The sequence below is a fragment of the Peromyscus maniculatus genome, chromosome 8, assembly GCF_049852395.1.
Source record: "Peromyscus maniculatus bairdii isolate BWxNUB_F1_BW_parent chromosome 8, HU_Pman_BW_mat_3.1, whole genome shotgun sequence".
Classification (NCBI taxonomy): Eukaryota; Metazoa; Chordata; class Mammalia; order Rodentia; family Cricetidae; genus Peromyscus; species Peromyscus maniculatus.
The window spans coordinates 104225346-104287125 of record NC_134859.1 but is presented as its reverse complement, the minus strand read 5'-3'; the positions used below and the strand labels follow the sequence as shown (position 1 = coordinate 104287125).

At 53.0% G+C, this 61780-nt stretch overlaps 2 protein-coding genes and 1 pseudogene across 3 annotated transcripts; 1 reads left to right on the top strand and 2 right to left on the bottom strand.

The window, feature by feature from the left end:
- Positions 1 to 9476: 9476 nt before the first annotated feature.
- Positions 9477 to 10312, bottom strand: LOC143267094 (PRELI domain containing protein 3B pseudogene; annotated as a pseudogene).
- Positions 10313 to 21217: 10905 nt separating this feature from the next.
- Positions 21218 to 49045, top strand: Rhbdf2 (rhomboid 5 homolog 2). 2 transcript variants are annotated; one of them, XM_076543787.1, is made up of 19 exons: positions 21218 to 21339; positions 35631 to 35779; positions 39292 to 39448; positions 40486 to 40610; positions 42149 to 42344; positions 42422 to 42625; positions 43191 to 43314; positions 43613 to 43731; positions 43863 to 44060; positions 45015 to 45126; positions 45325 to 45399; positions 45530 to 45691; positions 45905 to 46011; positions 46136 to 46199; positions 46297 to 46391; positions 46613 to 46688; positions 46818 to 46918; positions 47094 to 47247; positions 47787 to 49045. In XM_076543787.1, the coding sequence occupies exons 7-19, from the start codon at positions 43207 to 43209 to the stop codon at positions 48204 to 48206; spliced, it is 1791 nt and encodes a 596-aa protein (XP_076399902.1). In that variant the 5' UTR covers positions 21218 to 21339; positions 35631 to 35779; positions 39292 to 39448; positions 40486 to 40610; positions 42149 to 42344; positions 42422 to 42625; positions 43191 to 43206; the 3' UTR covers positions 48207 to 49045. The 2 variants fall into 2 exon arrangements, with proteins under 2 accessions (XP_076399902.1, XP_006993729.1); XM_006993667.4 differs by having other exon boundaries at positions 43191 to 43319.
- A 644-nt stretch (positions 49046 to 49689) lies between these two features.
- Positions 49690 to 60268, bottom strand: Aanat (aralkylamine N-acetyltransferase). Its single transcript, XM_015987118.3, has 4 exons — positions 60150 to 60268; positions 52124 to 52341; positions 51558 to 51712; positions 49690 to 51038 (listed from the first exon to the last, which is right to left on the bottom strand). Exons 2-4 carry the CDS (start codon positions 52284 to 52286, stop codon positions 50733 to 50735), a joined length of 624 nt encoding a protein of 207 aa, XP_015842604.1. The 5' UTR covers positions 52287 to 52341; positions 60150 to 60268; the 3' UTR covers positions 49690 to 50732.
- Positions 60269 to 61780: the final 1512 nt, after the last annotated feature.

Genomic DNA, 61780 nt, shown 5'->3' with positions numbered 1-61780 from the left:
CAGCTCACACTCAGTCTTGGCGCTGCTGTGTGACTCTGGGCAAGACACCGAGAGCCTGGATTTTAAAATAGGGAGCCTGGTGTGGTGGCGTTCCCAGCTCTGGGGAGGCTAAGGGAGGAGGTCGGAGAGTTCAAGACCAGCCTGGATGACTCAGCCAGACACCATCTCAAAACGAAAATACTAATTTCATTAAGCAAAACTGTCTTTCAAGGCAGGCAGAAGCAGCATGGCGGACAACAGGAAAGGGGTCCGGAGCAGGGCTGCCTCCACGGACACAGACTGAGCTCCTGAGCAGAATCCTGTGAGAGAAGTCGGGGTGAGAGGGCCAGGGGTGATCCCTGGGGGACTGGTTGGTGGGGTATTTATTAGAGGGTCATGACAGGGCATCTGAGGTCACGGCGGGGGACCATCCCTGAGAAGACCTCCCCACACAGCGGCCTTGAGAATGGCGTAGGTGGAAACTGGAGCCATCCTGGAACAGGCCATCGAGAAGGACTCTCCCCACTTCCTGTCTTCTAGAGAGGATGTGGGACATCCCACCCGATCCGCCGGGGATGAGGAGGGAACAGGGCAGGATGCTGGAGTCTGGGTTTTAAGACAGAGAGAGGCAGGGGCAACGTCTGGGCTGAGAATGTCTGGAGCGCAGAACAAACAGTGCTCGTCTGCAGTCAGCCTTCTTTCTGAAAAGCGAAGCAACTGGGTCAGCTCCCCTGGTGAGCTCAAGCTGAGAGCCATCGCAGTGTGGGCAAGGACGGGGCGGGGGAGCGTTGCGAGGAGACGGCGGCCTCCGCGCAGACGAGGATGCCGGCGGTACAGACTCACAGCGACCCCTGCTGGCGTCAACGGGAACCTCACCCAAGAAAGCCACCATCTGGCCCGCTTCCGCTGTCGGGGACCCGGGTCAGGGTGGGGAGCCGCGCATCGGCTCCAGCTCCCTCCAAAAGGGATGCAGCCTTACTGACACCTGAGACAAAACCAAAAGTGTGCGTGCCTGAACTACAGGAATTACCTTCCCAAAGTCACCAGGTGGAAAAAGTTAATAAACCAAGGCGCTGGCACCAGATAACATGTGTCTATAATCCTAGCGTTTGGTAAACTGAGGCAGGAGGATCCTAAGTGTAAAGCCAACCTTGGCTACTATGTAGTGAGTTCCAGGCCAGCCAGCGTTATGTAGGGTGACCCTTCTCTAAATAAACAAATAGAGGAGACTGCTCACCTCCTGAGTGCTTACCGGTAAGCACAAGAATCCAACCCAATACCGAGGACCCCGGTAAAAAGCTGGGTGTGGTGACACATGCTTGGAGTCCCAGGAGGACCCCTGGGGCTTGCTGTCTAGCCTCCCCTAATTGGTGAACTCCAGGTCCCAAGGGAAGACCCTGTCCCAAAACACAGGTGGAGAGGAACCTAAGGTTGACACCTGACCTTGAGAAGCGCAGGAAGAAAGGGGGTGGGAGGTGGGGTGGGGGGTGGGGTGGGGTGGGGTGGATGGGCTTGAAGCTCATGTCTCTAATTCCAGCACTCAGTAGGCTGAGAAAAGAGACGCTTTAACGTAAAAAGACTACAGAGTGAGACTCTGCGCAAAGAACAAAGGGGCAGGGGTGGGTCAATTAGTTTCTGTTTTGTTTTTTTGTTTTGTTTTTGCCAACGGGACACAAGCTAGGGTCATCTGGGAAGAGGGAACCTCAACTGAGAAAATGCCCCCATGGGGCTCCTGTAGGCAAGTCTGTGGGGCGTTCTCTCTCTCTCTCTCTCTCTCTCTCTCTCTCTCTCTCTCTCTCTCTCAGGTTTTCAAAACAGTGTTTCACTATGTAGCAGCTTTGTCTGTCCCTGGAACTAGCTGCATAGTTCAGGAACTAGCTGAAGCCTCTGTAGCCCAGGCTGGCCTCAAACTCACAGAGACCCTCCTGCCTCTGCCTCCCAAGTGCTGGGATTAAAGGTGAGCGCCACCACCGCCTGGCTGGCATTTTCTTGATTAATGATTGGTGTGGGTGGGCCTAGTCCTCTGTGAGCTGGGCCTCCCTTGGGCACGAAGAAAGCCCTGGGGAGCAAGACCCTCCTGCCCCCGCCCCCCACCCGCCCGAGTGCTGGGGTTAAAGGCATGCGCCACCACCCCTCTGCTCTGACGTCCCTCTGACTGATTAAAATAACCCCTTGCCTCCCCAGGTTGCTTTCAGTCATGGTGTTTATCATCGCAGCAACAGACAGTCAGCCAGAGCAGGTGTCCTCCTCTGGGGGACGGCCAGCATAACGCCATTGTGTCCCCCATTGCTGCTTTCCCTGAACAGCTGTGCCCCGGCCTGCCTCGGAGAAGGACAGACCCGGGGTAGGGAGAGTGGGGGGTCCTGCTGTGGTCTTGACTAAGGTGCCCAGTTAGACACAGCCAAGTTGGACGGGCAGTTTAAAAGGAGCAATGGGCCGGGCGGTGGTGGCGCACGCCCTTAATCCCAGCACTCGGGAGGCAGAGGGGGAGGATCTCTGAGTTCAAAGCCAGCCTGGGCTACAGAGCGAGTCCCAGGACAGCCAAGACTACCAAGAGAAACCCTGTCTTAAAAAGGAGCATCGGCAAGCTTCAGGGCTACCTGCCTGGCTTCACCTTCACGCCCTTTGAGTGGGCTGTGAAGGGGACCTGGGCCTGTTTTACCAACAGCTTTGAGCAGGGCTGGAAGTGAAGCCTGTGACAAGCAGGTGCTCAGCGGGCAGCGCCATGGCCACCATCCTCAGACCTTGTCAAGAACAGAGGTAGTGTCGAGCCACCTGGGCCACATGCTGGCCTCTCGGCCTCTGTACAGTTCTCCAGCAGAGGCCAGACAGCACCTCACTTCCCCTCCATACCCCAGTCTCGTGCATCTACTCTGCCCCATGTCTAGATACATTAACACAATACAATCAATGAATTTCGGAAAGAGTGGAGGGAAGAAAAGAAGGACAGCTTTGCTCAGTGCTTGCTCCCCAGTGGAAACAACAGCCACACAGAGTCACCACCCGGTTGTCCCGTGTCCCATGCAGTGCCCAAGGAGGCCAGAAGAGGGCGCCAGATTCCCTGGACCTGAAGTTGCACCGTGTGGGTGCTGGGAACCGAACCTTGGTTCTTTGCAAGAATAGCAAGTCCTCTTAGCCACGGAACCATTTCTCCAGCCCCACACCAGGGGCCCTTGTGGACTGAAACACAGGCCCACAGTCTCCTCAGCCGAGGAGACCCCTCCCTGACCAGTCCCACTGGAGTCACCTTCCTTCACAGGTTGACTGTCTCCAGCCTCAGCTCTCTCCTCACCACAACAATCCCTGACCTAGCTCCTCTCCAATGGAAATGGTACCTTTTCTCTCAGGCTGCTCAAGTCTCCTTTCCAGAACCTTCCCTGACAGCCTTTCTGTGAAAGGTACTGCTGTGGGATGTTCTGTATGTTAAATGTGTTGCTATGACTGATTGATAAATAAAATGCTGATTGGCCAGTAGCCAGGCAGGAAGTATAGGAGGGACAAGGAGAGAGGAGAATTCTGGGAAGTGGAAGGCTGAGCAGAGACACTGCCAGCTGCCGCCATAAGAAGATGTAAAGATACCGGTAAGCCACGAGCCACGTGGCAGCTTATAGATTAATAGATATGGGTTGATTTAAGATATAAGAACAGTTAACAAGAAGCCTGCTGCAGCCATACAGTTTGTAAGCAAGATAAGTCTCTGTGTGTTTACTTGGTTGGGTCTGAGTGGCTGCGGGACTGGCAGGTGAGAGAGATTTGTCCTGATCCTGGGCCAGGCAGGACCAGAAAAACTCTAGCTACAAGGTACCTTCTTTGGATGTTGCCAGAACAAGCTCAAATGAATACTGTGGTGGACAAACATTGGGAGGTTTGAAACAAGAAACCCACCTCTCAAGACCATTGGCCCTAGGAGCTGGTGAGATGGCTCAGTGGTTAAGAAAACTGGCTGTTCTTCCAGAGGACCTGGGTTCAATTCCCAGCACCCACATGGCAGCTCACAACTGTTTGTAACTCCAATTCCAGAGGATCTGACATCCTCACACAGACACACATGCAGGTCAAACACCAATGTACATGAAATAAAAGTGTTTTTTGTTTTTTTTTTTTTTTAAAAAAAAAAAGACCCGCGGTCCTAATGCATCACTTTTGACACCTGGGGCTTGCTGCTGGAAGGTCATGTGACCAGGCTCCCAAACATATCGGGGAGAGGACCAGTGCTTACACAGAGGTGCAGCCATGGAGATGCCAGAGACAAGACAGCAATCCAAGAATGATTTTCTTCCTTCCTTCCTTCCTTCCCTTCCTTTCTTCTCTGTCTCTGTCTCTGTCTCTCTCTCTCTGTCTCTCTCTGTCTCTCTCTCTCTCTCTCTCTCTTTTAATGACAGGTTCTTGCTGTGTAGGCCAGGCTGGCCTTGAACTTATGACCCTGAAATGATAAGATCACACAAACCCGCCATGACTCTGAGCTTGGAGACTGTATCTGGAAGCTGACTCAACATGACTGCCTGGTGGGATGGATGTGTGTATGTGTGTGTTGGGGGGTGTCCTGTGGCGGAGTACAGCAGAGCAGACTCCAGGGTCACCATTTTCCAAGGAGAGTTCTGCTGTGTGTGTCAAGCACACGGTGGCCAGTGGATGCTGGATGCCCTAACCACAAGCGTCTCAGAGGTGCCAAGGCCGGGATTTCCACTCACGACTGATCAACAAGTAGGATGTGGGAAGCGGAGCCCCTAGCTCAGAGATGGAAGGGAGAAGAGGGAGGAGGAGGAGCAGACAGAAGCCAGGAAGCTGCGGGAAGTGGCCAGCTGGGTCAGCACTCCAGCTCACTGCTTTGAGGACAGACAGCAAGGCAGGGCCTGGGGAGAGGGAAGTCTGCTTGGAAGGGCAGTAGAGGTGAGCACAAAGCAGAGGTGAGCCCAGGAACACTCACGCGGGTCGGGAGACAGGCCGCAGCAATGAGAAAGGATCCCTGATTCAGAGACGGGGTAGAGGGCAATCAGTGCGTCAGATGGCAAGGGGGAAGTCCACAGATACAAAGATGGGTACCCTGTCCATCTGGGCATTGTACTGGAAGCTTGTAAACCCCGGGAATTTACTGCTCACCGTTTGGGAGACTGGGAAGATCAAGGAGCCCATTGGTGGGTTCAGGAAGGGCACAGTTTCCAGTCCACACATGGTTTTTTGAGGCAAAATTTTAGGCTGGCCTTGAATTCATTATGTAGCTGAGGATGGACTTGAACTCCTGATTTTCCTGCTTCCACTTCCCAAGTTCTTCGATTGCAGGCATGCACCACCATGCCTGCTTCAGGATCTCTTTATAAGGTCTCCAATCTGCCCAGTATGATTGCTCACACCCATAATCCCTGCACTTGGGAGGCTTGGTTGAGAGGATTCCCACAGGTTTAAAGCCAAACCTGTCTGCATGTGTGTCTGTAACCGTGCGTGTTCCTGGTACTCTCGGAGATCAGAAGAGGGTGTCGGACATGGTGCTGGGAACTGAATCCAGGTCCTCTGGAAGAGCAGCCAGTGCTTCTAACTGCTGAGCCGTCTCTGAAGCCCCATAATCCTTTACGTTTTTTTACGTGCAGCCTCAGCAGGCTTTGGCAGAATTTTCAAAGATGTGATAAGATTGTTAGGGAAATGTAGGGGACAGGAAACCACGCAAGGACCATGTCCAAGAAGCGGGCAGACTGCAGCCTGAAGGTCATCAGGGCAGGGACAACAGAAATCACGTGTGAAGCCTCTGCCCTAGACAGACAGGTGCAGAATCCTTCCCTCTTCCCCCCGGCCTTCTGCACATTCCCAGAATCGTGCTATGCACATACCCATTGTGCCAAGTCAGGATCATGTGACACCTACTGGCTTTACTAAGACTCTTGAGGAAGGACATCTCCCAGGGCCACGAAGTGAGTGGGTTTATAACCAGGGCACATGGGATGGTAACAGCATCTAGGGGCTGGGGAGATGGTTCAGTTGGTAGCCACACAAGCATGAGGACCTGCCTGAGTTTGAGCCCCAGCAGTGATTCAAATACTGAGTGCAACAGCACACATGTGTAATCCCAGTGTTGGAGAGGCAGAGCTGGCTAGCCAGTCTAGTGGGATTGGCAAACTCCAAGTTCAGTGAGAGCCCTTGTCTCAAAATAAGATAGACAGTGTCTTAGTTAGGATTTCTATTGCTGTGAAGAGAGTCCATGACCACAGCAACTCTTTTTTTTTTTTTTTCCGAGACAGGGTTTCTCTGTGTAGCTTTGCGCCTTTCTTGGAACTCACTTGGTAGACCAGGCTGGCCTCGAACTCACAGAGATCTGCCTGCCTCTGCCTCCAGAATGCTGGGATCAAAGGTGTGCGCCGCCGCCGCCGCCGCCGCCGCCGCCGCCGCCGCCGCCGCCACCACCACCACCACCACCACCCGGCTCACAGCACCTCTTATAAAGGAAAAATATTGGGCTGGAGAGATGGCTAACAGTTAAGAGCACTAGCTGTTCTTCCAGAGGTCCTGAGTTCAATTCCCAGCAACCACATGGTGGCTCACAACCATCTGTAATGAGATCTGGCGTCCTCTTCTGGCCTGCAGGGACACATGCAAGCAGAACACTGTATGCATAATAAATAAATAAATCTTAAAAAAAAAAAAGGGAAAAATATTTAATTGTGGTGGCAGCTTACAATTCAGATGTTTAGTTCATTATCATCATGGTGGTGGGAAGCATGGTGCTGGAGAAGGAGCTGAGAGTTCTACATCTTGATCTGAAGGCAACAGGAAGTGAATTGAGATACTTGGCATGGTTTGAGCATATACGAGACCTCAAAGCCCACCCTGACAGTGACACACTTTCTCCAACAAGGCCATGCCTACTCCAAGAAGGCCACACCTCAAAATAGTGCCACTCCCTGAACCCCTCAGTGGTGGCATTCACCTTTAATCCCAACACTCGGGAGGCAGAGGCAGGTGGATCTCTGTGAGTTCGAGGCCAACCTGGTCTACAGAGTGAGTCCCAGGACAGCTAGGACGGTATCAGAGAAACCATGTCTCAAAAAAACTAACTAACTAAGTAAGTAAATAAATAAATAAATACTGCCGCTCCCTACAGGCCAAGCATTCACATACATGAGCCCGGGGGCCATACTCATACCCATTCAGACCACCACAGACCATGACCAGGGAAGATATTAGATAGCCTCCAGTCTTCATCTGAGTGCCGGGATTGCTGGCATGAGCCACCATACCCAGTGACGCCCTACTCAGTGGAGATGGAAAAATTGAACCTAGAATTTCATGCACACTAGACAGGCCCTTCTACCAACCGAGCCACAAACCCAGTCCCTAACTGAGATTTATAAAAAATAAAATGTAGGCTGTCACAACTCAGTGAGTGCAAGAGCTTGCCGCCAAGGCCAATGGCTTCTGTTCCATCTCCGGGACCTACAGGGTAGAACTGGTTCCTGAAAGCCCCTTGACCTCCACATGTGCGCCATGGCATGCCCCTGCCAGATAAATAAGTAAATAAAAATTAAAAATAGAAAAATATTGAATTAATCGTGCAAAATATAATGTTCATCTTTTTTCCCCCATAATTTTAGTTTGTTTGTTTTGTTTGAGATAGCATTTCTCTGTGTCACCCTGGCTGTCCTAGAACTCAATCTGTAGACCAGGCTGCCCTCGAACTCACGGAGATCCTCCTGTCTCTGCCTCCCAAGTTCTGGGATTAAAGATGTGCACCACCGCCGCCCAGCTTCATAATTTTAAAATATTTTTCTGATGAAGGTTAGAGAACAATTTCCAGGAGCTAATTCTTTTTCCAGCCTGTAGGTCCCAGGGATTAAACTCGGCCTTGATGGTAAGCAGCAGAGCGCGTGTGAGCAGGAGCGCCCATGCGGAGAACCATTGCAGTTACAGCTTCTGTTTCACAACTTGTTCTTGGACCTCGGCCGGCATTGTTCTCGCCAGAGCAGCCAAATGCTGCACAAAACCAGCTCAACCGGTTTATTTCACTTCGTTCTACAACACTCCATTGAAGCCAGTGGCTGCCCGGAACATCCCTGTACATTACATCCCAGTACCCAGTACCCAGGAGCACCGCTGAGTAGCCCGGTTGCTTCCCTAGCAGAAGTGTGGCCCTGGGTTCCTTCTCTAACACTTCATGGACAGAATGTAGTAATGAGAAAAACAGTCGCTGGGCGGTGGGGGCGCGCGCCTTTAATCCCAGCACTCGGGAGGCAGAGTCAGGCGAGTCTTTGTGAGTTCAAGTCCAGTCTGGTCTACAGACAGGCTTCAACACAGAGAAACCCTGTCTCGAAAAAAAAACAAAAACCAAACCAAAACAAAACAAAAACAAAGAAAACAAAAACAGTCTATTAAATGCAGCTAGCCCGCTGTGGTGGTTTGAACGAGAAATATCCCCCATAGTCCCAGTATTTGAATACTTGGTCTCTATTTGGTGGTGCTGTCTTGGTAGACTTAAGAGGTGTGGCCTTGCTGGAGGAGGTATGTCACTGTGGGTGTACTTTGAGATTTCAAAGCCTGGTGTGGTTCCAAGCTAGCTCACTCTGCTTCCTAATTGTTGTTTAATATAATGAGTTGTTGGTTTTTTCTTCTTCTTTTTTCCTCAAGAAAGGGACTGCCTTTACTATGAAAACTTTGGCAAATCAATACAGTACTCATTAATACAATAAAATACCATGCTGGAGTCATATATTACTTTAGTGCTAATTTTCACACCAAAAATATCATTTAAGTACCAAATCCAAACACTGGTTTCCAAAAGAACAGGTTATCTTATACAAGTTAATGTCATTTCAAATTATACAATCTCTCTCTTTTTAAGATTTATTTATTTATTAAGTATACAGAGTTCTGCCTGCATGTATGCCTGCAGGCCAGATTAGGGCACTAGATTTCATTACAAATGGTTGTGAGCCACCATGTAGTTGCTGGGAATTAAACTCAGGACCTCTGAAAGAGCAGCCAGGTCTCTTAACCTCTGAGGCACCTAACCAGCTCCCACATTTCTTTTTAAAGAGAGTTCCTCAGGGCAAGGCCTGCCAGAGCCCCTTAACCTCTGCCTCCAGAGTTTGGGATTAAAGGTATGTACCGCCACCACCTCCCCCCCGCCCCCAAAAAAAGAGAATTCCTCACACAGGCAATTCTAGTTCACAGCAGCGGGCAGCTGTGTGGACGTGAGGGTAACTGTGTGGTCGTGAGGGCAGCTGGTCCACAGCCAGGTAGCATTCAAGTACCTGAAAGGCTTTAAGAGTCTCCCTAAGAGACTTGAGATCAACATGCATTTCTCTGAGCACTTAAATAACATCACCACCAACAAACCTGTTAATTGCTCACATGAGCAGGAGGCTCCTCCAGTCAGTTCCCTCAAGCCCTTACACCTCAGACGGTCACTTTGGTTTAGAAACTCTCCATCTTTTGTTCTGATCAGAAGTCACAGCCTTACCCAGTTCATTAAAAAATAAATAAATAAAATCTACCTAAAATAGTTGTATCTTTTAAATAGCAAACAAATAAGATGTCAGCTCGGAGAGTCCTGGGGGCCTGTAGCTGTACACCGATTTCCAATGTCGTTTCTCCACAGCCGCCATTGGTGTCCTCATGCTTCTGGTGTCGGCGTTCAGTTTCTGTATCACCCACTGATGCTTCTCGTTCTTTGTTAGTGTTGGAAGATATGATGCTTGCCATGAGTCCTTCAAGGGAGCTGCTGAGGCTGGCCCCTTTGATGATGGTGGCTTCCTGTCAAGGACAGTTTCCTCCAGGTCCTGGGGCTTGTATGGGAGCCTCTCTACGGAGATCAGATTTGTAAATGAGGTTTGTAAAGTAGACTGGAGCTCTGTTGTCTTCTTTGCCGGGTCGATAGAGAACTCTCTGGCGCGTATGTTTTTCTTCTTTCCACACCAGTAAGAGACTGAAGGACGGAAGGAAGGCAGGACCCACTCGGTGCTGAGGAGGCTGTGGCTGTGCAGCTTTCCAGAGGAATCGATGTGTCTGTCCAGCACACCACCGCCAACCACGCTTGGGTTCATGAGGTATTTCTGCCTTGCAGCGGTGATAACCATTTCCCGTGGGTGGTCAAGACGTGCTCAGAAGTCCAGATCTTCATAGTGTCAATCGCCTATCGGGTGCCCCACGGCATCTGGGGATGACAAGGCACAGAAGTTTACTGACCCAACCTTGTCCAGGTAGGAGGGTCTCAAAGTGTTTACACTGGGTATGGTGGCACACGCCTTTAATCCCACCACTCCAAAGGCTGGCAGGCAGATCTCTGAGTTCAAGGCCAGCCTGGTCTACAGAGCGAGTTCCAGGACAGCCAGGGCTGTTATGCAGAGAAACCCTGTTCCAAACAAACAAACAAAAAGGAGTCAGTATTATGTGAAGCTCCCTGTATTAGTCAGGGTACTCTAGAGTCACAGAACTTATGCAATTAAATGCCCCCCCTTCTGTATATATATGGGAATTTATTGGAATGATTTACAGGCTGTAGTCCAACAATGGCTGGCTGTGAATGTGTGAATGGAAAGTCCAAGAATCTAGAGTTGCTCAGTCCCATGAGGCTGGGTGTCTCAGCTGGTCTTCCGTACAAGCTGGAATCCTGAAGAAGCAGCCTCCAATGCCAGTGAGGAAATGGATGTGCTGACGAGGTGAGGGCGATCAGGGAAGAACTAAGTCTTCCTTCTTCCCTTGTCCTTATAGACTTCCCGCAGAAGGTGGGGCCCAGATTAAAGGAGTGCCTTCCACCTCAAAGTCTGGATTAAAGATGTGTGTCATCTCGTCTCAAGATCCAGATCAAAACCTGGTGTCTTCCAGCCTCAAGATGTGGGTCACAAGTGCACCCCCCCCCCATTTCTGGATTGTAGTTCATTCCAGATACAGTCAAGTTGACACCAAGAAAAGCCATCGCATGCATTCCCCCACCTCCTGAAATGCTCATGTACATGCCTGTGTGCCCAACCCCATGCCGGGCACTCCTAAAACTCACTTCTCTCACACTCTTCTATTCACACTGATTGCGAATTAGCCAAACACCAGATTGTGAGGCCAAGCACCTTCCTGTGGGGTGGCACAGCCATCTCTGCATTAGGCACACAAGGGACCTGAGGCCAACCTTAGCAACATACACCTTGTCCATAAACAAACAAACAAACAAACAAACAAATAAATAAATACATAGATGTGTTTCAGCAGTTAGGAGTGCTTGCTTCTGTTCTAGAGGACAGAGTTCAGTTCTCTGCACCCAAAGCAGGCTGCCTGTAATCAACCTCCTGTAACTCCAAATCAGGGGATCTGACGTCCTCTTCTGGCCTCTGTATTCATACACCTGTACCCACTCACAAATGCATAGCAAAAAAAATGTTAAAATTTAATATGTGTAAATTAAATAGGTTGCTAGACAGACGGCTTAGAGGTTAAGAGTATGTATTGCTCTTGCAGAGGACTGGGGTTCCCTTCCCTGTACCTCCTCCTAAGCACCTGTTGCTCCAGCTGCAGGGGGATCTGGTGCCCTCTCGAGGCATCTGCGGGCACTACACTAAGGCGCACAAACCCACCCGCCCACACGCATACATATAACTAAAATACTTTCGAATATTTTAAAACATTTTAGTGGAAAGACTGGAGTTGTAGCTCAGTGGCAGAGTGCTTGCCCAGAATGTGAGAGGCATACCCCGGGATCAGCAGGTTTAAAATGTCTCAGGTTATGGGGATGGTCTAGAGCAGTGGTCCTCAGCCTCCCTAATGCTTCAGCCCTTTAATTCAGTTCTTCATGTTGTGCTGACCCCCAATCATAAAATTATTGTCGTTTGCTGTGGATATCGCTCTATATAAATAAAACACTGATGGCCAGTGACCAGGCAGGAAGTATAGGCGGGACAAGGAGAGAGGAGAATTGGGGAAACAGGAAGAAGGGGAGAGACATTGCAGCCACCGCCAGGACAAACAGCATGTAAAGATGCCGGTAAGCCACCAGCCACGTGGCAAGGTATAGATTTATAGAAATGAGTTAATTTAAGATATAAGAACAGTTAGCAAGAAGCCTGCCATGGCCATACAGTTTATAAGTAATATAAGTGTCTGAGTGATTATTTTATACGTGGATTGTGGGACTGCGGGGCTTGATGGAACCTGGAGAGAAGCCCTCCAGCAACAGTCGTTGCTACTTTATACTGTAATTTACTACTGCTGGGAATCATAATGCAATGTAATCGTAATCATATTATAATGTCTCGACCCGCAGGTGGAGAAACGTTGGTTTGGAGGGTAAAGATAATCACTACCAAATCTGAAGACCTGAGTTCAATTCTTAGGACCCACACAGTGAAAGAAAAAAGTGAACAGTCACAAGTTGTCCTTTGACCTCCTAATGACTGATGAGGCTGTGCATCTTCTTAGACAGTCATACCGTCAGTGTGATAATTGTCAACCTGACTGGCTCTGGAGTCACCCAGTAGACAAGCCTCTGGGCACCCCATGAGCGTTCCTAGACTCACTTAACGGGTGGGAAGACCCACCCCGAATGCTGGCGGCGCCATCCCATCGGCTGGGGTCCCCGACTGCAGAAAACTGGAAAGCGAGCTGAGCACCAGCGTGCATCTCTGCTTCCTGACTGAGGATGCCGTGTGACCAGCTGCCTCCCGCTCCCGCTGCCTTCTCTGTCACAGCTGACTGTGTCTCAAACCGAGAGCCGAAACAAGCCTTTAAGTTGCTTCTTGGTGGGCGTTTTGTCACAGCGACACACAAGGAACTAATTCCATCACTGGCCGCTTTAACTCCTCTTGAATTGTCTGCTCTCCTCTCCAACTTCCTACCCCAGTACTTGGTCATTTTTTTAAGGGGCTAATGGGACCTTTGTTTAGCTTTTGGATGCTGATCCTTTATTACATTCATTGGAAATATTTTCTCCTTTTGAGCCTTTTATTTTGTTCACAGAACTCTTGTGGAACAGAAGTTTTTGTTTATTTTTGAGACAGGGTCTCACCTGCTTCTGCCTCCTGAGTACTGGGATTTTGTTGTTGAATCTGATGGGTTTTTAGCTGATGTCTAGGTAAAGTGTCTTTTTAGGGGGGCTCAGCACCCCAAAGCCAGGTCATTTGCTGCCATCATGAACTAGCAGTGGGGGGATGGGTATACCTGAGCTCTTTGTCCCCGAAACTGTTCCTCCAGTCCACGAGGGTGACTGCTGGCTCCAGGGAGGTGGGAAGGAGAGACGCTAAGGAGTGTGCCGTCCGGAGAGTCTGACAAGTAGGCAGCTGGGAAATTAATTGTAGCTGACAAGGGATCCGAAATAGCAAAGTTCATTCCTTCCCGAAGGCCAGCTAGACTCCTTGGCGGAGAGGAGGGTGGCTCTGGTGAGCGGTGGGAAGCGTAGGCAAGGAGCCGGCTGCCGGGAGGGAAGCAAGGAGGGAACACAAAGTCACCTTCAAGGAGGGAGGCCCAGGAAGGGAGAAACGACTCCTCAGAATCCCAAGATTCTGGCCACCTTAGCTTCCGGCCTCATTTCCCGTGGTGCTCGCGCCCTAGTGGCAGGCATGTCAGACATGGACTCTGGGGCCCTTCCCAGGCGGTGTTCTATCAAGGAAACTTTCAGAGGTTTACCTAGGGTTTGGCATCTCACTAAACTCTGACAAACCTCTCAGGAGTCGGCCTGCGCCCTTCTCTACACCTTTAGCCTTGAGGTGGTTTTGCGAGGTTTTGCGTCGAGGGGGACATGTGGATTCCTCCTTGCAGTACTGAATATGACCACTAGATGGAGACGCTGCGCCATTAATACTGACTGCTGTTACTCAATGACCTTGATCCCTTCCTTCCTCTGGAGTTAACTTTTCCTGGGTCCCCTACATCCTGAGTGAGGGAAGGCCAACCCCGAGTATACTTGGGGCCTGTGCCAGTAACACTCTGAAGAGAAGGGACATCTCTAGCGTCTTTCCCGTGTCCTGCCGTCCTGGGTCCTTCTTTTCTCCCTCTCCCAGGACTTTGCCGCTGCTCCTCAATAATTCTCCATCTTCACACAAACCAGCGTGTCCTGAGCACCGCCAGAATGATCCTCTGAAGCGCAAATATTGTTCACCATGATGGTTGGAAAGAGTGCGTGTCACACAAATCCTAAAATGGTCTTTTTTTTCTTTTTGTTTAAGGTTTTATTTATAATGTATACAGTGTTCTGCCTGCATGTATGCTTGCACACCAGAAGAGGGCACCAGATCTCATTATAGATGGCTATGAGCCACCATGTGGTTGCTGGGAATTGAACTCAGAACCTCTGGAAGAACAGCCAGTGCTCTTAACCTCTGAGCCATCTCTCCAGCCCCCATAAAATGGTCTTTAATAAAACAAACTAACAAACAAACAAAAACAAAACCTGGTGCCAGATATTGGGGTAAAAGCTGAAAGATCAGAGAGACCAAGAACAAGCCACTACCATGTCTCACCTTGGCCAACTCCACAAATCCTCCGACTGAAAGCCTCTGAGTCCTCAACCGAAAGGGGTCGAACAAAAAAGGCCTCCTGCTGAAAAGAGGGTTAGCTTCTGTCTCCTCACACCTTATATACCTTTCTCCTCCCAGGGATATCACTTCCTTTCTAGTGCTGGGATTAAAGGCGTGTGATTCTCAAGTACTGGGATTAAAGGTGTGTGCCACCACTGCCTGGCTCTGTTTCTCTCCTAGACTGAGTCAATCTCTTGTAGTTCCAGGTGGCTTTGAACTCACAGAGATCCAGATGGATCTCTGCCTCCTGAGTGCTGGGATTGAAGGTGTGTGTCACCACTGCCTGGCCTCTATGTTTAGCCCTGGGGCTTATTCTGTTCTCTGATCTTCAAGCAAATTTTATTAGGGTACATAATATATTTCCACATCCTCTCATTTAGTTGTTCTATTTTCAAACTGTCCAAAGTATTATCAAACAGAGACAAAACTCTTTCCACTGTAAGAGTGTTTCCCATTTTTTGATGTGGGGGGAAAATGAACTCTCTCTCTGATTTCTTTTGAACTAATTCCACCCCTTTAAGAAATCCCAATTGAGGGTTGGGGATTTAGCTCAGTGGTAGAGCGCTTGCCTAGCAAGTGCAGGGCCCTGGGTTCGGTCCTCAGCTCAAAAAAAAGAAAAGAAAAAGAAAGAAATCCCACTTGACTCACCAAATCTGTGGATAATGACAGTTCAGATGAGGTGTGGCAGCAGCCCGAGAAGGGGGCAGAGAAAGCCAACACCCATCGGGAGAGGAAAGAGGCGAAAGATCCAGCTGTCTGCATGGGAAGTGTGCAAAAGCGGCTAGCTTCTGCAGTTTCTGGAGCCCAGAACCTATGGAGTTTGCTGCAGAGGCTGCAACAAAAACAGGCAGCAGAGTAGGAACAGGATTCATGCAACAAGCATGGCCCGGCCCAGGACCCGCCCTGTCTCTGTCCTCTTTAGCTCTGGACACAGCCCTGAATCTCCAAACCTAAACAGGGACCACAGTGAAAAAAAAAAAAAATTAAAGCCAGGCGGTGGTGGTACACGCCCTTAATCCCAGCACTTGGGAGGCAGAGGAAGGCAGGTCTCTGTGAGTTTGAGGCCAGCCTGGTCTACAGAGTGAGTTCCAGGACAGCCAGAGCTACACAGAGGAACTCTGTCTTGAAAAACAACACAACACAAAACAAACAAACAAAATTTTAAAAAGCCAGTCACAGCACTGAGAATTCATAACCCAGCAGTGGGGAGTGGAGACTGGTGAGTCTTTGCGGCTCACGGGTCAGCCAGCCTAGCCTAACTGGTGAGTCCCAGCTAGTGAGAGATGCTGTCTCAAAATAAGGTGGACAAAGCCTGAGAAACAACACCTAAGACTGTCCTCCAAAACACACACACACACACACACACACACACACACACACACACACACAATCTCAGCTTTCAAAGATGGGAATAAAAAGTTAATGATTGCTGCCAAACTGATTTCAAGATCCTTTTACCCAAATCTTTCCAGAGTTGCAAGGCAAGTCTTGGAGTCCGAGGCGTGCAAGGACTCAGGTCCCCAGCTGGGAGCATGCACTGCCTTGATCACAGAGGGCCGGAGATCTCATTTTAAAACTGAGAGCACTTGGCCTTGTGGTACATAACTATAATCCTAGCACTCAAGAAGTGGAGGCAGGAGGATTGCTGAATTTGGAGCCAGCCTGGGATAGAAAGGGAGTTACAGACCAACTTGGACCCTGTCTAAACACACACACACACACACACACACACACACACACACACACACACACACACACACACACGGGCTGGAGAGATGGCTCAGAGGTTAAGAGCACTGCTTACTCTTCCAAAGGTCCTGAGTTCAATTTCCAGCAACCACATGGTGGCTCACAACCATCTGTAATGAGATCTGGCGCCCTCTTCCGGCCTGCAGGGATACATGCAGGCAGAATATTGTATACATAATAAATAAATAAATCTTTAAAAACACACACACACACACACACACACACAAAATCCCAACAACAATAAACAAAATGTAGCCAGGCACGGTGGTACTCTGTCATCCTAGGACTTGGGAGGGAAAGGTATGAGGAGCAAGAATTCAAGGCCAGAGGCCTGGAGAGATGGCTCAGCAGTTAAGAGCACTGGCTGCTCTTCCAGAGGACCTGGGTTCGATTCCCAGCACCCACATGACAGTTCACAACTGTCTGTAACTCCAGTTCCAGGGGATCCAATACCCTATTCTAGCCTCTGCAGGCACCAGGCATGCACGTAGTACATAGATCTACATGTGAGTAAAATATTCATACATATGAAACAAAAATAATAAATTTAAAAAAAGAATTGAAGGCCAGTGGGCATGAGGACTCACACTTTAGTCCCAGCTCACAGGAGGCAGAGGCAGCAGAATATCTGTGCGTTTAAGGCTAGCCTGGACTACATAGCAAGTTCCAGGCTAGCCAGGAATGCATAATGAGACTTTGTCTCAAGACAAAATAAAGAAACAAACAAAATTTAAGGCCAGTCTGCTCTACAGAGCAAGGTACCATCTCAAAAAATTTTTGAGTTGTTTTTTTGTTTGTTTGTTTGAGACAGGGTTTCTCTAAGTATTCCTGGTTGTCCTGGAACTTATTCTGTAGACCAGGCTGGCCTTGAACTCAGAGATTTATTTGCCTCTGCCTCCCAAGTGCTGGGAAAAGATGTGTACCACCATGCCTGGAGAGGGTTTTCTTTTCTTTTTTTTTTTTAATATTATTTATTTATATATTGCTGTGGGATATCTTTCTGTATGCTGTGAATATGTGTTGCTCTCACTGGTTGATAAATAAAGCTGTTTGGCCAATGGCAAGGCAGAATAAGGTTAGGCAGTACATTCAAACTAAAGATGGAGATGAAGAAGGGCGGAGTCAGGGCAGCTGCCAGCCAGCCACTGGAGGAGCAAGATGTATTAGAACACAGGTAAAGCCACAAGATACATGGTAAAACATAGGTTAATAGAAATGGGTTAATTTAAGTTGTAAGAGCTTGTTAGTAATAGGCCTGAACCACAGACCAAACAGTTTGTAATTGATCTAAGCCTCTGAGTGATTATTTTAAAAGTGGCTGCAGGACCGAAAAGCCTCTATTAACAATATATTTTATATGAGTGCTCTGTCTGCATGTATGCCTGCAGGCCAGAAGAGGGCATCAGATCCCATTATAGATGGTTGTGAGCCACCATGTGGTTGCTGGAAATTGAATCCAGGACCTCTGGAAGAACAGCCCATGCTCTTAACAGCTGAGCCAGTCCAAGTTGTTTTTTGTTTTGTTTTAAGTTATAAAACGTAGTGTATACATCCTGTTTCTTGTTTTCCCCAGTGTATCTTAGAGATAATTCTATATCAACACACAGAGTTGCCTCATTGCCTTTAACAGATGCAACCCGTTTCACAGTCCCCCACGCCAGGGCGAGTGGCTCACGGCAGCCAAGCCTGTGACCCCTCTGTACCTCCAGAGCTGGGGCAGCATGGCACAATCCTCCAATGTCGCTGAAGCATCACCCTGCCTGTCATCCCTGTCCTTGGCCTTCCACAGCCCAGGGGCTGGAGCAGCATCTGGAAGCTGGAGGGTCAGACTGTGCCTGGATACAGTCACAGTCACCACACCAATGCCTTCCTCTGCCTGATGCTCCTCCCCACCATGGCGTAGACAGAATGGTACTCACATCATGGACCTCACATGCATGCCAGGCAAGCTCAGCCACTGACCTGTGCCTCTGACCCCAAGCAAGGGCTGGTTCTTTTGCTGCCATCTGCATGGATGCCCGGCATGTACCGAGTGCTCAGGAAAGACTTTCTGCATTTGCTTCAAAGAAACAACCCCCAGGTTTGGGGTTATTATCTGCCTTTGCTCCAGCCATGCCTTTCCATGGCTGGGGCCTGGGGAGGAGACTTGTCACCCAGATAACATGAACTGACTCAGGCTCTCATGCCCTCCTCCAAGCACATGATGCACATAAACTCATGCAAACACACACACACACACACACACACACACACACACACACACACACGCACTCACAGGCACGCACGCACACACTTCGTTTCATTTTATTATTTTTAATGTATTTCATGTGTATGAGTGTTTTGCCTGCATGTATGTATGAATCATGTGCATGCGCGTGGAGGTGGGATGAGAGCATTAGGTCTCCCAGAAGGAGAGTTACTGGTGTCTGTAAGCCCCCATGTGGGTGCTGGGAACTGAACCTGGGTCTCTGCAAGAGCAGCAAGTGCTTCCAACCACTGAAACATGTCTCCTGCCCTGGTAGATGAAAGCTGAGTAGATGAATGAAAAACAGGCTGGGCTGGCCAGAGTGGTCTGGTCACGGGATGAGGTGCGGGTCCCTTCACTTCTGCTTCTTATGCTCTCCAAGTGTGGCAGGAAGCAGGCAGGAGGAAACTGAGGAAGTGAGGCCAGCGGTGACATCCAGGGACGTGAACTGCTCCCAGTGCAGCTTGGAGTGAATCTGGGCACAGAGCACTATGGGCCATTGGGCCAGGCTTAGTGGTTCAGGACCAACATGAAAGTATAGAGCAACCAAAGACAGTGGCCAGTGGAGTCCAAGGTCAGGAAGCCTCTCTTCCTCCACGCCCTCTGTGTCCCTTCCTTCCTTCCTTCCTTCCTTCCTTCCTTCCTTCCTTCCTTCCTTCCTTCCTTCCTTCCTTCCTGTTTTTGGTTGGTTTTTATTTTTTGGCGGGTGCTTCTTGTTGTTTGGTTTCCTTGTATTGTTGTTTGGAGGGTTTCTAGACCAGGTCTCTTTGTGTGGCCTCGAACCCACAGAGATCTGTTTGCCTCTGCTCCCGAGGCTGGGGTTGAAGGTGTGTGTGCAGCTGCTAGGATGATTTCCCCTTCTGTCTCTTCACTCTCCACCCAACCGGAGTTTGCGGCAGACACCAAGGAGGTGGGCTGGGGGGCAGGGTGGTTAAGAGCAAGCCAGGCTTGGCTCACCTCTGAGGCCAGCAGGGCTGAAGCGTTCCCTGGTGTGACTCTCCCCAAAGCCTGCTCTCTGGCTGGGTCTGGGAAGCAGGGGGGGAAACTGAGGCCATTGGCACTAGGGCTGAGGACGGGGACTCCAGACCTGAGGCACAGTTCTTCCCTACCTTAGTCCCTTTCTGCCACAAGTTTCCACATCAAATCCCCAGCGGGAGGCTAAGCCAGGTCTTTGGCACCTGAAGAAGGGGCACCCTCTGCCCTTCTCACCTGCAGCTCTTGGTTAGGGGCTGGACCAATCCTCCTGTGTGTGCCGCCAGGTGGGGGCATAGGAGTGATGGGCGGGGGTGGGGTGTGGGGGTGAGGGGTGGGGTGTGGGGGTGAGGGGTGGGGTGTGGGAGTGAGGGGTGGGGGTGGGGTGTGGGAGTGATGGGTGGGGGTGGGGAGTGGGGGTGATGGGCGGGGGTGGGGTGTGGGGGTGAGGGGTGGGGTGTGGGGGTGAGGGGTGGGGTGTGGGAGTGAGGGGTGGGGGTGGGTTGTGGGGTCATAAAGTTCGTCCTTAGCCCAGAGCCAGGGCCAGGAAAATGAAGCATGATTCCCTACCTGGAAGTGGGTAAGAGCACCCCAAGAGGCTGCTTCTCAGGGTGCAGCAGAGCTGGGAGGGGCTTCTGGGTCCAGGAGGGTCCAGGGAAGAACAGCACAGCTCCTCTGGGCCCAGCGTGGCTGCAGATGTAGGCTGTGGGGCAAACTGAGGGGGTGCTGCCCTCAACACTGCTAATAATAGCAAAAATAACAGCAGCTGCTAGGTGGAGCCACGGGGCCTGCAGGGGCTTCCTGTTGCCCCCCCTCACTCAGAGAGGAGGAAGCTGAGGCCCACAGGCTTGGGGAGTTGTCCAAGGCCACAGAGGTAGTCAGTGGACCCCCAGCTCCTGAGAACAGCCGGTTAGCTTGAATCATTTATAGTTATTCCTTGTTACAGTCCACAAAGGAAGCCAGGAGCCCTGGCGGGAGTTGCTGCTTGGTCAGTTATGACTAGGCTAGAATGCCTAAGGTCTGGACCTGGGTCACCCACTGTCCAGGAGCCTGGCCACTACTCCGAGATGTGGAGATCCTTCCTCTGTCTGCTGCAGGCTCCTCTGGGAAGCCACGTCCAGCCCAGCAGAAAGCCTCTGCGTCCTGGCTGCCCATCAACACCCACTTTGACCTGAGGGAGATCCCTAAGAACGGACTGCCAGCCTCAGGCACCAAGGCTCTGCACACCTCAATCCCCTTTCCAACTGCTCTGTGTTTAGTGCTGGGGTGCGCAAGGGGACAAGACCCAGCTTCCAGCAAGACCTGGTCTGGCCTAGAAGGCATGCCAGGCCTGAGGAGAGGTCGTTCTAATGGAGAGGGGCAGCAGCTGGTAGAGAAGACCAAAGGCTCCCCGGAGGAGGAAGCTGCAGTGACTGGAGCAACTAGAAAGGATGCCAGCAGAGGAGTCAGAGGTCACATGAGGAAGAGAAGGGGAGACTGGGCGTTTTCTGTTTGGTTGTTTTGTTGGAGGGGTGTGTGTGTGTGTGTGTGTGTGTGTGTGTGTGTGTGTGTGTGTGTGTGTGTGTGTGTGTGTGTGTGTGTGTATGTGTGTATTGCTGGGAATCAAACCTAAGATCTGTATGCTAGGCAAGCGCTTAAGAATGGCCTTAAGAGGAGCAGTCAGAGCCTAATGGACCTCAGGAGGTCCTCCAAGGCAGAAGCTGTGGGCCAACCACGCCCCTCTGAAGCACGGCCCACACACCAAGAAGCCCCGCCCCAACTAGGTCCCGCCCACTCCCAGGCCCCGCCCCTGCGCCCTCGCGCAGGTAGGGAAGAGGCGGAGCGCCGGAGCCCAGCCTCGGTGGAGCCACCGCCTCGCCGCGCTGCTCGCTCAGCTCGCTGCAGCTTTCCGGGTCGTGCGGACTCTGAGAGGTGAGCGCGGGGCATTGGACGCGGCGGAGCTCGGGTTCATTAGGCCGCGGGTGTCCGAGGGGGAGTCCCCGGACTGCCCGGGACGGCCGCCGGGAGGGTCGGGGGCTGCGTGCCCTGCGGAGCGCCCCAGAGGCCGAGGCTGGACTCTGTGCCCGCTGGGCCGCTGGATTCCACACGCAGCTCCTTGGCCTCACCGGGACCAGGACGCCTAAGGAGTTCCCCGGAGCACGGTCACCAATGTCCCGGCGCGTGGTTTGCGCACAAGTTTTTAAAAGCCCAGGGAGGAAGAGGGCACTGCCTAGTGTTGGAACGTGCGGCCCCGCCTTCCACCCAGAAGTCCCTTTTAGACTTTCTTAAGACTCTACTCCCCTTTCTCCCGGGTGAACTCCCAGAGCCCGGGGCTGAAGTTTGTGCGTGGAGCCTAGCCGAGGTGGAAACAGGTGCGGGGGTGGGGAGGGGGGAGGGTCACACCACCAGAGTGGACCGGAGCTCTGAAATTGTACTCAGGAATAATCCTGGTTTATGGACCGAAGGATCTGGGGAGTTGGGCCCCCAGCTGATGTTTCTGCTTTGGGTTAAAGGTTAGGGAGCTGTAGGATCTGTGGGGCCCAGGCCTCTACCCCCATCCCAGGGCAGAGAAAGAACCCAAGTCCATGCCTTGACCCAGCTCCAGGAAACACTGAGCGGGGAGTCTGTAAGAGTTGGGACTTAAAGCCGGGCGGTGGTGGCGCACGCCTTTAATCCCAGCACTCGGGAGGCAGAGGTAGGCGGATCTCTGTGAGTTCGAGGCCAACCTGGGCTACCAAGTGAGTCCCAGGAAAGGCGCAAAGCTACACAGAGAAACCCTGTCTCGAAAAACCAAAAAAAAAAAAAAAAAAAAAAAGAGTTGGGACTTAATAGAGCGGAGGGGATGTGTATCTGAGGAGGAATTGATTGCCCCACGAGTGGAGCGGCAGCTGTTTCTCCGCCGGCTGGGTTGGGGGTTCCAGTGTGTGTGTGTCATCTGCTGGTGGAACAGAGTCCTCAGCATCTGTGTTGTGCTCTTGTGACCCTGTAGGTCAGGGAGAAGAAAATGAAACTTGGTTTTGAGCAGTGGCTCTTGTAGGGCGCTTTTGTCTACTAAGGATGTTTGGCAATTCCTGGAGACATTCCAGCTGTCACTATTCAGGAAGGAAGCATGTGTTGTTGCTAGCATGTCATGGAAGAGACCTAGGACCCCCCTACAATGCACAGGTCAGCCCCACAGCACAGAACTGGGCCCCCAAAAAGTCAATGTTGAGAAACCATACTGTGACCTGGTCCATCAGGGTACTGCTTGTGAATTCCCCTCGCTACCTCAGTTTTTCCAGGGGCTGTGGGAAGAACCAGGATGAATCTAAGTGAGGTAAAAGAGGTAAGGAGGTGTGAGGGCAGTTTTTGCCTTGGTGAGTGTCCTGCCTTGGTGCTACCAGGGAACGGGCCGTCTCACAGCACAGGCCTGGAGTACTTCACCCAGGATAGCTTTGCACACAGGGTAAGCCCAGGGTGAGCCAGAGTAACCCTTGAGCTCATGTATCCCTGGAGATGGAGGAAGGGCAGGACCAACGTCTGGTCCCATAGTTTCCCAAAGCTGGACAAGCTGAGGCCTCATGGATGGGGATGCCATGTGACCGACTGGAATTTTCCTTCTGAACACAGAACTAACTCTTCTGGTTATTTACACCAGGAAAATAACATCCAGGGAATAACGGGTCTCCTAATTCCCTGCGGCTCCCCACTCTTTCCTTCCAACAGGACAGATTGCCTCTGTGAGGTGTGAATCCTAGTCAGAGTGAGCTCAGGCCCTGCTGCATTTGCTGAGTGACAGTCAGGAAGCGTCCTACAGAGCAGAGTGCCCAAGGGATGACCAGGAGCGGTTGTGTCGGGCTCCTGGGCTCCTAGCTTTCTGGGAATGGAGGTGGAGGGTGTCGCTGGCTAGGTAGGGCAGGACCAGGAGAGGCAGCCAGACTTTCTCCCAGTAACTGCCCTTTCCATCTCCCCTTGTCCTGTCTGATTTTGGACTTCTTGCTTGGGAGCCCTGGCAGGGTGAGAAAGGAGGAGAGGGAGTCTTTGATTGATTGGATGATTTTGGTCTTTTTATCCTAAAAGCCCATGTGCCACCAGACCTGGTGTATGTGCCTTGAAATCCAGCACTGGCAGGAGAAAAAAAATCAGGGTTTGTCACCTCAGCCACAGAGTTGAGTCTGAGGCCGTTCTGGGCTGTATGGGAGACACCGTCTCAAAATTAGACAAAGACCAGGCCTTTTCAACAGAATATGAGTGTAGTAGTTACACCCACTGTGTGTGTCTCTGAAGGCATAAAGCTGAACACCCAGACTTCCTCAAAGCCACCTACTCCAAACCTGTGACGCCAGCTTCGCTTGCTCATTCTGGTCAGTGACACCCCACACACACACACACACACATACCTGGTATACACTCTGCTGCCTGGGGAGGAGGCTCCTGAAAGAGCGGGGATAAATCCCAGCTCTGGGGGACCACTGGGGTCTCAGCCCTGCTCTGGGCTCACTGATACTTTCCTGTGACCTGCACTGTGGACAGTGGCCTCCTGTGTGTGTGTGTGTGTGTGTGTGTGTGTGTGTGTGTGTGTGTGTGTGTGTGTTGCCTGCATGTATGTCTGTGCAGCGTATATACACTTGATGCTTGCTGCAGCCAGAAGAAGGTATTAGATCTCCTGGAACTGGAGTTATGGATGGTTGCGAGCTGCCATGTAGGTGCTGGGAACTGAACCCCGGTCCCCTGGAAGAGCAGCCAGTGCTGTTAACTGCTGGGCTCCATTACTTGTATAAACTGTCCAGCTCCATTACTTGTATAAACTGTGTCCCGGACAGGCACCAGATGACATCAGGAAGACGTCAAAGGGCTGCAGTGTACATGCTTGTGTTCTGGTGACTTGACGCTGCCCTCTGGGCCTGGGTCCCCTCACACAGCATATGGGAGCTGTGTGTTCTCCAAGCAGCTTGCCCCGCTCCCCCACACCAGCCCTAACCCAGCGTGTCCCTTGGGACTCGTGGGATCCCGCCTAGGTATTGCCCCATTGCCTGAGGGGATTTCCAAAGTGACCTCAGCATCTGCGTTGTTGGGAGCAGGCCTAGTCTCCTCTCCAGCTGAGACAGGCTGGGGGCGGAGTGATAGGACTCAGTGCTGGCTGACCTCAGCGGGCTAGCATGGCCCTGAGACGGGGCCTCTCGCTGCCAGGGCAGGCGCCTCTTGGCACACAGGCGGCCTCACAAGAGGAGCCAGCCTCGCCTGCCCCGCTGTTCGGAAGAACGAAGGTTTTTCCAGAACTGCCCCACAAGTATCCTTGGCCTCCCCAGGCAGCAGGAAAGGAAAACACTTCTTCTCATCTTCGGGGAGCTATGGAGGGTTGCTGGGTATTACCCTCCCCTGGCCAGATGTAGTCAGGGGCCCAGATGCAAGCATTTGGGGTTCAAAAGCTGCTGGGAGGCAGTTTCTGTCCATCCCACTCCCTGCCCCCACCACGTGCGCATAGTGGTTTGAGCCGAGTGAGTTCTGGCAGGGTCTTGGCCAGAAGAGCAGGTGATCCCAAGCTTAAGGATCAGAAAGCAAGATATTGGAGCCAGCCGACTCGGATCTCCGAGAGTGCTCAGTAGGATGGGAGTCATTAGGGTAGTCTTCGCCTCAGTTTCTCCAGATGTACAGTGGAGGATTATGAGGTGAGGATTTTAATGGTGACTTGTGGACCTCTTCAGCCTGGTTGTGACTGGGGAGGGGGCGGAGACTGTGAAGTGAGCCAGCACCACATGTGTCTGGAGATAGGTTGCTGTGCCCAGCACAGATTTGGAGAGACCCTGCCTTGTAGGCTACTGGGGTGTCAGATGAGAAAGCACATTCAGATCATCTGAACCCTAAAAGGAGCTGTGACTGGGGCAGAGAACCCCCTGGGGCTGCGGGTGTGCTGAGGAGCCCTGCTCCTCTGCCTCAGTAGGTGGCCACTGAACCCATGGTCACAGTATCACAGCTGGTGTGGAGGACTATCTGCCCCTTATCCCTGGCATAAGGTGGGTCTCTGAATGGTGGGAAACGTGCCGCGGGGTTCTGGGTAGAGGCAGGACCGAAAACTGAAGGCTCGGCTGAGCCCTAAAGGCCTTGATCAGCCAGGCCTCATAATGACAGCTGCCTCCGCCCTGCCTCCCTTGGTGAGCTCATGTTTGTGAGAGCACTTTGATAAGGAAGAGTGCTCCTCAAGGGTTAGGTGTCAGCACTCCTCAGCCCCTGTGCGGACGGTGGAGGAGGGGTGCCCGAGCCAAAGGTCTTTGCACCCCGTCTACCTAGAGGGAGCTGCCACTCCAGACAGGTCCTCTGGCTGCCTGGCTTTTCCTGTTCCAGGAGTGGTGGGGGAGGACCTGGTGGAGAGGTGCAGACGTGGCTCCATGGTTAAGAGCGCCAGCTGTTTGTGCAGAGGACTTGGATTCAGTTCCCAGCATCCATGTGGTGGATTGCAGCCGTCTGTAATTCTATTTCCAGGGGACCCAACACCCTCCCCTGGCCTCCATAGGCACTGCATGTGTGTGGTATACAGACATACATGCAGGTAAAAGACCCCACACACACAAATAATAATAAAAGTAAATCTTTAAAAATTAAAAAAAAAAACACAAAAACAACCTTGCTGGGTGGTAGAAGTATACACCTTTAATCCCAGCACTCAGGAGACAGAAGCAGGGGATGGATCTCTGTGAGTTGGAGGCCAGCCTGATCTATAGAGCGAGGTCCAGGACAGCCAGAACTACACGGAGAAACCCTGTCTCAAAACAACAAATAAATAAATACATAACTCAGGACCCTAGTAGGCTGCAAGCCTACCACTTCCTGACCATGGGATCTAGACCAGGGGTTTAATAATGTTGCGCCTTGATTTTTATTTTTTTTCTTGCCACCTGTCAAGAAGAATCCTGACACACGACTCTTGGCTCCTTCGTAGACCACGGGGGTCATGATGGTGCCGCTCAGCAGAGGAGGGAAAAAGCCATCGGTTAGCTGCTGGCTGTGCACCAGGCATTGTACATGCAGGATCTGCCCTCTTGTAGTGAATGTCACCCCGTCTCATAGCAGAGGAAACTGTGACAGGGTAGCCAGGCCACATGTGACGCTGGCTCCCAGCATGCCTCACTCTTCGACATGAGCGTCCTACACTGCACCAAAGTGAGCTGGAGAGGGGTGAGCTGGAGAGGGGTGGGCAGGTGCCATTGAAGGTTCTCCTGCTATGGGCACAGCTTGAATGGTCCTGTGTCTGAGTGCCCTAAATCCCTGGTACCCACTGTGTCTGGGGCTGGCATCTTCCTGGAGAAGCAGGGTGCCCCAGGGCAGAGTTCTGGGAAATCAAGTTTATTAGCTTCTTAATGACTGTTTACAAGCTGAAAAGTGTCTGGCTGGCATATTCCGTGCGGAGGGGCTCCTAGCCTGCAGAAGCAGATCCGGGCAGGATGCCGAGCGCCCTGTCTTGAGTAGGTTGAGGACGACCACATAGCGCGGCCCGCAATCTTTTGTCGCTTTTGAGTGCTCACACCTGGCCTGGTCACCTCCTCTTTCTTGCTGAATGACCCTGGGCAAGGACTCTGTAGGACAGGGTGAGGCTTTGTCCCTCAGTGGAACATGCCGTATGATAGGTGAGCCCTGGTCATTGGTGACAGAGACACCAGTGGGGCTCCATAAACAACAAATTAAGTTCAGAGATGTTAAGTGGTTTACTCGAGGTCACACAGGAGAGCCGGGCCCATGACGCCGCCTCCTCTGGTCAGGGAGTAGCTTTGACTACAGCCATACTCCAAGATGGCAGGTGGAAAGTGGGTGGGTGAGTGGCTTGTAAGTATCAGGCGAAACCCCAACTGTGTGCCTGTGGTGGTCACACCTTGGTGTCAGGGAACCCCAGAGAAGTAAAGTGTGCCGCTTTACTCAGCTCTTCCCCTCAGGCTACACCGCTTCCTGCCCCAACCCCTGGGCATGTCCCTTCTGAAACCAGTGAAAGAAACCCAATTCCCAGTAGCCAGGGTTCCTGTGACAGGCAGATCTTCCATACCGGAGTTAAGCTCATGTTGATGTGGTACCCAGTGGTGAGAGCTCTCTCTGGGGCCTGTCCTGACACCTGGCCCCCTGGGCAGGGCAGCCGAAGTGGGGCAGAATATACAGTCCCAGGAGAGCAGACTGCTGGATAAGCCTCCTAGAACCCCTTTGGTGTCTTGGTACTGTCCCCTAAAGCTGTGGTCGGCATCCCAGCCCGCAGCCCTGTGTCCTGCTGCCTCCTGCCTGGGGTGTGAGAGAGCTCCGTCCTAGGCTCCGCTCAAGGCACCTGCGCCTTTGCGCTCTTGCTGGAGGGGACCTGCCTCCATCGGCAGCTTCTAGAGTCACGATTTCCAGAGGAGCTTTGAGCTGGGGACTCCTGGCTGCATACCCATTTCCCAGTATTTAACAGTGTGTGTGTGTGTGTGTGTGTGTGTGTGTGTGTGTGTGTGTGTGTATGTGTGTGCGTGTGTGCGTGTGCGTGCGTGCGTGCGTGCGTGCGTGCGTGCGTGTGTGTTGCTGTGATGGAATCCAGGGCCTTGTATATGCCAAGGACTCAGTACCACTGAGCTACACTCATACCCAATTGCTGCATTTTGAGCTTTAGGGGTACAGAGCTTGCCCCCTCCCCCCACCTCAACCTGCTCCTGTCTCTGCCTGGCTGGCTGGCTAGTGGTCCAGAGAAAGCCCAGAGAGATGGGGGCGGAGGGGAAGATAAGGCTGGCCCTCCAAGAGCAGGGCACTGCACCTACACATAGGCATTCTCACACTTACACTGTGCTCTTGGCAGCTCCCTGGGACCCAGTACCCGCTTCCCGTGTCTGTGGTGGGCCAAATTGCTCTAACTGGGTCAGAGGGAGCCCAGAACTTGGGGTCTAACGGGGGAAACCCCCAAAGAAGTCAGCAGGTTGACAAGTCCTTGAACCTGTTCCTGCAGGTCTGGTCTTGTGAAATGAGTTTGGCACAAGCCCTGGGAAGTGGAGGGGAGAGACGTGGGGGCTCTGTGGGGAGGTCTGTGCAGGGTGTGAACCCACAAGCCATTTTTCTTTTTCTTTTTTTTTTTTGTGGGTGGCCGAGTGTGCTGACTCTGTTCCCACCTGCTGCTCCATGCCTCTGGGGAAACGGCCGTGGGGAAAGGCGCAGCGTCCTTCCCCTGCTTTCCCTGTCCTCCTTGCAGACATATGTGCTGCTGCTGCTGCTGCTGCTGCTGCTGCTGCTGCTGCTGCCGCTGCCGCCGCCGCCGCCGCCGCCACCGCCCCGTTCTATACCTTGCCACCCTTCCCAGGTCCCGTCCCCTGCCAGCCTGTTCACACAGCTGCCTTTGGCTCCATCCTCACAGCCTCTTACCAGCGCCAGGAGACGTTCAGCAGTGAGTCACTGGCTGTGGGGGACCAATCTGGAGACTTCTTAGGTGGCAGCCCCGTCTTACCTGGGCTGTCCTCCCCGGACAATCAGGGCTGTAGAACTTTGGGAGGTTAGCAACGGTAGCTTTTTTTTGGTCTTTTTTTAACTGGGGATTGCAGCTGTTGAGGGTTCCGCTTCCTCTTTGTAGCTTTCTAAAAAACTCAGAGGTTCCCAGCAGGGCCCTGGGAGGGAGGTATAGTTTTGGTTTCTGTGGCAGGGAAGCTGGGGAGAGAAGTCGCTTCCTTGCCCCCAGCCCACACTGTCATCATCCTGTGACTCAGCAGGGACCTGGCATGACGTCCGTCTGCCACCACCCCCTTCCCCTCTGCCCACTCTCTGCATGCTCCAGGACTTGCCCTCAGCTCAGAGCTGGACATGGCTTCTGGCCCAGGTGCGCTTTCCTTAAGTCCTCTGCTTAGGTGACCTGTAACACTCCCCTTTGGTCGTACTCAGTGGTGAATAGTGGTCTCCCCCTTTCCCTGGAGGGGAGAGGGCTACTCACTCTTTGCCCTTTGGCCCCTCCTTCTGTCCTCATTTCTGGCCATATGTGGCCTTGGCTCTTACATCAAGCTCCCATTCCTTTGGGATACAGCTGTCAAGCTACCTTAAAGCCCTGGCTCCTCAAGTCCACAGAGCTTAAGGGAGCAGAGAATTATTAATAAGAATGCTGAGACTTCAGAATCCTGCTGGTGGGAGTGAGCGCATTGGTGGCAGGCAGGGGGAGATTAGGGGAAGGACCCAGGTCAGACCTGTGGGCAGGTGGACAGGCACCAAGTAGGAATTTGGGCATATGTCACAGTGAGGGAGGGGCCCCTGCCTAGTGTGGTTGGGGGAGCACCCCCTGGGGGTGACCTTGACTACCATGCTGCCATGCCTGGGTTGGCCCTGCCTTGTGAGGGAGTGGCTGGGCCCCACCCTTTGTGGGGAAACCGGATTCTCTGGGCATTCAGGGTAGTTTCTGAGTCTGCGTTTCTGTATGCCTAGCCCCGGCCACCGCTGGCTGGGCGGTGCTATCTGAAGGCTCTCTGGAGAGCATGCTGACCCTAGTGGAGGACGTGGAGGCCATCTATCCAGGGCCCCTGGGGCCACCCCTCTATGTCTGCCCTGCCCCCACCCCTACTGGCTACCACTCCAAAGGAAGAGGAAACCCACCCTCAGCCCTGGCTGTTTAATCCAAGCGCATCTCTGGGGCTCTGGCTGGAGAATCTTTTGTGGGGCAGGCTTCTCCCTAGAAGTTAGACCAGGATCCAACTTAGGCAGGTGGCAGGGAGCCGTAACCCTAGCCTTGGCCCCTTCCGCCCCCACCCATGGGCAGCAAGCCTGGGGTCTTGGAGAGCTGGGCGGATATGACTGTGGGTAAGAGGAAGCCTGCTCCCAGGATGTCACAATTTCCTTTGCAGTGAGCAAGCCCTTCTGGGGGCGGGAGATAAGTGGCTGCTAGGGCGGCTCCCACCGCTTTTTCTTTGTCTGGTCTCTGTGGCCTCTCGTGGACACAGGTCACGCAGGAGCAAACCCACTCATCCCCACCGCTCTGCGAGGTAGCTGCCAACACAGCCGGTCCTGGGAAGGGTGGGGGCAGAGGGGTCAGGGGAAGTTCTGGGAGAAGAAGTCTCCATTATCTGGGCTGCCTGTGGTCTGAGCTGTCACCGTGTCTAACTGCCAGTGAACAGAAAGGAAACTGAGTCTCAGGGATTCGGCTACTTATGGACCATCATTCAAGGCTTGGTGCTGTCTTTGCAGGTGATGGTAGAGACTTGCCTGGCATGGGACTCCTCAGCAGCCCTACCCTGCCCCTGACGCCAGACTTTCTCTGGGACCCTAAGATTGTCCCAGAGGTCGTGAACTTCCCCTGTCCTGTGGCCACAGTCGTGTCTGCCCTTTCCATCTGAGATTGGCACAGACAGCAGCACAGGGGGTGGGGTGGGGGTGGGAGGGCTCCTGGGTGTATGTGGGGGGGGGACCCCAGCTGGAGAGGCTTGGCGTCTGAGGGCAGCTCCTCAGAAGGGAAAAGAACTTATGGCTAACCAGGGAACCGGGTCACTGGGCCTCACCCCCAGCCAGCACCCAGTAACCTCCGTCCAAGCCCTGCAGTGGGACGGGGCAAGGTGAGTGACCCCCAGAGCCAGCTGCAGGGTTTGAGAGATGGCCTCTGCCCAGCGTCCATGCAGACTGACCTCATCCCCAGCTGCACAGACTCCCACCCCCCTACCCACTCCTCCAACTGGGACTCCACGGGGACTGACTGGGTGTGAGAACAGAGTGGGAGACTCCTGCTGTCAGACTTGGGGGTGCTGAGAGCAGGGTGGTGAGCAGACAGGCTTCCGGGGTGTAACACACCTGACAGAAGCAGTGGGGGACAGGGTGGCTGTGCCCCAAGGCGGGCAGGACCGTGGCGCTGAGGGTAGCGTGGTGTCCCGCAGCCCGGAGCTCACACGGGTCCTGACCCTGGACATGCTGCCCAGCCGTGCGCACCATCACCCTGACTCTGAGCAGCAAGATATCTGAGATGAATGATTCATTTTCTGGGTTTAATCTCCTCAAAAGACTTCCGTGGTCTGGGCTGCTGCTGGAGGCCATGCTGTGTCCGTGGTCCGTGTTGCCACCGGAAACCACGTTGTCGGTGATCCTTGCCCCTGCTGGAAACCATGTGGAAGTTGGTGATCCACGCTGCCACCAGCTGCTGTGGGCACGGGAGCTTCTTCTGCAGTGGTTCCGATGGCTGCAGACTCAACAGACGTGGAAGCCTTCCGTGACAGCCCCTCCCCCGCCCCACAAAACAGTCTAGGCATGAAGCTATCGAAGAGAGTCTTTTATAACCCGCATAAACTTAAATTTTGCCAGGTAGAGGTGCTGCACACCTTTAATCTCAGCACTTGGGAGGTAGAGACAGGTGGATCTCTGTGAGTTCAAAGCCAGCCTGGTCTACAGAGACAGCCAGCGTGGTTACACAGAGAAACACTGTCTCAAAAAACCAAAAAAGAAAAACAATTTGATGAAGATGCTGAAGTATAATCTTCAAAGTTGATGGTTTCTAGTCGGGGCGGGGTGAGGAAGGACTCAGTTTTCTTTAAGGGGCTGGCCCCTGGAAGTTTCACCATGCTCCAGTGAATATATGGGCAACAGAAGTTAGACTTGGTGGGGATTTGGGGGGGGGGGTACAAGGAGGGAGGGCGGACCTGGAAGGAAGGGGAAGTGAGCGTGGTTGGGGTGCATTGTATGAAATTCCCAAATAATGAATAAAAATATTAACGTGGGGGGGGGGGCGGGGAGAAGCAGTAGGGGCTGGCCAGGTAGACTAGGTGGAAGCTGGCGTGTGGGTGCAGGGCCTCGGATACAGGAGGTGGGAGCTTGGAGGAGGTGCAGGAAATAGAGCTGTGTTTTAGAACTGTCCTGTTGCTGTGGAGAGACACCGTGACCAAGGCAGCTTATAGAAGAGGGCATTTAATTGGGGGCTTGTCTACAGTTTCAGGGGGAAGTCCATGCTCATCATGGCAGAGAGCTTGGCAGCAGGCAGAGAAAGAGAAACCGGACCTGGTGTGGGCTTTTGAAACCTCAAAGCCTACTCCCAGCCACACACCTCCTTCAACAAGGCCACATGTGACCCTCCCCAAACAGTTCATCAGCTGGGACCCAAGCATTCGAACACGATCCTGTGGGGCCTCTCTCATTCACACCATCACAGCCTGGCTGGGTCATCACAGAGCTGACTCTGGGCGGTGCCTTCAGCCCCTCACTCCAGAAGGGTCTTGCTGTTAGCCAGAGTCAGAGTCGGACACTTCTCTGCTGGTGGCCATCTTTGCCACGGCCCTCCTTCTTGCTGCCTGCCCCTCCCCATCGGTGCCAGTTTCCCAGGGTAATGTCCGCCTGATGCCCTCTCCCTGCACTCTGCTCCCAGGCGATTGCCAGGTTGAGGAGCTTCTGTGTAGAGGCCCCAGGTGAGGCTGTTGTCCTGGAGTTGTCCCCAAGCAGTGTCTCATGTGACAACCAGTGCTCCTCGGAGTCTGACAGTCCAACCCCAGTGTCTTCCATCTGGGATCTCGGAGAACTGTGGGACAGGACTCCTGACACCTTGGGGTGTTGGAGCCAAAGCTGAGGTTGTTGGTCTTGCTTAAAAAGGCAGAAATGTCCTTGGCCAGCTCTGCCTCAGTTCTTCAAAGCTACGCCCCCCCCCCCACACCCACCCAGCCAGTGCTCTGTCTGCGTCTGTGATATGGAGGGTTTTACAGGCCTCAATACAGAGGGCAAAGCCTAGAAGGCCGTGCAGGTGGGATCAGAGAGGGGCCTAAACCAGCCCCTCCTTCCAGTTCACCCGTGGCAGCCTCTGGGCAGCACAGGCCTCTGCCAATCATGCTTTGAGAATCACTAGGATGCTAGACCATGGCTACCTCCCTAGATGACTCCCCAGCCCCATGATGAGGGTCCTCCAGCCCCGAGCGTACCCTGGAAAAGAGGTTGCCAGATTCCCAAGGTGGCCTCACACCTACTGTCTGACTTGAGTCTGAGCTGCACCCCTTCTCTGCTGTGTGAGCTTAGGTAAGTTAATCAACCCCTCTGAGCCTCTGTTGCCCACCTACACATCAGAAGCGTGATAGCGTCTCTCTTGGAAGATGTTTTGAGGGACAGTGCATGTGGAGGGCTGGGCCAGGCCTGGCACAGTGGTGCTGATCTTGCCCAGACTTCCCAGCAGCTCCTGGGGCTTGCTCCAAGGACGGCTCGCTGTGTTCCTCTGCCTTGCTTATGATATATGTATGCCTGAACAGGGCATTCTAAAGCACAGACACCACGGCGTTCTCTTTCAACTAGTCAATGTTATGTTGTGTGGATTTGATGTCAATACATTAATCAAAAAACAAACACAGCAGAACAGGTCCCTGTCACTTGAGCAATCAGGCTGACTAATGGAAAATAAATCTGTTTTTATTTGTGGGGTTGGAGGGAACCAAGCCCTCCTGCATATGTGTGGCCGGCACCGTACCTCTGAGCTACAGCCTCGACTCCTTCTTCCCTTTGTCTGCCTTGTTTGGGACAGAGTCTCTGTTGTCTACTGTGTGTACACCAGGCTAGCTGACCCTCAGGCTTCTGAAAGTCCTCGGCCTCCACCTCCTGTCTCGCAGGAGGCATGCTGGGATTACCGGCGCTGCCGCAGTTGGCTCTCCCTGGGTTCTGCACACTTGCATGGCAAGCACTGTCGATCAAGTCGTCCGTCCGCGTGTGTGTGTGTGTGTGTGTGTGTGTGTGTGTGTGTGTGTGTATGTATGGATGTGTGGTGTGAGGAGCCTGTGCCTGCCAAAGGACAACCTTGGGTGTCATTCCTCAGGGACCATACACCTTTCTTTGTTTTTAGACAAGGTCCCTCACTGCCTGGGACATGGCCAGGTAGGTGAGGCTAGCTGCCCGACCAGCCCCATGGATCCTTCCTGCCTCTGTTGATCCAGGGCTGGGATTACAAATCCGTGCTACCACGCCCAGCTCAGACCTCCACGCTTGTATGGACAGCACCTCAGCACGGAGCCCATCTCCCCACCGCAGAAAGTAAATCTTACTCAGGAGACAGGGTTGGGCAGATGCCACTGGGGCTGGAGAAATGACTCAGTGCTTCCATTCCCGGCACCCACATGGCGACTCACAGTCGTCTGTAACGCCATTCCAGGGGTCCGAAGCCTCTGGCCTCTGGGTCCCAGGTGCACATGCGGCGTACAGCATACATGCAGGCAGGCACACACACACACATCGTTTTTAAAAGTGTTTGCCACGTGAGCCTGATGTCCCGAGTTGGTCCCTGGCGCCAATGATGGAAAGAGAGATTAAATTAATTTTCTTTTAAAGCCAACAATTCCTGGACTTGTGAATTGAATATTTACTATTTTTAAGATTTACTTATTTTTATTTGCATGGAGGTTTTTACTCCATGTACGTCTGTGTGAAGGTGCCAGATCTCCTGGAACTGGAGTCACAGACAGTTGTGAGCTGCCATGTGTGTGCTGGGAATTGAACCCGGGTCTCTGAGATAACAGCCAGTGAGAGTTCTTAACTGCTGAGCCATCTCTTCAGCCCCAGTGAGCTAGGAATAATGGCACACACCTATGTTCCCAGCACTCCAGAGGTCAAGAGCAGAATGATCAGGAGTTCAAGGTCATCCTCAGCTGCACAGCAAGTTCAAAGCCAGCCTAGACTGCTTGAGACCTTATCTCTAAAGGATAAAAGACCTTTGTTGTTGGTTTGTTTGGTTTGTTTTGGTTTTTCTTTTTTTTTTCTTCTTTGAGACAGGGTTTCTCTGTGTAGCTTTGTGCCTTTCCTGAAACTCACTTGATAGTCCAGGCTGGCCTTGAACTCACAGAGATTTTCCTGCCTCTGCCGCCCCAGTGCTGGGATTAAAGGCGTGCGCCACCACCGCCCGGCTGTTTTGGTTTTTCAATACAGGATTTCTCCATGTAGTTTTGGTGCCTGTCCTGGATCTCACTATGTTGACCAGGCTGGCCTCAAACTCACAGAGATCTGCCTGGCTCTGTCTCCTGAGTGCTGGGATTAAAGGTATGCGCCACCACTGCCCAGCAAAAGATCTTTTTAAAGTAACATTCAAAACAGAATAGGGGCAGACCTTGATGCCTGGCTCCAGTCAAGCCCTGGACCAGACCTTGTCTGTGAGTGGTAATAGGTTAAGTTAATAGCCCAAGTTCAGTGGCCACATGGATCTTGGCTGGAGCAGTACTCTGAAGGGCCCTCACTCTGGGTCTCCTCCTGCCCCTCCTGTGGGAGACGGGTGAGGTCAGGAAAATGGGACGATTTGGAGGTTGGCCTGCCCCCTCTAACCTGTCCTGTTCTCACAGGTTGGCAGCTGTCCTGGCTGGCCTACAGCCGTCTGTCACTCCATCTGTCCACCGCGACCCCAGGAGCGTCCACAGAGCAAGGAAAGGAGCGGAACATGGTGTAAGACGCCCTCCCAAGCATAGGAAGCAGGGACCTCACATACCTGAAGGTAGGAAGCTGGTGGCCCGGTGGTGGCCTCAGGCACCGCTAGGAGACGGGGCTGGGGGCTGCTCAGGCGGCCAAGGGGGAGCCTCTGAGTAAGTGGCATTCAGACTAAGCCAGAAGGTCCTCTCTGCCATGTGATGGTCAGGGATCAGAGCGACGTGCGCAGACAGAGCCCGGCTTCTGAGGAACCCAGGACCTTGCACGTACAAGACTGATGTGTTGGCCTCTTGACTCTATCTCTAGCTCTGTTTGGTTTTCTTTTTATGTTGTTTATTTTGAGACAGGACTTTCTATGTAGCCCTGGCTAGCCTTGAACTCACAGCAATCCTCCTGTCTCAGCCTCCCAAATGCTGGGATTACAGATATGTACCACCATGCCCTGTTTTTTTTTTTTTAATCTTATTTTTATTGATGTATATGTGTGCATTCTGTGTGTGCAGGAGCCTGTGGAAGTCAGAAGGCATCCTATCGCCTGGAACTGGAGTTACAGGCTATTGTGAGCCACCTGATGTGGTGCTGGGAACCGAGCTCAGGTCCTCTGGAAGAGTAGCCGGTTCTTAACCACTGAGCCATCTTCTGGTCTCTCTTTCCTTCTCCTCTTTTTCTTCCAATACAGTCTCATGTATTGATCCCTCGAATTCTTTGTGTAGCCCCGACCATGTCTTCAACTCTCAAATTTTCCACGTTTATTTATTAATTCTGTGTGTATGTGTTTATGTTCTATACATACGACAGTGTGCCTACGGAGGTCAAAGGGCAACTTATACAAGAGACGATTCTCTCCTTCCAGTGTGGGTTTTAGAGATCCAATTCATATTGTCAAGTTTGATGGCAAGCGAGCGCCTTTACCCTGAGCCTTCTCAGCAGCCTGGGCTCTAAATCACAATCCTCCTCCTGCCTCTGCCTCCTGAGTGCTGGGATTACAGATGTGTGCCACTATATGCCTTTTGTGAGGGGCATCTTCACTTAGATAATGCTCAAGGTCATGGCCTGGCTCAGCACGTCAGTCCTCCATGTATTGAGCAGGTGTTAAGATGAGGACATTGTATGAATCTGCACCCTTGTCTGTCCAGCCCTCCATTGACAGACACCGGGTGGTTGTCACCTTTCAGCTCTGGTGAATGCAGTGCTGGGGACATTCCCGCACCGTGTGTGGGGACAGCCCTTGAGGGATGTTCTGAGGGTCCCTTCTAGGGAGAATGTGCTTTTTCTCTCTCTGCTATGCAGGCGGACGTCTGAGCGGCACTTCTTCAGCACGTTCACTGAGGCAAGCCAGCGCCACTTGTGGGTCAAGCTGGGGGCGCCCACCTCCAGCTGAGGGGCCGGAGTGCCACAGTCAGAACACAGCTGGGAGGGGGGCAGGAGCACATGGAGCCTGGGGGCACATGGAGGAGCTTGGCCTTGAAGAACAGCATCTTATAACTGAGCAGAGAGAGATAGGCATGATTTTTAGATTTAAGTCCCATTGGAAGGGACTTAAGGGCAACAGGTGGAGGGTGGGGAGACTTGTGAGCTCTTTCAGGTGAGAGCAGGCTGTGGAGAAGGATAGACGGAGAGAACTCGGGGCCTTGAGAGCTGGCTCAGTGGCTAAGAGCACTTGTTCTTAGAGGACCTGGTGTAATTCCCAGCACCCATGTTGTGGCTTGCAGCTCTCCATGACTCCAGTTCCAGAGGGTCTGCTGCCCTCTTCGGGCCTCCATCGGCACCAGGCATATGCATTGGGCACTACTGCACGTGCAAGCAAAGCACTCATACACATAAAATAAACAAATTAAAAAGTAAAATTAAAAGCTACCGAGAGCTGGAAATTGGGGCTCCATGTGGTGGCTGTCAAGCACGCCCTCCCCCACCCCCACCCACCGTGGCCTCCTGAGCTTCCCAGAGCTGCAGGGACAGAAACAGACAGCGGGTGCCTCATCTTGGAGCCATCAAAAGGGATTGGATTCAGCGGCCCAGTCCAAGCAGGGAAAAGTTCCCTAACGGTGCACAACCACCTCCTCTTTACGGGGCTACCTGTCCAGATCCGTTGACGTTCTCAGCACCCTTGTTCTTCAGGCCAGCCTCCTGTGTCCAGTGCTGTCTTTAATACTTCACACACCCACACAGTATGATCAACACTAGACAAAACATCCTGTGTAACCATCCATCAGGAATTGATCTTGGTGTGTTCCACTTAGAGAGGACTTTTCTGTCCTCAAAGAAGGCAAAGACGTCCATCTGTGTGCTCCTGAGGGAAGGGGGTCCACACCAGACCCGAGAAGCTGGGCCGGTTTCAGAAGCCAGGCTGTTAGCTGGAGCACAAAGGCTGCCCTGAGGGACGGCCTCAAGCTCGTTTTCTGCTTTGCCACGCTCAGTCTTTTTGTTCAGTGAGCGTGAATCACCTTTCTTGTTAAAATAGAAATGCCAGGACTGGGGATGTGGCTCATTTGGGAGAGCGTTTGCCTAGCATGCATGGAGCCCTGCGCTGGATTCATAGCACCACATATACCAGACGGCAGCACATGCCTGTAATCCCAGCACGTGGGAGGGAGAGGCAGGAGAATTAAGGAGTTCACAGTCACCGTTAGAAACGCAGCAAGTTCAAGGCTAGCCTGGGATGAAGGAAAGAAAAAAATGAGAACTACCAGGCTAGTAGCAGTTTCGATTATCTTTCTCTTTTCTTTTTCTAACAGCTGTAGCCCAAGCTGACCTAGTCCATGCTACCCTCAAACTCACAATATTCTCTTCTCAGTCTTCCAAGCACTGGGATTACAGGCGTGTACTAACTACACAGAGGCATGTGATATTGCTGAGGCTGGCCTTGAACTCCTGGGCCCAAGTGATATTCCTTCCCTGGGCTCCCAAGCAGCTGGGATTATAGGCTGGCACCACTGTAAGAGGCTTTCACTCCACCCTGAGGAGGCAGCCTTGAGGGACCTGTGTGGTGGGAACTGGGCAGAATCACCACTTCCTCTGCATGACAAGGCCTGCTTCCCCAGGAGAAGCGCCTGCCCTGCGTAGTTGACCCCTGGTGGCAGCAGCTGGTGCCTGCCCGGCAGCAGCAGCAGCAGCAGCAGCAGCAGCAGCAGCAGCTGGCACCAGTTGGCAGTTTGCCATGCTTGGTGGTCTAGAGTGTTCCTGTCCGTTGAACATTCCCCCAGAGTCCGAGGAAGGGCCCTCTGTCCATGGCCGCCCCTGGCCCCGACTTGCTCTGACCACACCCACTCCTCATCCTTCTGCTCCTCTCACGGTTTGGTTCTCACCAAAGCAGAGAGACCAGGAAGGGGCCGTGGTGGGGTCAAGGCTCTCCTCACCCCTGCAAGTCAGAAATGCAAATGAAAGTCAGAAATAGACCCCAAGTTCCTCCCCCCCCCCCCCCGTCAGGTGTGGCCTGGCTGCCTCTCTCTGGAGCTCGGTCTGAGGCCACATGAGGCAGGTTGGTGCTGGCCTTGGGCTGCCTTCCTGGTTCCAAGATCCCCAAGGCCCTGAGTCCTGCCACCTCTACATGCCTGTTCTGTCACCCCATCTCTCCTCTAGCGTCGTGTCCACCATGGCCTCAGCTGACAAGAATGGCAGCAACCTCTCTTCTGTGTCTGGGAGCCGCCTGCAGAGCCGGAAGCCACCCAACCTATCCATCACTATCCCACCCCCGGAGACCCAGGCCCCCAGCGAGCAGGAGAGCATGCTTCCTGAGGTGAGAGCTGGAGACATAGCCACAGGCAGCAGGTGCGCCCTCCGGCACAGCACCCGCTGGGTGGTTGCACTTCCTAGTCACGCCCATCCATCATGGTCCACTGGCGGCCCAGCAGCCTCCGTGTGGGCCTGAAATATTGCAGGGAGCGAGGCCTTGAACTCTGGAACTTTGGGAGCTCTTTTGCCTGGTGGCCAAGGAACAAGGAACACTGTCCTTGAGAAAAGGGCTTGTTGGCCAGCCTGGGCTCTGGTTGTTTACATGTCCCCTCTCCGGCCCTGACTGGCCTTTTCTGAGGGGGTGTGGACTATCTGTGGTGGCCTGTGTGGGTGCAGGGTCCCACAGTGCCAGCAACCCACCCCTGTAGCTCCTGGCTCTTGGGGGGATGGGTCAGTGTTTCTGTCCGTTTGGACTCCTGTCCCATAAAGAGCTCATTGAGAGCAGGCCCCAGATAGCGTGGGCTTTGCCCACAGCCTCAGACATAAAGAGGATCTGTGTTAGGGCCGCCTGCTCACCCCGAGGGCTCCGTAGGACACGTGAAGAGAGGCAAGACCATCCCACATCATGGGCAGATCATGTATAGGGAGGATTTGCTGGGGTTTACTGGAAAACGTGATGTGTTTTGTTCCTTTTTTTGAGACAGGGTCCACGTAGCCCAGGTTAGCCTCGAGCTTACTATGTAGTCAACAGTTACCTTGAGCTTCTGATTTTTGGCCTCTCCTTCTTGAGTGCTAGGGTTGCATGTGTTCACTACCTGGTGCATATAGTGATGGGACTTGAACCCAGGGCCTTGTGTATGCCAGGCAAGCACTCTGCCAACTTGAGCTACATCCCCAGGCCTTGCTAGAAAACACTAGGAAAAGTTTAAGTTCAGAATGAAGGACTTGTGGAGGGTGGGGTGCAGCTCAGTAGTCTAGCGTTAAAGTGGCCTGGCGTGTCAGAGGGCCTGGGTTCTGTCCCAACACTGCAGTAACAAGGAGGGAATGGGGACACAAAAATGGGCTAAGCGCTCAGCACATGTCCTCCTCGCTGCCCCGCAGAGGCCCAAGAACCCAGCCTACCTGAAGAGTGTCAGCCTCCAGGAACCCCGAGGACGATGGCAGGACGGCACAGAGAAACGCCCTGGCTTCCGCCGCCAGGCCTCTCTGTCCCAGAGCATCCGCAAGTGAGCACCGCCCCCCCCCCCCCCCGACACCCCAGCAGCCTGCACATTCTGGGCACCTGATCTCTCCCAGGGCCTGAGCCCTGTGTCCCCTTTCCAGAAGGAGTAGACAGAGTCAGTAAGAGACAGCTCCCTGAGGAGGCGTGGATGGGGGGTGGATGGGGGAGCCCGGCCCAGGTGTGAGCCTGACAGGATGGGCCGCAGCATGCTGCCGAGGGACCCCCCAGTTCCCCTCCTCATGATGTAGCCTTCACTCTAAGCCTGGTCACTGGGCTGCAGCTGGGGACTCAGTGGGGCTCAGGGAAGCTGATTCCCGGGACCCTGAAGGTCCACGGTGCAGCAGGTGGTTTAGCTTATGTACACACAGGAGCACACGTGCCATCACCCTGGGGTCACCTCTACACACACACACAGACACAGACACACACAGACACACACACAGACAGACACACACACACACAGACAGACACACACAGACACAGACACACACACACACACACCACCACCACCACCACCCCTTATAACACTTTCCCTAAACGCACGAACCGTTACCTCCGTTACCTCATCCACAGGTACCCTCAACCTACACATCACCTTCCCCATGTACACACACCCACACGACACTTGTCACCTCCCAGAATACACATACTGTCGTCCCCCATGCTGCCTCCTTTAAACACATGCACTTTTATCCCCCACCTCCCTGTGCACACACATGCACCATCACCCCACCTCCCTGTGCACACACACACCATCACCCCACCTCCCTGTGCACACACACACCATCACCCCCACCTCCCTGTGCACACACACACCATCACCCCCACCTCCCTGTGCACACACACACCATCACCCCCACCTCCCTGTGCACGCACACACACACACCATCACCCCCACCTCCCCTGCACATACACACACCATCACCCCCACCTCCCTGTGCACACACATCATCATCACCCCCACCTCCCTGTGCACACACACACCATCACCCCCACCTCCCTGTGCACACACATCATCATCACCCCCACCTCCCTGTGCACACATGCACCATCACCCCCACCTCCCTGTGCACACACATCATCACCCCCACCTCCCTGTGCACACACACACACACACACACACACCATCACCCCCACCTCCCTGTGCACATACACACACCATCACCCCCACCTCTCTGTGCACACACACACCATCACCCCCACCTCCCTGTGCACACACACACACCATCACCCCCACCTCCCTGTGCACACACACACACACACCATCACCCCCACCTCCCTGTGCACACACATCATCACCCCCACCTCCCTGTGCACACACACACACACACACACCATCACCCCCACCTCCCTGTGCACACACACACACCATCACCCCCACCTCCCTGTGCACACATGCACCATCACCCCCACCTCCCTGTGCACACACACACCATCACCCCCCACCTCCCCTGCACATACACGTGTACCAGGACCCCTCATACTTACTCCCCTCCCTCGAAGTGCATGCCTACGTTGCACCCTCCCGTGTCTGTTTCACAGGGGCACGGCCCAGTGGTTCGGGGTCAGTGGCGACTGGGAAGGCAAGCGGCAGAACTGGCAGCGCCGCAGTCTGCACCACTGCAGCGTGCACTATGGCAGGCTCAAGGCGTCGTGCCAGAGGGAACTGGAGCTGCCCAGCCAGGAGGCGCCCTCCTTCCAGGGCACCGAGTCTCCGAAACCCTGCAAGATGCCCAAGGTGGGCTTCGTGGAAGTGTGGGGCAGTGGGCAGCTCTCCCGGGCCTGGGCACCTGGCTCACTCACTGCCTCTTGCAGATCGTGGATCCCCTGGCCCGGGGGCGGGCCTTCCGCCACCCGGATGAGGTGGACCGGCCTCACGCTCCCCACCCACCTCTGACTCCAGGGGTCTTGTCCCTCACATCCTTCACCAGCGTCCGCTCTGGCTACTCCCATCTGCCCCGCCGCAAAAGGATCTCAGTTGCCCATATGAGCTTTCAGGCGGCCGCCGCCCTCCTCAAGGTGAGACCCGCGCTGAAGGATGCATGTCTCCATCCGTGGCCGCCACTCAGCTCACCTGGGTGTCCGCTCTCTGTGTCAAAGCTGTGAGTGCATGCATACCCAGAAGACCAGGGATACCTGTGTCCTGGTCCCCAGTTCCCCTGCGAGACCCTCACCGACCCTGTGTTTTAGGAAGCTCCTTTCTCCGGTTGTGGGGGGAATGACAGGAGATGAAGGATCTTACCAGTGGGCAAGGGCCTAGTGCGCTGGGCCAAGAGGCAGCAGTGAGGGGCACAGCTCCAGACTGAGCGTGATAGCATGGAATATGGACGCCTTGAGTATTGGGGTGCCAACCACTCATGTGAACAGGCAGGAGGCTGCGAGGGAAAAGCTGATCCGAAACCTTGGCAGGAGAGGCTGTGTAGGCCAGCAGCTGCTGGAGCCCCATCCTGGCCTCCTGCTCCGGGCAGCTCCTTCAGCCCATCCACTTATCAGATGCTCCATGCCTTTGCCAGTCTGCAAGCTGCCCCTTTGGTCCTGGGTTCTGGGTCTCAATGCTGAGGGAATGCTTGTGTTCCACGCCCAGGGGCGCTCAGTGCTGGATGCCACTGGGCAGCGGTGCCGGAATGTCAAGCGCAGCTTTGCCTACCCCAGCTTCCTGGAGGAGGATGCAGTCGACGGCGCAGACACCTTCGACTCCTCCTTTTTTAGTAAGGCAAGCATGGGGCGTGGACTCTCTGGGCAGGGGCTGGGGTGGCCTGGGAGCTGAGAGAAGTAGCCTTGGCTTTGACTGTGTCCTGCCAGGATCCCTGAAAGGTCCAAAGGCAGGATGGGGTGTGTCCTTTGTGAGCCATTGGGCTGGGCTCCCATAGCGGGGGATGTGGAGTCAGGGATGAGGAGCATGTGGCTTCCCCTTCCATCCTGAAGAGGCCGCACAGATTGGTGTGCCAGGGGATGATACTTGGGACAGTGACTCCTTACCCTGTCTCTGGTGCCCCTCCACTCCAGGAAGAAATGAGCTCCATGCACGATGATGTATTTGAGTCTCCTCCACTCTCCGCTAGCAATTTCCGAGGGGTCCCACACTCCGCCTCCCCAGTCTCCCCCGATGGAGTCCAAATCCCTCTGTGAGTACAGGGTGGGGACTCTTCAGTGCCCGGCCCTTTCATCTGCCAGGCTCTGCTCCCCCATATCCACCCCCCCTCCCCCCCGTTCACCCTGGGAGGGTCCTCAGGCTGAGAACCTTTGTCACCACCAGAAAAGAGTACAGCGGCCGGACCCCAGCTCCTGGGACCCAGCGCGGCAAGCGCATTGCCTCCAAAGTAAAGCACTTTGCGTTTGACCGGAAGAAGCGGCACTACGGCCTGGGTGTGGTGGGCAACTGGCTGAACCGCAGCTACCGCCGCAGCATCAGCAGCACCGTGCAGCGGCAGCTGGAGAGCTTTGACAGCCACCGGTGAGCCTCCAGGAGCCAGCCTGGACCGGGCACTGTTTCCAGAGCTCCCAGACCTCTCTGGGCCCTCACCCCACACACGGCCCTCACCCCACACACGGCCCCTTCTTGTTTGGTAAACGTCTCAAGAGCACCCCCTGCAGGTCTGTCTCGTAATGACAAGCTCCCAGACGCACGCGAGTATGACGGTGGAGAGAACCCACTCCCCAAAGTTGTCCTCTGACCTCCACATTCATGTCATGTCGTGTGCACACTCACCCCAATATACATCATGCGCACACACACACACACACACACACACACACACACACTAATAATAAATAAATAATTTAATGTTTAATCCCAGTATTCAAGAGGCAGAGGTAGACAGAGCTCTGTGAGTTCAAAGCCAGCCTGGTCTATATATTGAGTTGTAGCTAATGTTCCATAGAGATACCTTGTCTCAAAACCAAAGAAGTTAAAACAGAACAAAAGGAGTTGGAGCCTGGAGTGAGGGATTCTGGGGGAAGTTGGGCACAGAAATGTTAAGGGAAACTGGAAATAAAAAATGAGATAGTCACAGTATGATCAGCAATGTGATCCGATAGACATCGGACTCCGAATTATACAAAGTAAGAAATGACAGGTGTGGAGGGGGAGTGGCTGGGGTAAGGGGTGGGCGGAGTCTCCCAGGTGATGTGAAGTGTGTACAAGGCCCTGGGCTGTTCCAGGAAATGGACGCAGAGGAGAAAGGAAGAGATGAGCATAGCCAGCCCTGACAGTTAGCAGTAGTGAGGGTGATGCTGATCTTCATCCACATCCCATCCGGGGTTTTAAAGAGAGACACCTGGAGATGCAGCTTCTGAGTTTCTGTGGGGAAGGCTGAACTGGGGTGATCGGAGAGCCCGGGGAAGTCCGCCATGTCCAGGGGAAGGCAGGGCGGGAACTCGCTGGGCTGACGGAGGCCTCTGTCTACAGGCCCTATTTTACCTACTGGCTGACCTTTGTCCACATCATCATCACCCTGCTGGTGATCTGCACCTACGGCATCGCACCCGTGGGCTTTGCCCAGCATGTCACCACCCAGCTGGTGAGTAGGGCTCTCCCACGGGGCTTCAGCACGCTGGGCACCAAGCGTCTCCCACTGCGGCGGCCTGGCCCAAGGTGGAGGTGCTGAGGCTCACAGCCTGAGTCTTTCTCAGAGGCTCCATTCTGGGGGTGCCACCCATCCCTCTCCTCTCCCACTCAGGACTCTGGCTCCTCTAATGCCACAAACTACCTCTTGTAGGTGCTGAAGAACAGAGGTGTATACGAGAGCGTGAAATACATCCAGCAGGAGAACTTCTGGATTGGCCCCAGCTCGGTGAGGCTCGGGCTGGGAATGCCTGGGAGCCCTGAACCCTGTCTCTCCACACTGGGTAGTGAGCAGTTGGGGACGGCCCGCCCCTTCTGAGTGTGGAGTGCTGGCTCACCAGCCCCTCTCCCAATCCCAGATTGACCTGATCCACCTAGGAGCCAAGTTCTCACCCTGCATCCGGAAAGACCAGCAGATTGAGCAGCTGGTGCAGAGGGAGCGTGACATCGAGCGCGCCTCGGGCTGCTGCGTCCAGAATGACCGCTCAGGCTGCATCCAGACCCAGAAGAAGGACTGCTCGGTGGGTCCAGCCCCTAACCCTGCCAGCTCCACCGCATCGCTTCTTCCCAGCCCAGCCCAGCAGACAAGCCCAAAGCTGGGCTGGAAAAGTTGGGCAGAATGGCTGAAGTACCTGAGCCTGGGGAAATGGGAGGAGCCTTTGTCCCGGAGGGTTCCCCGCCTGCACCATCTGAATGACATTGCCCTGGCATGACCTGACCTCTCTGCCGTCTAGGAGACGCTGGCCACTTTTGTGAAGTGGCAGAATGATACTGAGCCCTCAGATACGTCTGACCAGGGCCAGAAGCAGCCGTCAGCTGTTGTGTGTCACCAGGACCCCAGGTACAGCCCAGAGCCACCTGTGGGTCCAGAGTGGTACCCAGCCATCGGAGCTGCCTCTGGACTGGTGGTGGGTGGCTGCGGCAGGCTGGGGTGGCCCACTCTTCATTTCGCCCACTGCTTTCAGGACTTGTGAAGAGCCAGCCTCCAGTGGGGCCCACATCTGGCCTGATGACATTACCAAGTGGCCGGTACGTGAGTGACTCATGCAGAAGGCTGTCGGATGAGGGTGGGGACGTTTGGCTTCCTGTCACTGAGGCCCACCGCCATCGCCACCCTCTGTCTTAGATTTGCACAGAGCAGGCCCAGAGCAACCACACGGGCTTACTGCACATAGACTGTGAGATCAAAGGCCGACCCTGCTGCATTGGTACCAAGGGCAGGTGAGCCAGCGCCCCCCAGCCCCACAGGCTGATGGGCCTCTGCAATGGTCCTCCGTTCTCTGCTCGTGGGTGATGGGGCGGCGGGGTGGGGGTGGGGGTGGGGGCAGTGAGACAGAAGGGAGCTTGCTCTGTCCTGCCTGCCGTGACCAGGTGCTGGGCTCCAGCCTCGGTGGGCAGGGGCCCTCTGGAACGCTCATGCCCTGTCGGCTCCCTGTCCACAGCTGTGAGATCACCACTCGGGAGTACTGTGAGTTCATGCATGGCTATTTCCACGAGGAGGCCACGCTCTGTTCCCAGGTAGGCAAAGGCTGTCTGGGTAGTGGAAGCCGCAGGGGTGCTAAGGCTCACTGGATCCTTCCCATTTGGAAGCCTTAGACCTGGCCTGCCTCCTAGGGCAGCACTAACAACCCTGTGTCCCATACCCAGGTGCACTGCTTGGACAAGGTGTGCGGGCTACTGCCTTTCCTCAACCCTGAGGTTCCCGACCAGTTCTACCGGATCTGGCTGTCTCTCTTCCTGCATGCTGGGTAAGAGGTGCCTTGCTGCCCCTTGCCCAGACTCCTGTGCCTTCCCACCTAGATGCTAGAGAAAGGGCTTCTGGACCGGGCACAGCAGGCTCAACCTGACTGCACCTGTGGTGTGCCCAGCTGGTGGGCATGGGCACGTGGGAAAGGCTGACAATGCTCACATCTCTGTCCCCAGCATAGTGCACTGCCTTGTGTCTGTGGTCTTCCAAATGACCATCCTGAGGGATCTGGAGAAGCTGGCTGGCTGGCACCGGATCTCCATCATCTTCATCCTCAGTGGCATCACAGGCAACCTGGCCAGTGCCATCTTTCTCCCCTATCGGGCAGAGGTAGGACTTGGGAGACAAGGGGTGGGTGGGGTGTGCCCTTCGTTTTGGGCCTCAAGCTTTGTGGGGAGGGCCGACCCCACTGCTTCTTGCCCTAGTCTGACCCCAGGAGCTGCAGGGAGGGCACAGAGCCCCTGCTGTGTCCAGCTGAGCTACAGATGGACAGCTAAGCTGGAACCTACTGATTGGTCCCTTAATTCTTGGCAGCGGGAACAGGGACAGTCTTGAGTCACCAGGGATCCCCACTCCTTTTTCAGTGAAACCCTCCATGTGGCTGCTCTCCACCCTCAGGAGGAGAGGTCTCTTGAGCCATTCACCTTGAGTCTGTTGCTCTTTCTGCTCTGTGCCCTGTCCACTGCCTGTGGTCTCCTCGGAGCAGGCTGGCTTGTGCTAAGTCCCAGGGTCCCACACCCAGGTTTTCTGCAAGGATGTGCAGAGTAAGCCCAGCAGCTCCTGCCTCATCCTCTGAGTGCGAGATGCGCCCCAGGGCTGGTACCCCGTACCCAGAGTCAGTGTGCCACCTCTCTCCTCCCCGCCCCCAGGTGGGCCCAGCTGGGTCACAGTTTGGCCTCCTTGCGTGCCTCTTTGTGGAGCTTTTCCAGAGCTGGCAGCTGCTGGAGCGACCGTGGAAGGCTTTCTTCAACCTCTCGGCCATTGTGCTTTTCCTCTTCATCTGCGGCCTCCTGCCCTGGATAGACAACATTGCCCACATCTTCGGCTTCCTCAGTGGCATGCTGCTGGCCTTTGCCTTCCTGCCCTACATCACCTTCGGCACCAGTGACAAGTACCGCAAGCGAGCTCTCATCCTGGTGTCGCTGGTGGTCTTCGCTGGGCTCTTCGCCTCCCTGGTGCTGTGGCTCTACTTCTACCCCATCAACTGGCCCTGGATCGAGTACCTCACCTGCTTCCCCTTCACCAGTCGGTTCTGTGAGAAGTATGAGCTGGACCAGGTGCTACACTAACTCCGCAGAGGAGGGGTCTCTGGGGACTGCGGGGCCCTGTGCTGGCTCTCCAGGCAAGGGTGACTCCATAGGACACAGGTAGTGCAGGCGGGTTCCCCGGGGAGGTGAGACCTCCCTTTCTCCGGTCTGGATGTTCCTGACCCAAGCCTGGGGGACATCCAGGTCACCTGTGTCTTCACAGCTCAGGTCCTAGGTCCTGCCTGCCTTTCTTCCCCTGCGGAGACAATTACTGTTCTTCCCAGGCTCAGGGCTCTGGCCTGTGCGGGTGCTGTCTTTGTCATCACTGTGACGGTGACCTCGCCAGACACACAGCTGCTTCCTCAGCTGTCCTCAGGGTTGAGGTCCCTATCATGCTGCTATGACCCGTCTTCCTGTTTCTCCTCTCCTCCCAGTCCTCCAAGCCCTTCCTGCGTTTGTCCATGGACTCCTGCACCCACTCCTCAGGCTCCTGGACAGAGCACTGTGGTAAAGGCTTTGGCCGTTGTCCAGGGACAGTGACAAGCAAGGAGAGAAAGCTCTGTGGGGATGCTAAGGGCTTCTGTTCAGCGAAGAAGCCAGATCTGCTGAGCCACCAGCTCGGCCCTAGCTCCGGCGTCTGTATCTGGCCACACAGGCCGGCTCTGATGTTGGGGTGTCCTCACCACCTCCACCTCACTCCTGCCTACGTGGCCAGGGGCTGAGCCACCTTGAGGACTGGCTCCCAGGGGATGCTTGAGGCTCAGCCAGGCCTGGGGTTTTGTTTGTTTTTCCAATTTATATTATGGTCCTAATTTTTTACAGTAACGCTAACTTTGTATGGACGATGTCTCAAGTTTATTAAATAGCATTCTCTATCAAAATACTGCTTTTAGCCTCAAGCCTCTGGGAGATTGAAAACTCAAACTTGGAGCTAGAGAGGTGGCTCACTTCTGTCCTCGAGGAGGACCTGGGTTCAGGTCCCATCTTAGTCCCCATGTCAGGCGGTCCACAACCACTGTCACCCCAGCCCCACGGGTCCAGTGCTCTCCTCTGGCCTCCACGAGCACCCTCTCACACAGACACACTGAACAAAGATATAAAAATAAACATTTCTTAAAAAATACTCAAGCCAGGCAGTGGTAGTACACACCTTTAAGCCCAGGACTCAGGAGTCAGAGGCAGGCAGATCTCTGAGTTCAAGGCCAGCCTGGTCTACAGAGCGGGTTCCAGGACAGCCAAGGCTACACAGAGAAACCCTGTCTCAAAAACAAACAAAAACCACTCAGAGACTGGAGATATTAAAAGCACTGTCTGTTCTTCCAGAAGATCTGGGTTCAGTTCCCAGAACCCACATGGCAGATCACCTGTAACTACAGTTCCAGGAGATCCGACTCCATCTGGTCTCCACAGGCACCTCCATGTATCTCTGTACCAGACACACCAGACATATATGCAGGTGCACGCGCGCGCGCGCGCGCGCGCACACACACACACACACACACACATATACATACAAAATTTCTTTAAATGTTTTTAATCTTGAAAGCCAGGTATGGTGGCACATGCCTTAATTCCAACACTTGAGAGGCAGAGGTAGATGGACTTCTAAGTTTGAGGGCAGCCTGGTCTACATAGTGAGTCCTAGGTCAGCCTGAGTTATGTAGTAAGACCCTTTCTCAAAAAATAATTTTTTTTTTAATTTAAAAAATAAAGACTTGGGTGTGAGGGCAGCAGCCATGAGGCTGAGGCAGACTGGGAAACTTGGGATTTCTCTGGCATTTAGTTGAGCCAAAAACCAGACTGAGGTGGCCAGGAAGACGCCAGAGGACCGTGACATGACTGGGTTGCATGGAGCGCCCCGAGATCTCAACCCCAGCTGCTCTGCCTTGGCTCCGGGTCAGAAAGCGAGCTGACCATCTGCAGGAACGGCCTGTTTTGGCAGAGGCGACTTGGTGGGAGGTCAGGTGGTGTTTGCTCCTCCAATCAGCTCCCTCAGGAGACCCTGCACACACCCATGGGCCACGGCCACCGGGGACATAACTGCTTTATTAGTAGGGCTGGAGGGGGAACCAGGATCGAAGCAGAATGTGAGCAGGCACACTGGGGCCCAGGTGCAGGGGTGTGGCCCTGCAGCACTTCCCAACCCCAAGGTGGCCACTAGTCCCAGGTCCTGGTCCCAGGCCCTTCTCAAATTCAGCTGCTGGGTGCCCCTCATTCCCAGTTAGGAGCCAGGAAGGGGTGTCAGTCTTGGACGCGGAGAGAGCAGGTAGAGGAGGAAATGTGGGGACAGACCTCCCGCTGCTCTGGTTCCCCATCCTGGTCTTGCTTTGTGCACAGTTTAGAATCAAGAAGTCCTGGGGACAGACGGCAGCCTATGCTGGGGTGAAGCCGCCTCGTGTGCCCTTTTGGACCCTTACCTCGCTACTCCAGTTGGCAGCTGCCGGCTCCTTCATGCTAGCCAGCTCTACTTGGGTGGACCCTAGGCAGAGAGGGTGTAGCGTGGGAGTTCGGAGCCCCCCGGCCGGCTGCTCCCACCCTCTTCCCGGCCAAGTGGGCGGGCGGCTTGGGTCAACAGCCGCTGTTCCTGCGCAGGAAGGCGTGGCACCGTAGGGAACACTGGAGCTCTGTGAAGGCGAGGGAGCCCACGGTGACGGCGCATGGGCCCACAGCCTGGAAGCCAAATTTCTCATAGAAGGGCACCAGTGCATCTTCGCACATGAGCACGGCCCGCCGCACGGCCGGCCGGCTCCCCAGGTGGTGCAGGTATCGCCAGAGCAGGACGGAGCCCTTGCCCTGCTGTCTGAAGGTGCGGTGCACTGCCAGCACGTGCAGGTGAGCCGTCCGGCCTCCAGGCCTGTGCAGCGTCAGCGATTCCTGGGGGCGGGCGAGGGACCGGAGTCTGGGTTACTTCGCTGATGCCTGCTCCTCCTCCGAACCCACTCTAACCAAAAGGAAGGGTGTCCCAGGCACCAGAGTAGCCGGGGCTCCCTTCTCACCCCGACAGGGCCCCACTCTGAGCCACATCTACAGTCCTACAGACCAAACTTCAAAGGTCTTTTGAGACTCTGAAGCAGTAATTTTCAACCTGTGGATTGTAACCCCTTAGGGTCTAAGGACCCTTTCACAGGGGTCACCTAAGGCGATTGGAAAACAGGTATTTACATTACGATTCATAACAGTAGCAAATTAGTTATGAAGTCACAACGAAAATCATTTCGTGGTTGGGATCACCACAACATGAGAAACTACATTAAAGGGCCACAGTGGTAGAAGGTTGAGGACACTGCTCTAGAGGGTTGGGCAGACGGCTCTGGCCTTGGGAGGGGCCTGCTGCATGGATTTACTTCGCTCCGAAGGAGGCGTCCATCTCTGAGGAGCCCCACCTGCCCTCACCTGAGTAAGTCTCTCCTTGTCCCAAAGTGAGCCGATGATGAAGGCCACGAGGCGACCCTCCTCAAACCAGCCCAATGACAGCTCTGGACACAGGGTTAGGAAGTGTCGGATCTCATCCAGGTAGAGGGGACAGGTACCCGAGACAGAGATAAAGGCTGTGACAGATGGCAAGGGTGAATGACAGTTTGCTCTGCCGCCTGTCCACTGTTTGTACACAAGTGGTCACTAGGATGCCCCCCTCTAGGGAAGCGTGTGACCCTGGACTGTGACCCTAGTCTAGAGTACATATCATTCTCTCCCTCCCTCTCCCTCTCCCTCTCCCTCTCCCTCTCCCTCTCCCTCTCCCTCTCCCTCTCCCTCTCCCTCTCCCTCTCCCTCTCCCTCTCCCTCTCCCTCTCTCTCTCTCTCTCTCTCTCTCTCTCTCTCTCGTGTGTGTGTGTGTGTGTGTGTGTGTGTGTGTGTGTGTGTGTACACGCGTGCGCATATCCTCAAATTTAACTCCCAAAGGCCGGAGCCTCAGGGTAAGACAACAGTCAAGTCAATGTACCCTCCCAAGGGCCACTCACCTTCACGCTCGATCTCAAACACACTGATGGCATCCTCGGGAGTGAGGCAGCGGAACTCGCTGGCAGGGAGTGTGTGGCGCCGCTGGCAGCCTAGGAACTCTGAGGTCCCAGGTGGCAGGCCCAGGGCCTGGGGTTTCAGGGAGTGGATGCTCAGCATGGGCATCTGGCTGCTGAACCCTCCCAGGGGTTCTCCGGCTTCAGAAGTGGTCCCTTAGCACCTGTCAGAGAAGAGAGGGAGCCTGGCCTTCATCTTGAAGAATGCAAGCCAGGCGTCTCTGGCGATAGATCCAGTCCCCAGGTGCCTGGGCCTCCAGGCAAATGCCAGGAACTTGAAATGTTAGTGTATCTCCTCACTTTCACTCAAGAGCTAAAGGTCGGGCTCGAGAGATGGCTCAGCAGTTAAGAGCACTGGCTGCTCTTACAGAGGACCCAGTTCAATTCCCAGTACCCACATAACATAGCAGCTCACAACTGTAACTACAAGATCTGACACCCTCACACAGACATACATGCAGGCAAAACACCAATGCACATAAAATAAAAATAAATTAAAAAAAAAAAAGCTAGAGGTCCCTCAGAGCAGTTGTCCAAAACTCCAGACAGATTCCACTGCCCGCCCTCCAGGTATCTGAGCCTTGGTAGATTGTAGACACACCAACACTGTTGCCCAAGGGTGCAGTAGAGCAAGGATGCATGAACCTCTAACCTCATCTACTGACTCTGTGGGGGGGTGAAGGCACCCAGGCCCTGATAACACCAGTCATGTGGCTTGTCTTACCCGGAGGGGAGACATCTAGTCTTGTGAATGAGATAGCATGGCCAGGAGATTTTCTTAGTTTTTGTTTTTTAAAGGGAAGGTGCCTTTGTGGATATGTGCACATGTGTGCATGAGCCCACAGAGGCCAGAGGCATTGGGCCTGGAGCTGGAGCTACAGATGCTTGTGAGCTGCCAAGTGTGGGTGCTGGGAACTGAACTGAGACCGCAGGGAGAGGGACATGTGCTCTTGATCTCTGAGCCTAAGCCATCTCTCCTTCCCCAGGCTGGGAGCTTTTTAGGTTGCCCCAGGCTTTAATCCAGGAGAAAAATCTCTTTAATTAATGTGAGCCTGAGCACCACGATTTCCCAGATGACGTCAGACTACGTCAAGCTCAGGAGATGGGGGATAAGACGGTTAAAGAGTCTGAGACTGCAGAGTCCCAAGTGGGGAGGGTCAGGTATGGAGGACACACAGGAAAACTGTCCACCAGCTTAGGCTCATAGAACATGCCCGTGTGGGTACCCTCTTTCCTATAACATCCCACAAACTGGTCGTCCTTAGAGGATGCCTTCCACACATCTGCCTTCAAAGGGGGCTGGGAGTTAAGGTGGGACGGCTCAGCAGGTAAAGGCACTTGGCACCAAGCCTGAGAACCTGAGCTTGGTCCCTGGGACCCACATGACAGAGGGACAGAACCAACTCCTACAAGTTGTCCTCTGTCTTGCACATGTGCACACCCACACATGCACATAAAATAAATAAAATGCAATACAAATTCTTTTTTTTTTTACATGGGTGGTGGAGGTAGTCCAAGCATGAGGGAGAGGTCCTAAGCACAGTCCTCAAAACACAAGAAAAACCCAGGTGCAGTGCCCATCGCCCAGGATCTGCAAACCTAGCACTGGCCAAGACAGAACTGGGCAAACCCTGGGGCTCCCTGGCCCCCTTAGCCAGCCTAACCTACCTGGTGAACCTCAGAACAGTGAGGAATCCTATCCCCAAAAATGAAGGAGACGGCTGCTGAGGGATGACAACCAACCTCTGGCCTCCGTTACACATGCACACACATACATACAAAGAGTCGGGGATAAGGACCCACTTACCAGAACTGTAAGGAGTCCAAGTGTCCCCAACACAGAGGTAGTCACCTGGGGGCTGTCACCAGGTGCAGGAACCCAGAGAACCCGAGACGCCTGTCTGCAAAGCAGCTGTGGCACATATCCCTGTGGCAGCATGTGATGTGCTTGGGGATTTCTAATCCCCCTGGCCCTGCCTCCCATGTTACACCAGGTGGGATGATGCCAGCGGGACTTGGCAGTCAGGCCCTGGCCCCATCCCGCTGAGGACAGGCGTCAGCAGTGGCCCTGAGGACGCAGAAGGAATTACTAGTAGCTGTCTCAGGCCCTTGGCCCTAGGAAGAGCATGGGCTTAGCCTGGGGGTCTGACTGTAATCCCTGCTCTGTCCCGAGCTGGCTGGGCACCGGCAATCACCTTCTGTCCCTCGGAGGCCAGTTTGCCCATGCCTCTGAGGGTCTTTCCTGGTATGGCAGCCTGCAACTACTTATGGCCACAAACCTGGGGAGGCAGGTTCCACAATCCACAGGTCATCCTGCCAGGTGAGTGTAACCGTCCCCCTTTTACAGAGGAGGAAACTGAGCTCTATTCAATAACATCATGGACCCCGTCAGGCACCAAGAGAGTAGGGAAGTCCCCAGGAACAGTTTCCATAGTCTTCAGAGCAGAAACCCCTGAATGCCACCAACCAAAGTGAGAGCTATGGGTTTATACAAAAGGTCACTACAAACCACCACCATGCAGCACCCTGGAGAACACCAACACAAAGGTGACAGAGGCCAGGAAAGAAGAAACACGTGGTGGTTTCTAGTCTATCACGTGATCCGGGTGTTAGGACCGGGCAGGTGGCTGCCCAGGGGCTGGCCTTAGGAATGCTGGTGAGGTAACTGTTCCGTTGAACAATGCACGCAACCTCCTATATGTACGTGACTCTGTCCCTCACACAGCTGGGTCCCTATCCTTCGCACTCACACCTCACTCCGCCTCCCTTAGCTCTGCTCTGCCCAGCACCTGCCCTGTCCATTTACCATAAGCTCTCCTGCTTCTTGTTGGTACCAGGCTCCTAGTCAGCTCAAGGCACTGAGCCAGGAGGTGCATTCCCTGAAGCCACCACCAGAGGGTGCACCTGCTAGTATCCATGATCCTCGAAGAGGGACAGCAGTTCCAACTTGGACCCTTGGGGAGACCAGGGCCTGTACAGGCACCGCCATCACACACATATTTTGCTGTCTGTGGGGTCCTCTTTGCCCAGGGCCCCTCTTTGCTGTCTGATGCCCCAGTCGCCTCGACTGCTTCTTCCCTGGGCACTTCTTTCGCCTGCAGGAGACCCTCAGCAGACGTCTCATGGTTGATCAGAAAGACCTCCTTAGGTTTGGTTTGGGGCCTGGTGGGGAACACATTGAGGACCCCAGCACCCATACTGCAACGTCCAGGGTTTCCCAAGGCTTGTGTCCTTCTTAGTTGGTGGTCCCATTGCACCCCCTGGTGTCCAATCACAACCACCTGTGTGTGCCCATAGTCCATGGCAAGTCTGCATCCCTTTTCACTGGCCATCCTCACGGCTAGGCACCGCTGGAAAACACCTCTGCACACGCTGACCTTCTGAGGGCAGGAACTGGGGAATCCCACACACTGCACCAGCCAAGAGAGGAAAGTGAAGGGGAGGGGAGGGGATGGCTGGGGCCTCTGCTGGCCTGGGGACCTGGCTCAGCGGGCAGAATGCTTACCTAGCCCAGCACTGTTATATGTAGCGGCAGAGGCCTGTGATCCCAGCACATGTGATGGGAGGCAGGATCAGGAGTTCAAGGTCATCCTCAGCCACATAGGGAGTTCAAGGTCGATCTTAGTTATAACAGATGCTGAGAGGCAGAGGGAAAGCATCCCAGATTGATGGGTACAATGATCGAAGATAGGAAGCCCTGAACTGATACACCAACGCCCTCCCTCAATATCAGGAGGGAGGAGAGTTCCTTTCTAGTTCCAGCTATGAGACTTCACTGAGACCCTCCAGAATGCCCAAGCCACTCCCACCTCTGGGTGAAAGACCCTAGCCCTTCAGGCTTACACCCCCAAGCCTCAGGAAAAGAGAAACTTCAAGCACCAGGAAATGAGAAACTAAAAATCTAGTTCCAAGGGCAACCTGTCTTAGCCATTGTTCAATCTCCCCTGCAACCATATAACAATGTAAAGAGATTTCTGTTAAGAGATGTGCTCAACTGTGACTGGGATAGTTGCAGGTGTTCCAGGAAGGACCACCGTGACCTGTGTGTAAACTCCACTCCTGCCTTGATACCGCCCCCCCTTGAGGTTTCAGGAAGAATGTACCTGTTGATGTAACTGTACCCCCTCTGTGATCACTCTGTACCCAGACCATGATCTTGTGAAACGAAATTGTATGGGAATTGTAATCTTGTGGGTTTTGTGGGTTTTTCCTTTATAAGCCCTTATGGGGCTGCAGTAAGATGCGGCTCTTGCTCTTAGGAGGAGGGTTTGCCCTTCTATATAGAAGCTTTAATAAATCCTCTTGCATTTGCATCAACTGGACTGAAGTCTGGGTTCTTGGGGCACCCACTCGAGACCCCCAGATTTGGGGTCCAACATGGGGGCTCCTGCTCCCTAGAGACCATGATTAAATTAGCCTGACCTCAGCTTTTGTGTAGGACTGCTAAATTTATTTGTTTGTTTGTTTGTTTGGGGTTTTGGGGGACAGGGTTTCTCTGTGTAGCCCCGGCTGGCCTGGAACTCACTCTGTAGATCAGGCTGGCCCCCAACTCACAGAGATTCACCTGCCACTGCTGGGATTAAAGTGTGCACCACCACACCTGGTCCCCTTCCTTTCTTTAGTACTGAACTGTAACCTTAAACTTTGGATCTTATTGCATCTGGCTTCTAAGTGCTGGGATTAGCGGGCACCACTGTGCTCAGCTTCTGGGACTTCCAGGCTTAGCAAATAAAAAATACAAGTGCCCAGTGAAATTTAAATGTTAAATAAGCAACAATCTTTTTCAATAACCTTATGGTTTTTTTTGTTTGTTTGTTTGTTTGTTTTTTACCCCGAGACAGGGTTTCTTTGTGTAGTTTTGGTGCCTGTCCTGGATCTCGCTCTGTAGACCAGGCTGGCCTCAAACAGAGATCTGCCTGGTGAGTGCTGGGATTAAAGGCGAGTGCCACCATCACCTGGCTAATTTTATGTTTTTATTATTATTTTTAATTATGTGTGCCTGTGTGGGGGTGTTCGTGGGAGTGCAGGTACTTGTTCAGGAGTGTGTCTGATCCCCCAGAGATGGAGTTTCGGGTGGTTATGAGTCATCTGATGTGGAAGCTAGAATAAACCCAGGTTCTCTACATGAGCAGTGTATTAGTCAGGGTTCTCTAGAGGAGCGGAACTGATAGAATAATACACACATACATATTTTTATGCCCAGATCTCAGGGACCCCCAAAAGACCACCGCGGAGACTGAATCCCACATGTAAAAGCAAAGAGTCTTTATTCTCTTCAAGCTCCAAGCTTGGTCCCTCTGTCTGTCTAACACAGCAGTGAGAGCAGAGAGCCCCGAGCTCAGGTGGGGTGGGGTTTTTATCAGCAGAGGTTGGAGTGAAGGCATTTCCAGGACCCTGATTGGCTGACAATTGTCTAGGGGTATCTGTAAAACAAAAATAGGTAAGTGCTAGACTCAGGGACATCTAGTCACCTTATCTAATGGTTGGAATGTTTGGAATGTCAGGTACTTCCTCATCCTTGGGTGGATCCCTGGGTGATATCAGCTGTGGGCTTTTCCTGGATCTGGGTGTTGCCTGCCAGTAAGCCTGTCCCAGAAGCTGTGTCTAGGCGCCTAAGCCTGTCATGGCTGCTGTTTGGTCAAGCTGTTTTGGGACCCCTACACACACACACACACACACACACACACACACACACACACACACACACACACACATCTATACATGTATGTATGTATGGTGCTCTTAAGCACTGAGCCATCTCTCCAGGCCATGAACAATCTTTCAAATAGAAGCAGCGGCTCTGGTTTGCTTTCTGTTGCTATGATAAATACCATGACCAAAAGCAACTTGAGGAAGAAAGAGTTTATTTCACCTTACAGCTTACAGTCCATCATGATGGGATGTCAGGGCAGGAGCTCAAGGCGGGAACTGAAGTAGAAACTATGGAGGAATGTTTCTCACTGGCTTGCTCTTTATGGCTTGCTTAGCTTTCTTTCTTTATTTATAGATTTATTTATTATGTATACAGTGTTCTGCCTGCACACCAGAAGAGGGCACCAGATCTCATTACAGATGGTTGTGAGCCACCATGTGGTTGCTGGGAATTGAACTCAGGACCTCTGGAAGAGCAGCCAGTGCTCTGAACCTCTGAGCCATCTCTCCAGCCCCAGTTTGCTCTCTTCTACAACCCAGGATCACCTGACTAGGCGTGGCACTGCCCACAGTGCACTAGACCCTCACATAGCAATCAATAATCCAGAAAATGCCCCACAGACATGCTCACAGGGTAATGTGATGGAGGCAGTTCCTCAGCTGACATTTCCTCTTTCCAGATGTGTCTAGGTTTGCTGACAAAAAACTAGTTGGGTGGTGGTGGTGCACTCCTTCAATCCCAGCACTTGGGAGGCAGAGGCTGTCGGATCTCTGTGAGTTAGAGGTCAGAGCGAGTTCCAGGATGACCAGGACTGTTACACAGAGAAACCCAGTCTTGAAAAACCAAAACCAAACAAATCAAACAAAAAAAAATTGACAAAAATTAAGCCGCACAGGAGGACCCTGCACTATTGAGGCCTCGGCCATCACTGTTTATCTGAAAGCTCACCCAGTTTCACTGTTTGACAGGACAGAGAGAGCCAGGGAGAACTCCTTACCACATCATGATCAGAAGAGCCAGTGTGCTGAGCTGCAGGGGGCCCTGAGCCCCTCGGTCTCCAAACACCTTTAAAGTGCCCTATGCCCTGTCGTTCATGTGACCCACCTATTTTCCTGTAATAAGGAACCAAACTGAAGCCATTTTGAATAAGGGCCAAATAAAGTTTAAGTTCCCAAGACCTCCCCAGACCTTCCTGGGTAACAGACATCTTGGTTGGCAAGTTGAGACATGAATGGTGGGCAAGCCACACCCCCACACTTGAGTAAACCAACCAATGAGAACAAGGTAAGTGTATCATAAGGAAATGTTCCTAGCAAAGTCCCCTAATCCCTGAATCCTGATAGGTGAAAAATGTAACTTTAACTTGGCACAGATGTTTGTGATTCTCAGTGTCATGTGAATCCTAATTGGTCTTAATAATAAAAACCTGGAGTCAGATATCAGAGTGAAAGCTAAAAGATCAGAGAAGCAGAGTGGCCAGCCACTGTGAAACTTCTTACCTCTAGGAATACTGAGACCAAAAGGGCCTAGCTCCTGTCTCCACCTTGCCTTATCACTTCCTCTCTCTGCCCAGCCATATCACTTCCTGTTTCCTCCTCCCAAGTTTTAGGATTAAAGGCATGTGCCTCCCAAGTACTGGGATCAAAGGCATGAGATCCCAAGTGCTGGGATTAAGGGCGTGTGCCACCATGGTCTGGCCTCTAGTGGCTAGCTCCACACTCTGATTTTCAGACAAGCTTTATTTGTTAGAGCACAAACAAAATATCACATTTCTCCCTTTTTGTCTAAAATTTAAAAAAGAACATTATAACTAATATAAAAAACCATATACAATAAGTACAATAACTATATACAATATATACAGGCAATAAATACATCAATAATGTCTAGTCCACTGGCATTTGACAAATTCAGAGAAAATACTCCATTATCTATCCTATCTTGGGGAGTCCAAAAGGTTGTACCTAATTCACTTTCTATTCTAACTTGCATTACCAAAATTATTTTTTAATGTCTCTCAACCTTATACAATTTACACCTCTTTAGTGAATTTCTTTTCTGGATTTGTTAACAAGGAAAACTATAACTATCTAGTCCTCAACTCCCTCAGAGACCCAGGAAGGAAATAATATTACCTAAGAAAGCAGGAAGTGTACACAATCAACTTTCAAAAAATGTGAGAAATGACAGAAACAGCTGGCTGCCTGGACAATCACCCGAGGTTCCTCTACAATGTTGGGGGCATCATCTTCAGCCTACAGGCCTAGCATATCTGACAGACTTATCTGTGAAACAGGATTTTCTAAAGGGCCTTCCTACCTTGTTTTGGCAAAGTTCAGCAGTCCTTTCTTTTGTGTCCTGCTTGTTCATTTGGAACACACTGTCAGCAGTCTCTTGCCCAGTGGCTAACTTTTGCCACAAAGAAAGTAAATTCCACAAGATGTCCATCATCTTCTCTGAAGTAGATTGATGCTGCCAGGAGCAGACATCTCATTGTTATTAAAAAAAAAAAAAAAAAGAACCTTATGTTATTAAAACATCTTAAATGCCATATTCTGTAGATCTCTGAAGTGTTTGAAGACAACCTGTCTATCTAAAAATATATCTGTTTGACCTTGAAAACATACCTAACATGACTACAAGTTTAATTGTAATAGGTGACTAACTACTAACCTGCATTTCCTTATTATCCTAAATGATTGGTAATAATAAGTTTCAAGGACTAGAAATTTGTATTACATTGTTAAATAACCTGTATAAGTACAATACCTTAAACAAGAGTAGAAATGTATGTACAGTATGTTCTAACAAAATTAATCTCAAATTTCTATCAATATATAAAGACCATATCAAAGTAAAATATTTAAAACTAGTAGTTGCTTTTTAAAAGTAGATTCAATAATCTACCCTTTTATCCTGTCATTTCTATACCCCCTTTTTTCTTTTTAGAACAAGATCCCTGAATTAATCTCCTTTGTTTAGCTTTTTCCCCGACCATTACCAACAACAACTTGTAACTAACTACCCTAAACAATGACAAATATCCGTAACCCATTGAAAGACCAAAAACCACCTACCCTACATTTTAGGAATGTGGGCGTTGTGTTTTTAAATTTACTTCCTGCTGTCTGAGGGCAACATCATCTTTAGAGGATCTTGAAAAGAAAAATTTAGGTTAATTGTCAAGTCTTGGGAGAGCTAACTATATCATTTGTTGTCCATTCTCTGCATAATGGGAAAGTGCAGGGCTTGTCTCACATCCTGGCTAGTCTGTGAGGTTGAATCATCTCAGCTAGCTACTTTGAAATTGTCCTGAGCAGTTTGTAGTCCAAAGCCGATCTTTACGTAGTGTTTTTCAGCTTAGTGGTGTTAAGTTGGAGGATTGCTGGAGGTAAGAAGTCTTTCTAGTGGATGCTGCTCTGCTTCTCTGGTCTTTCAGATTTCATGCTGATATCTGACTCTTGGTTTTTGTTTTTGTTTTTGAGACAGGGGTTTCTCTGTGTAGCTTTGCATCTTTCCTGGATCTTGCTCTGTAGACCAGGCTGGCCTCGAACTCACAAAGATCTGCCTGGCTCTGCCTCCCGAGTGCTGGGATTAAAGGCGTGCGCCACCACCCAGCACTCACAACCTTCTATAACTCCAGTTTAAAGGAATCCATCACTCTCTTTTGGCCTCTGTGGGCACCAGACATTCACATGGCACACAGACCATACATTCAGGTAAAACGCCCATACACAAAACATAAAAATAAATAATTAGGGGGCTGGAGATGGCTCAGTGGTTATGAGCATTAGCAACTCTTCTAAAGGACCCAGGTTTGAGTCCCAGCACCTACGTGGTGGCTCACAACCATCTGCAACTCCAGTTCTAGGGGATTCCAATGCCCTCCCCTGGCTTCCACTGGTGCCGCACACGTGACACACTTACATACATGCAGGCAAATACCTGTA

Excerpts from the sequence above, each read along its gene's own strand:
- Rhbdf2 (XM_006993667.4), top strand. The coding sequence starts at position 39,305 with ATGGCCTCAGCTGACAAGAATGGCAGCAACCTCTCTTCTGTGTCTGGG. Across the intron at positions 39,449-40,485 it reads AGGAGAGCATGCTTCCTGAG|AGGCCCAAGAACCCAGCCTA; the intron begins GTGAGAGCTGGA and ends GCTGCCCCGCAG. Across the intron at positions 43,732-43,862 it reads GATGGAGTCCAAATCCCTCT|AAAAGAGTACAGCGGCCGGA; the intron begins GTGAGTACAGGG and ends TGTCACCACCAG.
- Aanat (XM_015987118.3), bottom strand. The coding sequence starts at position 52,286 with ATGCCCATGCTGAGCATCCACTCCCTGAAACCCCAGGCCCTGGGCCTG. Across the intron at positions 51,713-52,123 it reads GTTTGAGATCGAGCGTGAAG|CCTTTATCTCTGTCTCGGGT; the intron begins GTGAGTGGCCCT and ends CATCTGTCACAG. Across the intron at positions 51,039-51,557 it reads ACAAGGAGAGACTTACTCAG|GAATCGCTGACGCTGCACAG; the intron begins GTGAGGGCAGGT and ends GCCCGCCCCCAG.